The sequence below is a fragment of the Pleurodeles waltl genome, chromosome 2_2, assembly GCF_031143425.1.
Source record: "Pleurodeles waltl isolate 20211129_DDA chromosome 2_2, aPleWal1.hap1.20221129, whole genome shotgun sequence".
NCBI lineage: Eukaryota > Metazoa > Chordata > Amphibia > Caudata > Salamandridae > Pleurodeles > Pleurodeles waltl.
This window is the reverse complement of record NC_090439.1, coordinates 766619291-766691379: the sequence shown is the minus strand read 5'-3', so window position 1 is coordinate 766691379 and position 72089 is coordinate 766619291. Positions and strand designations below refer to the sequence as shown.

At 43.2% G+C, this 72089-nt stretch overlaps 1 protein-coding gene across 1 annotated transcript; it reads left to right on the top strand.

Annotated features, from left to right (window-relative positions):
* Positions 1-40803: 40803 nt before the first annotated feature.
* On the top strand, positions 40804-56410 carry PEX2 (peroxisomal biogenesis factor 2). The gene is made up of 2 exons (XM_069220388.1): positions 40804-40938; positions 49262-56410. Exon 2 carries the CDS (start codon positions 49281-49283, stop codon positions 50199-50201), a length of 921 nt encoding a protein of 306 aa, XP_069076489.1. The 5' UTR covers positions 40804-40938; positions 49262-49280; the 3' UTR covers positions 50202-56410.
* Positions 56411-72089: the final 15679 nt, after the last annotated feature.

Below are 72089 nucleotides of genomic sequence, written 5' to 3'. Positions count from 1 at the left end.
GAATGACCCTGTGGCCAGGAAGTGTAGCACTATCACTTGATACTTGACACTTGAACGATGGGAGTTACGGAATAGGGATTGAGATTTTCTGGCATCAGTTCTGTCTCCAACTGTCTACATAGATCCATGATGGTCTGGCAATTCAGACGATGGGTCTGGATGACATGCCTGTCCTCCATGCTTTCCAGGTCTACCAGTGGACGGTACACTGTGGTTGTCTCATTTCCCTCATGGCAGGATATCTATGTATAGAGGAGAGAATGTACAATGAGTCATGCAGTAGGCACACGTCAGCAGCAGATGGAATAGTAGCAGACACCTGACATGTGTAGGGGATGCGTAGCAGTGCTGACTCAAACAATACAGACCATAGAAATGCACATCATACACTGTCATTGCAGCAAATTGGCAGAAATGTGACTCGGATTGGACATATGCCACATATTAATCAGAAAAAGTGTGGGTGACTGTGCAGTCCTGCACTGATCACACATATGTAATTAAATTAACGTATGGTTATCTGATGTCTATGTACCTCAGGGTAGCTACACAGAACTAACCACTAATATTTATGCTCAACACATCACATTCTCATGATTAGCCCATTCTGTAGCACAATCATGAAGTCACGACATTCGGTGACACACATATCAGAACAAATATGTGCCTGACGCACTTACAGTACATGCATTGAGTGCATGCGTCAAAAATGGCAGGCACATGACCTACTGTTCTGGACAGTTGGAAGTGACCTAAGTCCGCCGGCGGAAGTTGTCATGGCGGTAGGCGGTCGCAACCGCTGTGCAACTTGTCATAGTTTAACATTGCTGCCTATGGCGTTCTGTGGCCAATGGTGATGACCGCCAGCGGTGACAGTCCTGTATGTGGAGGCAGTGACCGCCATTTTCTGCAGTCTTGTTCACTTGACTACTGACACTGTTGCTATCAAGACTTCCACTACGTGAGCTGCTGTGTACTGACTCTGGGAGCCCCCATGCCATGTCCTGCAGCTGACAGGGCACCTGCCTTTACACAGGAAGAGCTGGAGAAGAAGGTGAAGGAGGTCCTCCCCCTGTATTGACAGCTAGATGGGGCATCAGAGGAACAGGTGAGTCCAATGCCCTTGCATTGTGTGATTGGTGATGTGTGTGACGGTGAGTTGGGTATGAGAACTGTTGTTGGATTAGATGCATGCATGTAGCCTACCGTACAGGCTTGTGTGCTGAGAGGATGGGCATGTGTGCTCAGTTGCTGTCACAGTTGCCTAGTGTCAACTCCTGTTGGTATGGGGCCGGTGTACATGACTTTCTCCTTTTGTTTGTGTCATCCATGCAGGTAAACGCCCATCAGAAGAAAGGGATCTGGTGTGCCATCACCAAGCAAGTGCGGACCCTGGGGGTCCACAGCTGGCAGAGCACCCATTGTCGCAAGCGGTGGGAGGACCTGATATGCTGGGCCTGGAAGACCACTGAGGCCCAGCTGGGTATGTCCCCCCAAAGATGGAGGAGTGCCCGTCTGACCCAGACCTCCTAATGCTCAGCATGTTAGCGGTGGCCTACCCGGAGGTGGATGGGCATTTGAGGGCAGCACAGCAGCCAAAAGGGGGTAGGCCCTGAGTGTTTCCTCGTACTTGGCTCTGGTTGTATGGGTTTGCTGTCTCACTGTAGCTTCTGTGACATTGTAGTAGGTGAGGAGCTTTTGTAGACTAGTGGGAATCAGTCGGTGCCACCTTGCAAATGTAGGAGATGGGGATCTGGCATTGTGGTTAGCTATGTGTAAGATTTGGACTTCTGTATCAAGACTTCATTCTGACTACACGTGGCGATGCTCAAATGTCAATGCTACATGTGTTGCTCCATCCTGCCATTCTTATGGATGTGAGCTGGTGTTTCACCATACCCATTGACTCTATCCTGGCCCATCCATCTGCATATGAGCATTAGTGGTTCCAAGGTATCTGACCACTCCCAGCTGTGCTGATCACCTGTTGTGTCAACTGGGTGACTCACTGATATGGTACAGGGTCAATACATAATTAGTACTGGTTCAGGTATGGACTGCATGTGAGGCTGCCATGTATAGGACGGTACATATCAGTGTATGTTGCTGTGCACCCATTGTCCGTTCATCTCCATTCAATGGTGTATGGGAAGGTTGCAATGATAGGACATTCTACTTTTGATGTCTGATTTGTGTATTTGGACTCATCATGCTTTTCCATGTAATTGACATGTGGGCATTTCTTCTCTGTCCCAATGGGTTGGTTCTAGAGGAAGTGAGTTCCTTGGCAGAGTTTGCCTTTCAAAATATGCTTTATCAATGCTAAGTCTAGCAATGCCCTACCAATTCCTTAGCGACCAGTGTACTATGGTACCTACTTCATGTCTCAATTGTTACTTGGGGACACAAAATATGAAGTTGGGCAATCTTTGCTATCCTTGACCTAGCTGATGTGTCCAGTTTGTTGAGGATTATGTTTAGCATTGCTTATGTGATCATGATATAATGGTATATTTGAACCACTATTTCTTGTGCAGGTATTTGTTGTAATGGGAAATTAATATACACTGGCAGTCATGTAGGTTCATGTGTACATCATGTGTACATGTCATTTCGGTGTGCAATATGTGTTGCCTGGAGTTGGGTACATGGACTCACTAGTCAGTTATGGTGTGATTGATGTTGGTTTACTCATGTTGTGAAGTCCTGGAACTGGAACTGCATGTCAGGTAGAATGGTAGTTGGCCTATGATGTAAATTGTGGCCGTCTTAAGTGTAGTTGTTGTAAGACAGCACTCAGAAATTGCCTATGGATGTATCATGTGTGCTTTGTAGGGCATTGCAGCTGCACATGCATTCATGCATAGATGTGGTGCATCTGTGTTTTGTGTCACCAGACGTCCCTCTGTGAATGTGTGAATGTTATGCAGTGCCTGTACTCCAGACTTGTATTCTACACATCATTTGTCACCTGTATGGGAGTCCCACTTGTCCTAGCTTCATCCGTTCATGTACTCATATTGCCATATTTGTACAGGGGGGTCAGCCAGCCACGTGCTGTGTGGTCTGTAAATAGGGTAGTCTAGACTATCAAGGGACATTGCTAATTGACTGGTCAGGTTTTATCTCAGGACATTTATGATGAGTTGTGATCAGTCGCCTGCTCTCCCAATAGGTGATAGGAGTAGTGAGTGACATATTTTCTGGAATCTACTTGATATGCCTACTTGTGGCAGGGCATGAGTAGCATGCTGACATGATTTTACAGGTGTTCAATAAGATTACTCCAGTCGTGCTAACTTACTTGGAAGCAGATGTGGGTGTGAGGGTTGACATTAAGGGGTGGATAGTTGTAACATGTCGTGAAATGATGTAGGATATGTGTAATGCAAGCAGGGTTTGCGTAGCCTGGAGATGTGTACCTAGTGTTGTGTATGTATAAATGTGTGTATGTTAAGAATATCATAACCTTTTCTCTACCTCTCTGTCTCTCCCTTCCTCTCTCTCTATTTGTGTGCATCAGCATCGGCAGGTGAAGGAGACGGTGCACAGGTGAGTGGGGATGCTGCTAACCATGGGACACGGAGTGCTGTGACTAGCGACAGCTTGGGACCCAGTGGGCAGGAGGGCAAGGGGAGTGCTACAGGGGAGACTGGATCTTCTGTATCATCATCTTTAGAATCCTCCTCCAATGGACACTACCTGGTGGTGGCGGACCCATCTGGGACCTCCCCCAGCACCGTCTTTGTCTGCCACCCCCCTTACTAGCACCGCCCTCCCTGTAGCTCCCCACCCAGTTGTCCGTGCCTGTTCACCCAGGAGGGTGGGCATCTCCTTTGCCGCAGGCACCTCTGCCCCTGCCCTAGTCAACCCTGCTGCCCTCAGTGAGGAGGTTATTGACCTCCTGAGGTCGAGCTCTGTGGGTCAGTCGACCATTGTGAATGTCATCCAGGGACTGGCAACTCAGATACATCAGAGCAATGCATTCTTGGAGGGCATTCACCGTCCACTGGCTGGCCCACAGAGATCTTTTCAGACTCTGGCCTCCGCACAGTTGGCAGCCAGTCACCCTCTGTCTTCCATCTCCACTCCATCTTCCTCTTCCCAATCCCACACCCTTCTTCCCCGTCCCAGCCAGAGCACACAGACAGACAAGCATGCATCCACCTCAACAGCCAAGGGTTCCGCAGACAAACACAAGCACCACAAGACCCACCACCAACATGCACACAAACAACACCTATCTGCAGACACACCAACAGCCACTACCTGCACAGACTCCCCCGCCGCCCCTAACTTCACATGCACTGCACCTGACACAACTGCAGCCACTACACCCACATTCACCGATACCGTCATGACACCTATCCTACCTACAGTCAGCACAATAGCAGACCCACAGACATCCACACGTCACCACATCCATAGACACCACAACCACAGACACACTCACATGCAGCACACCCACCATAACTGCAGTCACCACCCCAACAGACAGCCACACATCCAGCATGGCATCACCCCCCATTCCACCCAGTCTCCTCCTGAGATACATAAACACCCACACTAACCCACCCAATATACACCCAGCACACACAAGCATTCCTCACGCACACATGCACTCAAAGTATCCACAACTCCTACAAGCACTCCCGAACCCTTTTACCATGACATTCCCCGTGTGTCTAAGAAGTTTTTCCTTTCAGAGTTGAACCTTTTCCCCACTCCTCTCCCACCCCATGTGACCCCCAAAAGATCAGTTTCCTTCCCCAAGTCCACCCCTACCAACTCCAAGTCATCTCCTGCCCCCGCTGCTACTACCCATGTCCTCCAAAGTGTTCCCAGCCCTCCCGTTAGCCAAGTCCGAAGCACCCCCTCCCAAGCCCAAAGACCCACCTCCCAAACCTAAACCAAACCCCACATCCACCCCCTAATCCCTGAGGTGCCTGCCTGCCCCCTTGATTTCCCTACCCGTGGAGGTTGATTAGCAGTCAGGAGTCAAGTATGGGCCCTATGGGCCAGATGTAGCAAAGGTTTGCGACTCGCAAACGGGCCGAATCGCAATTTGCGACAGTGCAAAATCGGAAATGGGATGCAAAAAGCCCATTTCTGACTCGCAAAAAGCGATGGGACCCGTTTGCGAGTCGCATCCCTTGCGACCCCATTTTGCGACCCGCAAATAGCAAGTCGCAATTTGCGAGTCGCAAACCTTATGCAATTGCAACTCGCAAATTGCGACTAGTCGCAAAAAGCCCAGTTTGCATGTCCCATTTACCACTAACTCAGAGCAGGTGGTAACCATTACCAAATTATAAAAGAGGACCCAGAAGCCATCTGGGTTACTCAAGATGGCGGAGATATACCTGATAGCAGTGAGGAGGAGAGCCTACGCAGCCCAGCAGAGGAGGAGGAGGGGCCACAGACAGGAGAAGATATATAGAACCAGGCAGACACTTTTTCAGCAAACTGAAGAGGAGATCTATGACAAATACCGCCTTAGCAGCACAGCCATTCTAGAATTAATAGATTTACTCAAACTACAGCTAGAACACCAGACTCTGCGTGGCTGCGCCATTCCTACGCATGTGCAAGTACTATGCTCACTGCACCTCTTGGCCTCAGGGAGCTATCAGGGGGTCATTGCTGTGGCAGGTGGAGTATCCCAAAGTGCAGTGTCAAGGTTCCTCAGGGCCTTCCTAGATGCCTTAGTCATGCACATGTCTCACTTCATATACTTACCAAGGAATGAGGCAGAAATGAACAGCACCAAGCTGGACTTTTACCGCATTACCCACTTTCCCCATGTCATAGGGTGTGTAGATGGGACACACATTCAAATATGCCCCCCTGCAAATCTGGAACACATTTTCCGCAACAGGAAGTGTACCCACTCACTCAACATACAGGTTGTGTGCGATGCCCATTATGTCATCACGGACATCGTAGCTAAGTTTCCAGGCAGTACCCATGACTCATACATTTTTAGGCATAGTGGGATACATCAACGCCTGGAACGTGGGGAATTCGGAGACGGTTACCTCCTAGGTAGAGCCACAGACACTTGCAGACATACACACAGGTCACTGTGCACGACTATCTGGACTTCCTAACAGTGTACTTTTGTGCCCAACAGGTGACAGTGCCTATGCTCTCAGGCCTTGGATCATGACTCCGTTTTTAACACCCAGAACTGAATCTGAGAGGCAATACAACAGTGCGCATAAGAGGACCAGGAACCTGATAGAGCGCACCTTCGGACTCCTGAAGGCAAGATTCAGATGCCTCCACCGCAGTGGAGGCGCCCTCCAATACACCCCCATTACCGCATTCAAAATTGTGGTCGCATGCGCCATCCTCCACAACATAGCCACCTGACGTGGGCTACCTCTCACCCCTGCAGACCCAGATCCTGATGATGAAGAGCAAGAACAACCACATCGCCATCATGGGGATAGGAGTCTAGCTAATCAAGGCAGACTGAGACGGGAACACATTGCAACACAGGGGCATATTTATACTCCGTTTGCGCCGAATTTGCGTCGTTTTTTTCGACGCAAATTCGACGCAAAACTAACTCCATATTTATACTTTGGCGTTAGACGCGTCTAGCGCCAAAGTTCATGGAGTTAGCGTCATTTTTTGGCGTGAACACCTTCCTTGCGTTAATGAGATGCAAGGTAGGCGTTCCCGTCTTAAAAAATGACTCCCAGGCATGTGCGTGGTATTTATACTCCCGGGCAAAAATGACGCCTGGGAGTGGGCAGGGCAAAAAAACCCGCATTTGCGCCTGAATTTAACGCCTGGGTCAGGGCAGGCGTTAAGGGACCTGTGGGCTCAGAATGAGCCCAGAGGTGCCCTCCCATGCCCCCAGGGACACCCCCTGCCACCCTTGCCCACCCCAGGAGGACACCCAAGGATGGAGGGACCCACCCCAGGGACATTAAGGTAAGTTCTGGTAAGTATTTTTTTTTAAAACAAATTGTGGCATAGGGGGCCTGATTTGTGCCCCCCTACATGCCACTATGCCCAATGACCATGCCCAGGGGACAGAAGTCCCCTGGGCATGGCCATTGGGCAAGGGGGCATGACTCCTGTCTTTGCTAAGACAGGAGTCATGTTAATGGGGGATGGGCGTCGTAAAAAAATGGCGCAAATCGAGTTAAGGCGATTTTTTTGCCTCAACCTGACTTGCCCCATTTTGAGACGCCCATACGCCATTTTCCCCTACGCCGGCGCTGCCTGGTGTACGTGTTTTTTTTTCACGCACACCAGGCAGCGCCGGTCGGCTAACGCCAGCTAACGCCATTCTATAAATACGGCGCCCGCATGGCGCTTCAGAATGGCGTTAGACGGCGTTAGCGCAGTTTAGCGTCAAAAAGTATAAATACGGGCCACAATATTTTGGACGGTACGTGTCAACTCCCACCATACTCACCTATTAACCAAAAGATCCATTTGTTAAGTGGAACAAAAATAACTGTTTTATTACTGTAATTAAGAACTATATACAAGTAGAAATTGTCCATGGGCAGGAAAATGCCAACCAGTCATGTGGCACATTAACGCCATGTGCCACAGTTAATGGTCCTGGGTGTTATCTATGTTCTCCTGCCCCTCCTGCCAGCCTGGCTGGTCCCTGCTGCGTCCATGGTGCTCTGCCTACCACTCCTCAGCACCCTGCTGTCAGTGGCAGAGACACTGCTCACTGTTGAGCCCTCTTCACTGTCTTGGGGTGTTTCCCCTGTGGCCCTTGACATTTCCCGTGTCTCCATAAGTTCTAATATGTGGGTGAGACGTCCCAGGCCCCTGGCAACATCCCCAGCAAAATGGCCCATCTCTATTTGCAGCCCAACTGTCCTCCTCGACAGGCCTGTTGTATTAATGGCGAGCCTGCCGATCGATGTGGCCATCCTGTCCAGTCGTTGCATTATTTGGCGATCTCTGCGCCGCCCAGCCTCTGCCTGGGCCAGCAGTCCTCCCGCCAGTTCCCTAATGGCAAGGGCAATGTCCCCAGTGTTCTGGCACATCATGTCCATGCGTCTGTTGAGGTGCTGCATGCTTACATGGTTGGTTCTCACAAAGCGGTGCAGCACACCACTAATCCTGCCCAAACTTCTGTTCTGCAGGCGCTGACCCCGCAGCAGATGTACCTCACTGTTGGTTGGAGGAAGTCTCCTGGATGCAGACAGCAGCCCAGATGGTCTTGCCCTGCGACGCCTGCGCAGCGGTGGCTGCCCTGTGCTCCCACCTGTGTCCTCCCTGCCTGTTGCTGGGGCAGCTTCTGGCGTGAAAGTTGCAGCAGGTGTTACTACTGCAGGGATGCTGCTGACGGTGCAGGTGGGGGTGCTGGCGGGTCCTGGGGTGTCCTCCTGGGCCTGGGTGCTTGGGGTGTTGGGGGTGTCTTGCTGGAGACCTGTGGGACATGGGGAACAGACTGTCAGTGTCTACTATCTATTGCACACATCCTATTAAACATTTGTCTATGAACTGCCTATTTGACTACATTTCCCATAATGCATCATTCTGGCACTTTCTACCCTGAAACTGAGCTATTTTGGTTGTGCATGCACCTGTGTACATGGTGGGTGGGGGTTGACATTGATAGGGGTACAGGCTTATCACATGGTACTCACCGGTTGATGTGCTGGGCTCTGAGGTGTCCAGGTCCCCAAATCCACACACTGCCTCCTGGTCCAATGTTTCTTCCACCCTTTCTTCCAGGGGTGTGGGTGGTGGCACAGATGATGGTCCCCCTCCAGTGCCTCTCATCTCCCGGAGCCTTTCAGCCACCCTCTCCTTGGTCCGGGAGCGGAGGTCATACCACCTCTTCTTAATGTCCTCGATTGTCCTGTGGCTCACACCCAGGGAATTGATTTTATCTTGGATGTCCTGCCAGAGTTTTTTTTTGGTGGCCTCAGGAACATTGAGGGCTGCTCTCCCAAAAAGCTCATCATGGTGCTGACAGCATTCCTCTGTCAGCACCTCCAGCTCCCTCTCAGAAAATTTGAGTTTTCTTTTTCATGGGGTTCCCTCCATGGCAGCTGCTGTTTGTTCTGTGTGAAGACTGGCAGTTATAAAAGGGTGTGGTCCTCCCTCCTCCCAGGTGTATTAGTAATCTTCCTGGCTGTGATGTCATCATCATGTGCCAGGAAGTGTTTCCAGAGTGTTCTGGTGTGCTTTCTGGAGTGTTCTGCTGCACCTGCAAGCAATTTTCGAGGTAATCGCAATTTGCGACATCTACTCGCTAATTGCGAGTTCGTTTTTTGCACACTCGCAAAAAGCGACCTCGCAGTCTGCGGACTCGCACAATGCGTTGCGAGTCCGGCTGCGAGTCGCAAAATCGGATCGTTTTTTTTTCTGGCATTCCAAATTGCGACTCGCATTTTGCGAGTCGCATCAACTCGCAAAATGCGAGTTGCAATTTTTATTTTTGCTGCATCTGGCCCTATATTATGCCATCTGTGCATTGTGCACCCTCATGTTTGGACTGGCCTATTGGCAATGTTTGATTGTATATGGTTATTTATTTATATATTTATATTTTTTAATATGCATACATCTGGGACGCTGAGCATTTGGTCCCAAAGTTACATCTTTGTCTTGCCTTTCATTCCTCACACCTTGCCTGCTTTCTTTTGTGTGTGAGTGTGTTTTGTGTGTTGTGGTTGTGCTTCCACATGGGTCTGGGCTGCTTGTGTGGGTGTGTGCTTTGCATTTGTTCCACTATGATGGTCGGGTACGGTGTGTTGGGCATGTCTGTGTTCAGGACATGTATTTGTGTTGATATTGTGTGCTTTGTTAGTGTTGGCATTTCTTATTTGGTTTGTGGTGTGCCCTCGTGTAGTTGTACTGTGTACGTGCATGTGTGTGGTGACTGGTATGTCTGAAGAGCTGTGTGATGTGTTTGCGTTGTGTGATGTATGGCTCGTTGTATACCTGTGTGTATTGGTACAATGGTGTTGTTACGTTGTGTTTGTGTGTATTGTGTGGTGGGGGTGTGTGTTGTGGAGTGTTGACGGTGCATGTGAGATGTTGCAGTTGTTATGTAGTTGTGTACTTGGCTGGTGTTGTGTGTTGTCGTGTTCGACAGTGCGGTGCTGTGTGTGTGTGTGGCTCGGTGTGTGTTTTGGTAATGTGTATTGGCCATGGTGTGTGTGCTGAGTCTGTGCATGTGCGCATGTGGCTTTGTGTGATGTCCCTGTCACTGTATGAGTACGTGTATGTGTCACCATTGCCACCCGTATCAGATGTGTATGTTGTGTGTGCGTCGCGACCTTGGCATTATGCGACAGTGACAGGTACTCACGGTTGCTGTTGTCGTTGATGAGTCTGGAGTTGATGGGCGAGCAAGAGGAAGCTGTCCATTTCAGGTTCCATGGCAGCTCCAGATGGGTATGGCTTCCTAAAGGTGAGTGTCTCCTTTTATACTATTGGCTTCTGCCAGGGTTTCTGCGGTGGTGCAACCGCGGCAAAAACCTTGGTGGTGTGCAACTTTGTAATCTGTTCGGCGGAATCGTGATCTCTGCCAGCCTAAAGGTGCCTCCCACCGTCCATGGCGGCCTGACCGCACTGGTCGTGAAGCTGGTGAATTGGCTGTATTCTGTAGTGTGGACTGCCATGGTCATAATTTGGCAGTCTTCTCTGCCAGCCTGTCAGTGGTACGACTGCTGCCGCCAACATGGCGGTCTTGGACTCACCAAACTCGTAATGACCCACCTTTATGTCCATTTTCAACACAATGATTCAACAAGGCAATAGTATCTTGCCTGCATGCTTCCTTTGTATTTGAGGCAACTAAAAGATCATCATTGTACTGAACTAATGCTGATTGGAAAGGCATTTCCAATGATTCCAAATTCTTTTTCAACCTCTGATTAAATATTGACGGCGATTCTGCAAAGCCTTGTGGAATTCCACACCAGGAATATACATGATTGCAGAATTTAAAACAGAAAAGAAATTGGCTATCCTCATGTAAAGGCACTGAGAAAAATGCAGGTGACAAGTCCACCACCGTGAACCATTCTGCGTCACATGAGATCTGAAACAAAATCACTGCTGGATTAGGTATCACCTGACAACATTTGACCACTATGTCATTAATTTTCCTCGAATCTTGAACAATTCAAAATTTCCCTCTTTTTCGGAAACCCATAATAGGAGAATCACGTGGGCTGCTCAGCATTTTTTTAGAACTCCCTGCTTCACAAAATCTGCAATTACAGGAGTAACTCCTTCAATTATATCTGGTGCCATATGATATTGTGGAGTTCGTGGAAAAACTACATTAGGTTTAAATGTGGCTTTAACTGGTTCAATTGTACCGTGTAGATCAATTGGCAGGGCTTGTACTGTAAATGCAGGATAGAAACTAATCAGTGAAAATTCTTCATTAACAGAATCATATTCAATTGGCCTAGATAAATCATCATCATTATTAGTCTGAATGGCAATTCCAACATTTGTACGGCAATCGAACATTTTGTTTTGCACAATAGGAGGAATAGTAAGGAAACTGGACTTGAGTCACAGACTACAAATTTGTGTAAACCTTAAAAATTGCCAAGCTTAACAAGAATCAGTTTAGTAATCAGGTTTGTCAGGAATGGATTTGGAACTCCTACAATCTGTACTGTTGTTCTAGGAAGTGGCATGTTAGGAACTTCTGCAGTTCTTATTGTAGAGCGTATAGCTCCTGTATCAACTAGGAATGAAACATCATGACCCATTACTTTTCCATTTACATAAGGACCCTTTTGATCCACATCTAATGAAGCGGCTAACACACATTCGTCTTCATCCGAACTCTCACTGATCAATTCATCATTTGACTCATCCTCACTGTGAATTGTAAACTGTTGTACCATTTGATTACTTTGATTTAACTTTTAACCTGTGTTCTTATGAGGAAGCATTACCTGCTGCTGTGCCATTGGAGCTTGAGGTATCTGAATTTGTTGCTTTGGTATTATTAGCATTTGAGGCTACATTTGCTGTGACTGTGGCACCTGTATCTGTTGCATCGGTTGGGGAGTTTGCATTTGCTGAGGAATCTACATTTGATTATTTATATTCTGGACATTTAAATTAGGACCCCTTATTCTCGGTCCCCTCAAATTTGAAAACAGATTGTTTTCATTCATCTGCACAACACCTTCCTGCATCATCATTGGACCTTCCAGTTTTTATTGCCCAAGGCCTCCACAAGTGTGACAAGGTAACATCCTTTTCATTGTCTGCATATCACCTGGATTTACAATTGTATGCAAATCAAAGTCACGGTTTACATTTCCATATCTACCATGACCTCTACCGCTTGCCTGGCCCTGATTTTCAAACACCTGCATATTTCCCTGTTGTGGAAAAACTTCCTGCATTCCTGATTGTTCAGCTTTAATCTGCATCACCATTGCCTTTTCCTTCAATTTCTTCTGCTTCATTTCAGTCTCGTCAGTACAGTATTTAGCAAACTGTAATACTTCATTAACCGGTTTTGCTTGCCAGCAAATCAAATGACTCTTAAGCATCTAGCTAATTTCAGGTCCCAACCGTTCAACAATTCTTAACATAAAAAGAATCATGTCTTTGGGCTCAATTGTTTCTGTACCACTGTAATGTTTAAGTGCTTGTAACAATCTCTCATAGTATGCATGTATAGACTCTTTTGCTTCCTGTGCTGTCCTATTGATTCTCTGCCAATCAATACTTTTAGGAGAAAATCTTTTTTTTTTTTAATTCAGTCACTTTATAATAATATTTCATTACATCAGGAGGTGGTGCACCTGCAACTTGATCTCGTGGAAGCTCTCTTGTTGGCCAGTCAACACCACTTTTGCATTCAACCCACACATCAGCTTGAACCACTATTTCCAACAGGGTATTCAAATCCTCCTACAGGCATTTTGTGATTTTCACAAATCTATTTGTTTGCTGGTACCATTCTACTGGTTTCTCTCTCAGTCTTGGGTAGTCATTTGCAAATGACAAACTATCACTCCTGCTCCAAGGGGCATGTACATAATTCTCTCCAGGTATTTCTCTCATAGGTAATATCTTTACTGGATTATCAGTCTGCTGCTCATCAACATTTGAATTTACAGACTCCTTTTTTTCTTATTTATTTTCTTAATCCATCTGCCATCCCATTTGTCTAATGTTCCCCATGTTTGAATATTCTGAATTAATTCCTTAATATGAATTTTCATTCCTGGTATTCTCATGTTCTCAATATCTTTTAAATCAAATGAACTTCTTTTTAATGGCTTTGGTTTCTCAATTTCTATTTCATATTTCTCTGAAAATTCTGATAATTTCTGATGTGCCAATCCTGCTCTGTTAGTAATATTTGTACACAGGAAGCATAACTCATCTTCATTATTTGAGTAAATTCTATTTAATTCAAGTGTCCCCTCAATCATTTCACTGAATTCTAATTTGTCTTGCCAGGATCAATGATTGTCCCCTTTCAGCAATTGTTTTTGCTCCACTCATTTTTCCAGCCAGTTTGTTAACTGCTGAGCTGTCAAACCGTGTAATGAGGCATTATTATTTACATTGAGCACACTCTGTGGAGTAATACATGGAGTCTCAGGGATCACCAGAAACAAATTTGAATTGAAATCTGACTTTCCTAGGATAATTTAAATCAGTTAATGGACCAGGCTTGTCAAAAGTCTAATTCATTGGAGACATGACTCCCACAGTAACATTGAGTCTCTCCATTTCTGCATTTGAATTAAAAAAGTTTTGTACATTGCTAGCGCAGGTGTTTTAATACAAATGATTAATGAGTGTTCATGTATTCTGAGTAATGGATTTGTGCTGAAAATATAATAACGTAGAAAAATAATGCACACATTTGAAAATGTGATTACGAGTGGCCACCAATGTTCACAAAGTATACTTATTAATAGGCTAATACTATGAAATGTTGAATATATCTTTGACTAATGTAGTAATATGTCATATTTAAGGTTATGTATTATGTATTAGCCTTATTAATTGTAGGCCTTAATTTAGCTTGTGTCTTGGCCTATTTGCCAAGCCTCATGTCAAGCCATATTTCTTAATGTTTAATAAATGGCTGTCCTAGAGAGTTAAACTGTGATTTTCCATTCTATTGTTTAAATGTGCTCATAGCTGAAATCTTTTTCTCATGAGAACCGACTGCTAGAAGATGCTGTTCTTGCTAACGTAACATTTTGTGTGTATTGTGTGTGAGAATGACTTTCTCAGGAGGAGAACAATGAAGACACTGACTGGAGTAGAAGCTGCAACAATATTGTTACCTGACAAGCCAGATGATGAGGACATTGCAGGACAACCAATCAACGACATGTGAACGGAGTAGTAGTAGAATTCATAGATTTGGAGTTTTAGTTTGAACATGCGATACCTTGACCAATAGGGATTTGGGAAATAGTTTTAGTGATTTTAATTTACTGAGACTGCACTGAGGGAAGACAGGTTCATTGCCCATTTTTTTGCTGGCCGAAAGATCAATATTTTCTTGTGGGTCTTGACAAGAGACATGCATAACTTTATTGCTTAAAGATTTTGCGTTTTCTGAACTTGATGCTGAATCCTGATGCCTTGCTGATTGACTGATGTCCTGAGGATGAAGGCTGACTCAGCTTGCTGATCCACACTGAGGATAGGTATTATGAATTAGAATGTTGATTATCATGAATATTAGCTTTTTCTTTCTAGGTAACAACTGCACTGTTTTGATAGAGCCATAGTTTGATGTTTTTCCAAATTCGTGTTGCTAAATTGTTTTGCATGAAGCCCAACATGCTGATGCTAATCGGGTGTTAGTTAAGGATCCTCACTAATGAAATTCTGCTAAGAGGGAATAATGCTTGATGGATTTCTCTGCTGAACTCGAATGTATGTGATCACATCGACGCAGTTGACCTTGTTGTTAATCTGCACCATAACCTTAAAATGTTTCGTAGACAAGCTTTGATTAGATTTCATTTGTTCCTCCGCTTTGAACAGCCAGTATTGTTACTGTATGTGTTTCATTTGATTTTGAGATTAATGTACATGACCTTAGCATTGTTATTATATGGAAATAAATATTCTAGCTTTTACTAAAAGATGTGGTTATTCATGACTGAAAGGTCATGGTGCATGAATCGATTATTAATGTTATTGATTATTGTTGATATTGTGTATTGGTTATTGATTATTGATCTGCATGTACTAGAATTATGGTGGGAACATCCTAATTACGAGTCAAAAGGTTCATCGACCTATTTGCGTCCCCTTGTAAGTTTACTTATTAAGGTCAGACGCGCTAACAGTGATGGTAGCAGAGGTAATGGTTAGTCTCCTTAAGAGCTCATCATAGATGTCCGGTATGGAGTAACAGGTGTTACCAGAGATAGTATCAGAGGTAATTAGTTGTCTCCTTAAGAGCTTACAATAGATGTCCAATATAGAGTATCCGGTACCGACAGAGGCGATAGCAGAGATATTACTGAGATTTGGATTTTATTTTTCAATGATGTTAGTTGAAGAGAAAATGTTTCCCTAAGTCCAGAAATGACTTTCCCAGAACCTCGGATCTTGCTAATGGTGGTTTGAAAATGTTCTTGGCATTCTACTGACAGTGTGAATGAAGTAGGTTGCTCTTGAACAGCTTATGCAAATCGCTGGTGAATTGTGAGGTTTGTGAGGGTTTAGAAGGTTTATGTACTCCAATAGAGGTTGTAGAAGGAGAGTGCATACTCCACAGTGTAAGAAAAGGGAAGTTGTCGAACTTCACATGTGTGTGTAACTTTGTGTTAAAGAATTGTCCATGTGGTTGTTGATGTACAGACCCTGCGTGGTCAAAGACTCCGAAGTATATTGAAAAGTGTATGAGACATTTGGTTTTATGTTGTAATAATTTGTCTGGTTTAGTAGGTTGATTGGGTGTGATCAACAAGTCAGAGTGTGAGTCGAAATGAGTGAAATAAAATTTCAGCTGAGATCTGGCATGTCCTATGTGCACTAGGACAGACCCACTGATCAGTTGAGAGTAAAATTTGAGGGTCAAATTTTGCTTGCGAATCTGGGAGACTGAGAAAGAAGGAGTAGCTGAAAGTGCGGGAAGAGCTGTCAGTGAAAAATCAAAAAAGTTTTTGAAGCAATTGTGTTACCTTTCCTGTAGTAAACCAGCAGATTTGGTTTTAGTTTTTTGATTAGTGCTCACAATTTTTGCATGAGTTTTGTGTGAATAGGAGTTTGGGAGGACAAGCTGAGTGTGATGTCATTGGAGCCCCACTGGGATAGGTCGTTTAGTGAGAAGGGTCACGCACGGATTGGCAGCCATCTGTGAGAGGCAATTGGTTGAGAAAATAGGTGAAGAGAATTCTGGGATTAAAAGTCACTTCCTGATTTGATTTGAATAACAAAAATTTCAAAAAAGATTACAGTTTTCAAAGCTTTAAAGAGTGCTTTAAGGGGAAATACATATATTACAATGGGTATAGGCGAGGCTACACCACCAGAATGTACACCAGCTTACATTGTAATGGAAGAAAAGGGTGTTGCACCATGTCTTTGGCTAAAGCAGTGGTTCAAAGTGACAGAGAAATATTGGAAAGTTAGCATTTCCTACAAATGGGAAGTTCAATTTGAGGGTTTTGGAGCATTCAAGGATGGTGCTATATGAATCGAAGCCCCTTCCGGGACCAGCACAGTTTGAGGCATTAGCGATTTGGGAGCTGATAGCCAGACAGCAACCACAACAGAAATTCGAGAGGAGGATGAGAAAGGCAGAAAAAACTTTAACAGAGGCTGGGTGGGACAGTGATAAGAGAGTTTGTAGGATGGAGACTTTGCACAGAATTAAGTTGTTTCTGGCAATTACGCAGGACAATGCGAAGGAAGGAAGGAAATCTACTAGAAAGACTAACAGAAGTCTGTCCAAGAGTAGGGAGGCTAGAAAGTCTTCAACAGTGTAGGAAGAATCGGACAATGATGAGTGCTGATCCCACAGCTCTGACACAAGTTAATGGGACAATGGGTCTGATGCAGAGCAATGCTAGCCTGACACAGAATGCGATGCAGAGTGGTCTTAATGTGCCTACTATTCCTGTAGTGCAAAATCAGATGCAACCATCACAGGTTCAGAGAATTTACCCTGATGTGCCCATTATGGAAATGACTTCGAAGTTAATGGTGCCTATGGTACAGGTTTACCTAAGACCGATGTTGGTTCAGACTGAACCAACTCACCTTTTACTGCCACAAGAGCAGCCGCTTGTAGGGCCAAGATTCACTACAGTAACAGGGACACAGTCAGATATGTCTTCAATGATGAATCAGAACATGGGAGTTACTCTCCCACAGAGCGTAAGTGCCAGACCAACCCCAGATGCTGTATCGCTACCTATTACTGTTAGTCCAGCTGTACCCTTATTTGCACAGAAGAAACCTACTGTAGATGAACAGGGAGCAATGCCTCAAAGTATAATGAGTGGAGGACATAATGAAAATGCTCGGGTAGTCTCTCCTGTGGCGCAGACTTTTAACGTATCAAGATCATTGTTAGACCTTAGTCCATTTGTAGCACTTCCAGATACTGTGGCAGGGTGAAACGTAAGTCAAAGTTTGAAATTATTGACACAGCAGACCCCAAATGCAGTTGCACAACAGGTGGCACCAGTCCAAGCCAGTAACATTTTGTTGCAAGGTTTGACAGCTCAGCAGTTGACTAAATGGTTAGACAAGCTGAATACCCTGCAGAGTGCTCCTAAGGAAGAGGAGTGTTTGAATTATGCTAGGCTAAGCATGGAAGCGGGAGAACTCGTTGAGGGAACTATGAATGTGAACAGGTTAGAATCCTAAGTAGAGGCAGAGTTGATATATTTGTGCCCAAAGACTATGAGGGAAGTGAGCAATGTGCATCAGAAACTAGCAGACCTGACAGAGAAGTATGGCATAGAAATAGAGAAAATGAAGCGTTGGAAAATGAGTTACAGATTAGATTTTGAGGCTAAAGATTTTGGACACATAAGATCTGCTGGAATGAAGGCACATCTTAAGGAATTGCTTCAAAGTTGCCAGATCTGGGGAGCATTAGACAAATGGGAAGGCAGATGGGTAAAGAAAAGAGACAAAAGAAAAGGGGATTCTGTGGAGCTGACTGCAGATGTGCAGCAGGATAAAGATCCAGTCAAACCTTTAGCAATAAGAGAGATTCCAGGAGGGAATTCTGTTCTTGTCCCTTGGAGCAGAAGTGACATTCTGTCATTTACAAATGATTATCCAAGATTGAGAGAGAAGCCAGTAGAGTGGTATCAGCAGACAGACAGGTTTATGAAACTTGCGAAGTGCCTGTGGGAGGACTTGAACACATTATTAGAGATAGTGGTTCCAGCTGATCTGGGGATCGAATGTAAGAGGAGTGTACATTGGCCTACAAGCGAACCAGAGAGAGACAAAATAGAAGTGCACCATCTCCAGAGGTAATAAAGTATTAATATAAAGTGATTTATTTTTTTTAAACAATACTTTCGCCCAAGAATATTGATTGGCAGAGGATTGACAGGACAGCTAAGGAAGCAAAGGAGTCAATACATGAATATTATGAGAGACTGTTGCAGGTGTTCAAGCATTACAGTGGTACGGAGACAATTTAGGTGAGATACATGATTCATTTTGTGCTCTGATTTGTGGAAGGGTTGAGACCTGAAATTAACCAGATGATTAAGAGTCATTTGAATTGCTGGCAAGCAAAGACGATTGAAGAGGTGTTGCAGTATGCGAAATACTGTAGTGATGACATTGAAATTAAGCAGAAAAAGTTGAAAAAGAAGGCGATGGTGATGCAGATTAAAGCAGCTCAAACGGGAATACAAGGGAATTTTCTGCAACAGTTACCACACCAGCAGCAGGGAAACATGATGTTTTAGCTGCAGATGAGAGGCAGAGGTCGTGGAGGTAATGTGAATCGTAGTCCAGACTTGGGTACTCTAGGGGTTCAGAATGATGTGCAGGGAATGAAGAAAATATTGCCATGTCATGTTTGCAGAGCAGTTGAACATTGGAAATGGGAGTGTCCGATGATGGTGTAGGAAGGTGTCGTTCAGCAGAGTAATGACATCCTATTCATTCCAGAACAGGAGAGGGCCGAGAGTGAGAGGTCCTAATCCAAATTTTCAAAATAATGTGAATCAAGTGCAGAATTTTCAGCCCATGTAGCAGGTGCAAATACCATGGTTACAAATGACACAGTTGCAGCCAATGCAACAGCAGGTTCCCATGGTACCTGGACAGCAAATTCAAATACCTCAAGCCCCAGTGGAACAGCAACAGATGATGCTTTCTCAACAGGTCACGGGTCAGAGGCTTAACCAAAGTAATAACACACTTCACCAACTCCCGTTGTACAGTGAGAATGGAATAAATGATGATTGGATGAGCGACAGTTCAGATGAGGAGCCATGTGTGCTTGCAACTTCCTTAGAAGTAGATCAGAGAGGTCCCTATGTGAAGGGAAAGGTTATGGGTCACAGAGTTTCATTCTTGGTTGACACCACCGCTACATGCTCTACAGTGAGAAGTGCAGAAGCTCCAAACTTGCTCCTTTCAGGTAGAACAGTTCAGATTGTGGGAGTAGCGAATCAGTATTTGACCAAGCCTATTACTGAACCAGTTCAGGTTAAGATTGACAACTTTCAGGGATTGCACAAATTTGTTGTCTGCGATTCAAATCCGGTATCCCTACTGGGAAGCGACTTGCTGTGTAAAAGAAAATGTTTGATTACTTGTTCAAATGATGGGATTGAGATTCAGACAAATAGTGATGATGATGAAGATGACCAAACCACAAAGATAGAAGGTGAAACTTCAAGGGAGGAGTACCCTCTGATTGAATTTTTCCTGATGTTCACTGTGAAAGAGCTTCATCCTGATTTGCAGGGAACAGTTAAGGAAAAAGTGTGGGATTTGTCAGGAAAAGAAGTAGGTCTGATAAAGGGAGTTGAGCCAGTTAAAGTTACTATAAAGCCAAATGCAGTTTTCCCCAACTTCTGCAGCACCACATGCTGCAAGATGTCCTTATGAAGGTCGCCCAGATAATTGCAGACTTTGTAAAGTAAGGGGTTTTGAAGGAATTATTGAGCAGTCCATGCAATTCACAATAATGCCTTAGCAAAAGCCCTGCGGGAAAGTTTGAATTGTCCAGGATTTGAGAAAAATAAATGATATTGTGGTGAAATGTTGTCCTGTGGTCCCAAATCCAGCTGTGATAATGTTTCAGATTCCATGTGATGTGGAGTGGTTCACTTATTGATTTGTCGCAAACCAGCTTTTTTGTGCCTCTTCATGAGGAATGCAAATGTCTCTTTTGTTTCAAATTTTTGGATTGAGTTTATTGTTGGTGCAGAATTCCTCAAGGGTTTTCAGAATCACCTTCCATATTCAATCAGCTCTTGAAAAAGAATTTGAAGTCGTTGGAATTGCCTTTCCAATCAACCTTGGTGCAGTACATTGATGACTTGTTGATTGCGTCCAAAACCAGGGATGAGTGCAAGTATGATACGATTGCCCTGTTGAACCATTTGGGTAGGAATGGTCACAAAGTGTCTCCGCTTAAGTTGCAATACTCTCAGAAAGTCGTGAATTACTTGGGTCACCAGATTGAGAAAGGATCAAGAACGATATCCAGAGAAAGGATTACAGCCATATTGCAGATAAATCCCCTGACCACACAGAGAGATGTCAGGATGTTTCTAGGGATGAAAGACTATTGTCGCCAATGGATTCCAATTTTTTCAGTTATTTCGAGACCATTGAGGAAACTGACTCATAATGAAGTCACTCCAATAGTGTCAGGCCAGTCTGAAATGAAAGGGTTCACTTAATTGAGAAAGTCTGTTCAAGGCTCCAGCTTTGGGTATGCTTGACTGCACGAAACCTTTCACATTGTTTTGTCATGAGTGTGATCCATGTTTTTTGTCTGTCTTGACCCAGGTCCATGAAGGTGTGAAAGGCCCAGTAGCATATTTTTCAGCTACTTTGGACCCAGTTGCTGCAGCCTTACCAGACTGTTTGCATGCAGTTGCAGCGGTTGGTCAAAGCCTTACCCAGTGTGAAGACATTGTGAAGGGACATCCCCTGACTGTAATAGTCCCTCACTCTATTGGAATTCTACTTACAAGGACAAAAACCCAATATTTGACAGGTGCGAGGATGACCACATATGAAACGAGTATTCCAGGGTCACCAAATGGGTCATTGAAAAGATGTATAGTGCTGAAACTGACAACCTTACTCCCAAATGAAAATGTTGAAATTGAGCAAGTGGAAGATGTTGAGCATGATTGTCTTGAAGTAATTGATTTGTGCACAAAACCAAGACCTGACATTAGTGATGCCCGATTGGAAAAAAAAATGACCAAATTATCTTTGTTGATGGTTCCTGTCGGAGAGACAATGCAGGCACACTGAGAGCAGCATATGCTGTGTGTACAATTACTGGTATTTTGGAAGCTTCTTAGCTCTGAGGAGTGTATTCTGCCCAAGTAGCGGAACTGGTAGCCCTTACTGGAGCGTGCCATGTTTCTGCTCAGCTTAAAGTTACAGTCTGTACGGATAGCCAGTATGGATTTGGAATAGTCCATGATTTTGCCCAGTTGTGGTCAGAGAGAGGTTTCATGACCTCTTCTGGTTCACCAGTGAGAAATGGTGAAAGGATTAAAGAACTGTTACATGCTAGTGAAATGTCTGAAAAGATTGCCATGGCGAAATGCATTGCACAGCTGAAGTCGCAAGACTTTGTATCATTGGGAAATGGATATGGGGATCAAGTCACAAGGTTTTGCGCATTACACTGTATATCGTTCAAAGATAAGTGGGAACTGTTACCTGAAGAAGACAAAACATATCCAGGTTTTGCATTGAAAGTAATTGACACCTTGGAGACATTGAAAACATTGCAGAATAATGTTCACAAGGAAGAATAACGTTCAAAATGAAATGTGTGCAAAGGCAAGATGAATTGTGGGTTTCAGAAGAGGGTCAATTGGTTTTGCCAAATAATCTGTTGTCTCTAGTGGCTAGGTACTATCATGGTCAAGCACATACTGGAAGGGATGCCATGATTCCTTTGTTCAAATATAATTGTTTCAACCCAAAGTTTAGACAGGTTGCTGAAGCAGTTTGCCATCGTTGTGTCACTTGCCAACAATTGAACGCAGGGAAAGGGACAGTCGTTAATTTGAGCCACATTGGAAGAGCAGGAGGTCAATTCAGCAGGATGCAGGTGAATTTTATTGATATGTCTGTGTGTGGAGGTTTTAGATATGTGTTGGTGATTGTTTGCATTTTTAGTCACTTGATTGAAGCTTACCTTACATAAAAAATGATAGTCTCACAGTAGCAAAACTACTGCTTAGGGAACTGATACCGCATTTTGGGTTTCGATCTCTTTAGAATCAGATAGGGTAACTCACTTCAACAATGAAGTAATTAGATTACTATGTGCAGCATTGAACATTGAGCAGAAGTTGCATTGTAGTTACCGCCCTAAAGCATCAGAACTAGTGGAACAGATGAATGGTACCTTGAAGTCAAGAGTTGCAAAGATGTGTGCATCCACGAATTTCAAATGGTGTGACACATTGCCTTTAGTTTGATGTCAATGAGAAACACACCTGACAGAAAGACAGGACTGTTGCTGCATGAGATCCTTATGGGCCGAGTCATGAGGTTGCCAGCAGTGCCTGCAAATGCACTTGTCAACATTACAGATGATATAGTGTAGGGCTACTGCAAAGGTCTGGCTGATGTGGTTCGCTCTTTTTCTCAGCAGGTGGAAGCCACCACACTGCCACCGATCCTTGAGACAGGGTACAACCTGACAGCTGGAGTCTGGGTTGTGTTCCGGAAACACGGGAGGAAAACGTGTTTGGAGCTTCTCTGGAAGGACCATTCCAGGTAGTTCTGACAACTACCACAGCTGTTAAGTGCACTGGAATTCCGAATTGGATCCATGCCTGTCACATGAAGAAAATGGCATGTCCACTGGATCATGAGGAAGAAGAGTTGTTGAGAGTACCAACAACAGTGAAACAAGTCTCAGGGACGGAAAGAGAACAAAGAGGAACTGAGACCGGATCTGAGCCCATTGAGAACGGTCCAGTCACTCCTGTGAGAGACGAAGGAAAAGACCTCCAGGAGGGTGAAGGAGAGCTTATTTCAATTGAGGCAGTAGGACAGCCTAGTCAGAAGAAGGCTTTCCCAGAAGCAGATGATCTTGAGAGACAAACAGAGCAATTGCTAGACCCAGAGGGGAAAGGAGTTGAGGTGGATCAAAGTCATTGTGATCTGACTCCTGAACCTGTTGAAGGGCTGTCAAGACAAAACACAGCAGAACAAGGGGAAGTTTCAAGTTCGATTCTGAAGAGAACACTGACAAAAGGTCCACTGAAAGGAGCTAAGTGGCCGGAATTGCAAGGAAAGGGGAAGGTAGTGGTTGTTGAGACAACAATCAAGGAAGAAAAAGTAAATACAATAAGGAGAGAAGATCTAAGTGAAGGAGAATTGAAAGGTTATCTTAAGTTGAAAAGAAAGAGAATAGCAAGTCGAGGATACACAGGTCCAGAATGGGCGTATGCAACTACAAGTGAATGGCAGCAAGAATTTTTGTCTTTTTGTTTTGATAGGGACATTCCCGGTTAGTATTTTGGCACCTGAAGGAAGCTGATGAACCGAACTGTTGAAACAATTTGAGAGAACATTTTTGAGAAAGACACTGTTGGAAATAACCAGAAGCGACATCGATTACCTGATTTGACTTTTGAAACCGGATTTTGACAAGCTGCTTACTGATTTTGACAAGGGATCCTGGAAGTGAGACTGAAAGCTGTAAATAACTGCTGAAAGAAGTGTTGTTTGCTTTTGATTTTTGTTGCAGTTTTTTTTTTTTCTGCTTTCTGATTCTTTACGGATCACGGGTAACATTAGTCAGCAGGGTAGGAATACTAGGTGCTGTAAATATATGAGTATTAGTTTGGCGATTATGTGTGGGATATTGTTTGTGGTGTTGATAGTGGGTATGTCTGTTCTTGATAAGAGTGAAGCCAGCCATACTTCTGCTTTTGAGACAACTACTGCACTAAGAGCAATAGAAAGGTTTAGGTTAGACAAGAAGTATTTGCATGGGGATACTAATGTGTAAGGAGAACTTTCTTCTAATGTCTTCTATCGCTTGTTGAGTGAGCATGTTGAGACAATGGATGCGAGGAATTATTATGCGTGTAAGATTCCATCATCAGTTGAGGAAGGAGTTACGTACCATAGTTTGCCTTTACCATATGGAATAAGTTGTAGTCTGCTACTAACAAGATTCTATAACCAGGAGTACATTCAGTACTTTTACTTAAACTATGACATGGTGTTTTCGGTTGTCCCTATAATTAGGTATCTGAGTAGAGTAGCTAAGGAGAACGACATAGTATTAGTTAGATGTTTCTTTGAACCTACATTGATGTTTGGCACAGCTTATGCGCACAGGAATAATCTGACATGCTTGCTTACACCTTTAGAGAAAAGCTTCTTAGATCATACAGATGACAGGAGAAAGGCATTAAAGGAAAGTTGGAAAAAGGCTTAAAGAAAAGGACTTACAGAAATGATTATGCTTATAGTACAATTAAAATACCAGGGAAATTAGCTTTAGATGAGGAACACATAGGGACATGTAGACGGGTCTCCACAACCGCGTCTTGCACCTCCTCAGGCTGGCGCCTTTCGCGCGCCTCCCTCGAAGAACTTCTGCGTTCCCATGGTATCATGGGAACGCCTCCAGGCGCTTCGGTCCCGGATTTCCGGGTTTCCCAAACAAAAGAAAGGACGGACTGGAGAGAGGAGGAGGAGGAGTTTCCACCCGAGAGGTGGAAGACGGAGCCGAGAGAGACGCCGAGCGCTGAGAAGGAAGTGAACAGACCGGAGATGATTTCCGAGCCCCGCAGAGAAGATCCAAAAGGAAGCCAAGACTCGGAGGCCTGCACTTCCCGCCACGACCCTGGAGGGTCGCGGCTCACCAAGGTACGGTCCTTATTAGGACGCCGACAACCTAGTGTTTATTTCAAAGCACAAGGGAGGGGGGTTGGAGAAACGAGGTGAGGGACAGACGAGTGCCAGGGAAAAGGGGAGCACTGAGAACAGAATTAGAGAGTGAATCCTTGGGCAGAGCACTAAGGGAGAGAGCCTGTCACGAGTACCCAAAACCTCTCACCCCTCACTACCGGGCACTATCTTTCTACCCCTCCACCTCTAACTCAAGAGTACCCTCCCTTCCTGCATGCCAAACACTAAGACCCGCACAAAAAACCCACAACCGACTTACCTTTGTTGTACTCCTGTGTTCTTTTTCCGGTACCAACGGGGAGACTGCGTGAACTGACGCCCTCCAGCCCTAAAAAGAAGATAAAGAACAGAGGACTTTAAAGACAAGGAAGAGTCAACCGGAATTGATATTACCACCGTACCTTTACATTACCTTTAGCTTCACCTTCCTAACTCTTTAATAAAAATTTCACCACCTACATACGGCTCAGGGTCCTCTGTACCGCCGATAACCTACCACAGGACACTTTGTATATACAGGCCTAAATCACTCACTGACACTTTATTTGTGGATATGAGTGAATGTAAGCATGTGTTTTTGTTTCAGAGTAAATGGACGTTCATGTTGAATGGACAGCATCCCACGATTCCTGGGATATATTATATCTGTGGTCTTAATGCTTATTACCGGTTTCCAAGAGGATGGTATGGGACATGTTATCAGGGGGATAGTTTTCCCAAAGACCTATCAAATGGATGATTTGAAGAAGTTTCCGAAAGTGGCTGAATTATATCATACGAGACAGAGGATAAAGTCCTTTTCTTGTATAGTGGAAGATATATTTGGAGCAATGATTCCTTCAGTGGGAGTCATTCTGGTTTCAATAAAGATGTGTAAGTTGTCTACTATTGTGGATAACATGCTGACAATTTTTTCAGGGGCCATACTCCTGATGGATACTGAATTAGTGCCAACATCAGGGCAGTGCGCGCTCTACGGGTGACTGGAACACAAAAATCCAACATTTATGAAATAACGTAATCCATGCATTATGTTGCTATGCTGTTGTTTAACCTTTTGCATTGCAGAGTTTAATCCTGAAGACTTATATTCAAGGTGCTTGTAAATACTGTTCATTTGCAATGTATTGCTGCAGACTTTCAGAGTGTGTGAGGGTGTGGTCCCTTTCCAGGGCCTTCTAGAAGCTTTCTCTGCAGCATGATCGGGTGTGGTTTGTGGGCTGGGCCAGACTCCATATAAGAGAGCCAGCCCAGCTCCACGTGCTCATTATTCAGAGGTCCCGGTGCAGAGCAGCAGCAATTTCTTGAGCTCCTGTTCTGGAGGCCTACGTTTGATCTTCCAGGCCTTGTCCTTCATTGTATTGGTGATCCTTGATCAGGGCGGTAAAACGGAGGTCGGGCTGGGCCCCCTATCCCATTTTCGAAGGCATTCGAGTTCTTGGGCCTAATTTTCATATTGGGGGATTTTTCCTTGTGCGTGTGAATGTGCTCTTGGTTTCTGGCATTTACATGTTGACATTTGAATCGGCAAGACGCGCGGTTCATTCCTGGTGTTTAACTCTTGATACTCATTGTGTGCTACCATTTCTTGGCAGTTACATGGTTGCATTCGAATCGTCAAGACGTGAGATTCATTCCTTGTGTTTAACTCTTGATACTCATTGTGCGCTACCATTTCTTGGCAGTTACATGGTGGCATTCAAATCGGCAAGACGTGAAATTCATTCCTCGTGTTTAACGCTTGATACTCATTGTGTGCTACCATTTCTTGGCAGTTACATGGTGGCATTCGAATCGGCAAGACGTGCAATTCATTTCTTGTGTTTTACTCGTGACACTCATTGTGCCCTACCATTTCTTGGCATTTACATGGTAGCATTCGAATTGGCAAGACACGCGATTAATTTCCTTGCATTTAACTCTTGATACGCATTGTGCGCAAGCATTTCTTGGCATTTACATGGTGACACTCGAATCAGTAAGACCTGCGATTCATTCCGTATATTTAACTATTGATAATTATTGTGCGCACCCATTTCTTGGCATTTACATGGCGGCATTCGAATCGGCAAGACGTACGATTCATTCCTGGCAATTAAAACTTTGATAATCATTGTGCGCGACCATTTCTTTGCATTTACATGGTGGCAATCGAATCGGCAAGACGCGCAATTCATTCCCGCATTTAAAACTTGATGTTTCAGATCGCTTGCAGTGTGCGTGATCATTTCATGGCATTTGCCTATTCTTGTTGAAATCAGCAGTGTGCGCAATTCATTTTTTCTGCATTTAAAACTAAGTTTTAAAAATTCTAGATGATGCATTATATGTGCATAATAAGTCCTTAATACAATTCCTATTGTGTTCCAGGAAACGTTCAGGTTATTTTTTGTCCTCATGCAAAAAGACCATGTTTTGATTTTGAAAACATAATTCTAGAAGGTTCTTCTATTCCTAGTCAATGTGTAACATTTCATCAATAGTTTCATTGAGAAGTTGTATTATTCATTCTTGATTCCTTCCTAGGTAACTAGATGTCTTGAGGCCTAGTAATTTAGGGCCAGATGTAGCAAAGTAACATTTTGCGAGTTGCAAATTGCGAGTCATACCGACTCGCAATTTGCAACTCGCAAAATGTTATGCAGAAAGATGTCTCAGACACCTTCTGCGACTCGCTATGAGGTCGCAAAGACCCACCTCATGAATATTAATGAGGTGGGTCACATTTTGCGACCCCATAGCGAGTCCATGCACTCACAGGGATGGTGGCCGGCTGGAGACAGCAGACCTCCATGTCTGTGACTGCTTTTTTAATAAAGCAGTTTTTTTTTTCTTTTTGCAGCCCGTTTTCCTTAAAGGAAAACGAGTTGCAAAAAGAAAAACTTCTGAAACCATTTGGTTTAGTTTTTTTCAGAGTAGGCAGTGGTCCATAGGACCACTGCCTGCTCTGAAAAAAGAATTTTGTCAGCATTCACAAAGGGGAATGGGTCCCATGGGGACCCCTTCCCTTTTGCGAATGAGTTACCACCCACTTCAAGTGGGTGGTAACTGCGAGTTGGTTTGCGACCGCATTCGCGGTCACAAAGCAACTCAGCATGGCGATGCGGTCGCAAATAGGAAGGGAACACCCCTTCCTATTTGCGAGTCGCATCCCCAAATTGCGAGTCGGTACCGACTTGCAATTTGGGGATGTGCATCGCGTTAGGCTGTTTGCATGCCGCAAACTGCATTTTTCGCAGTTTGCGACATGCAAACAGCTACCTACATCTGGCCCTTAGTCCCTTCTTAAGTTATCCATGGTTATAGTATGGCAATGCTTAGAATCCTAGTCTAGTAAATGTCAATGTGATATAATCTTGATATTGTGTGTTTTAACCTTTTGTTTACTACAGGTCTCCTTCCCAGCTGTTCCCATCCTAATCCCCTTTTCCCCCGCTTGGACTCTCTCAGTCTCTGTGATTTATCTATCAGAGTCTTGGAGCTGTCTAGTGGTGGACATGTTGGGAACGTGCGCAGACCCCGAGGATCTGACCTCCCTGACAGAATAGTGAGCCCACAGATGAATTATCCTCCTGGTTTGCGTGTGTTCTCAGCATGGCCACATTGGACGAGCTAGTCAAGGTCATCACGCAGCTCCAAGCAGAGGTAGTGTCATCAAAAGATATAGCAGCCAGCCTAGCTGAGAGAGTGAGTCAGTTACAGAAAAGGTAGAGAAGAAGGAGCAAAATCCCTTAGGTGTGTCTTGGCCTGGTCCTTCTTCTCAGGCTTCTGGAGGTAATCCTCCTACAAACATTTCCCTCAACGTTGCTTTGGCCATTCCCCTAGCCCCTCCAGAACATTTCGCAGGCGATCCCTTGAAAGCGCAATCTTTCCTGGTTCAAGTGGAATTACATTTTACCTGCTGACCACACACTTTCCCTGATGACCAATCCAGAGTGGCTTTCTTGTTATCATACCTGACTGGGGACGCAGCTACCTTGGCAATTCCTCTTGTGTGTAAAGACAGTCCCCTGCTTTACAAGTGGAGAAATTTTGTTCATGAGTTTGAACGAGTATTTGATCGTAGAACTGTGACATTGTCAGCAGATCGTAAATTATTAGACTTGCGACAAGGTAACCAGTATTTAGTGTCCTACTTAGCTAACTTTAATCAGCTGGTAGCCGAGACATCCTGGGCTGAAGAAAAACAAGCTGCCTTGTTCTACAAAGGACTCAAGGAGGAGTTAAAAGACATTTTTGCTCAAATAGACCCGCAGCCTACAGAATGTCAAGATCTAATAAACCTCGTTTTGAGACTGGATCATCGTTTAGCAGAACAAAGGGGAACACGCAAAAAGACTGAAAAATATTCCTGGCGTATTCACGATAATAGAGAATCAAGAACCCAGAAAGAAAGAATTCCAGAACCTATGGAAATTGGAACAATTAGGAGGCCTTTGACCAAAGACGAAAAGGACCAACGTAGAAAGAGCGGACAATGTCTTAATTGCGGGCGCAAGGGTCATTTCGCCAAAGAATGTCCAATCAAACCAAAGAGCAAACGAGGTCCTGTCCAGAAACTTGCAGCCAATACACAAGTCGAGCCGGAAAACTAAATCACCCAAGATGTAAAAAAGGGTTGCTCTTGGGTGTCACCGTGGACCCTTCACAGTCTAGACATCTCAAGCTTGGCATGAAAGTTAAAGTTAAAGTAAAGAAAAATAACTATTTCAAGAAGGCCCTGGTAGATTCTGGGGCTACCGGGAACTTTGTTGACGCCCAATTGGTCCGCGCATGGGGGATCCCATGTATCGAGAAGAAGACTCCAGAAATAATACAAGCAGTAGATGGAAAACTCTTGACTGGAGTCCCAGTAACTCTTCAGACTGTCCCTTTGCCGGTGATCTGTGAGGGGAAGAACCAAAGAACCAAACATAAAGAGAAACTCATCCTTGACGTGATCCATGCTCCTCAGTATGGAATTATCCTTGGCTTACCCTGGTTAACTCATCACAATCTTGAGATTAATTGGGCAGAACGGAAGGTCGTGTTCTCTTCAGCTCTATGTAAAGAAAAATGCTTCCAGACGTCTCAAGTAACCAAAGATTGCAATTCTTACATAGCCACTGCAGCGGAGAAAGAAGTAAAGTTGCCCAGACAATATTCATCCTATGAAGATGTATTTGATGAAAAAGAAGTAGAAACCTTGCCTCCTCATAGACCTTATGACTGTGAAATTGATCTAATCCCAGGGGCAATACTCCCCAGCTGTCGTGTATACGGCCTGTCAGAACATGAAAATCAACATTTACGAAAGTATCTAGCACAATTCTTGGAGAAAGGTTTAATCCGCCCTTCTAAGTCTCCTGCAGCCTCTCCTTTGTTTTTTGTCCCTAAGGCGAATGGAGATCTTCGATCTTGTATTGACTATAGGGGTTTGAACAAGGTCACCATCAAGAATAAATACCCCTTGCCCCTGATTCCTGTCTTGCTGCAACAAGTTAAGAAAGCTAAAATCTACACTAAGCTCGGTCTACGAGGTGCTTATCATTTAGTCAGAATGAGAGAGGGCGACGAATGGAAAACGGCGTTCTAGACAAGATATGGTCTCTTTGAATACACCGTCATGCCTTTTGGTCTGTGTAATGCTCCAGCAGCATTTCAATTCTTCCTGAATGATGTTCTTAGAGAGTGTCTCAACATATTTGCAATAGTCTACATCAATGACATTTTGATCTACTGTGACAATGAAAACAAACATGTGCAACATGTCAAGAAAATTCTCGCAGCCCTTCGAAAACACCATTTATATTGCAAGCTAACCAAGTTTGAGTTTCATGTTACCACAGTTGAGTTTTTAGGGGTTATCCTTACCCCTCAAGGTATGGTCATGGCAGAAAAGAAAGTACAAGCTATATCTGATTGGCCCACTCCAAAGACTGGAGATGTACAATGTTTCCTGGGGTTTGCAAACTTTTACCGCAGGTTTATAAACCAATTCTCTCAAACAGTGGCCCCATTCACTACGTTATTGAAAAAGAAGGAAAAAATTGCATGGTTCCCAGAAGCTGATCAAGCCTTTTCAACTTTGAAAGAAGCTTTTTCCACTGCCCCAGTCTTGACACACCCTGATGTGGATCGTCTATTCATAGTGGAACCTGATGCACCAGATGTGGCAATTGGTGCAGTCTTGTCACAACGAAGCAAAGACACTGGCCAACTTCATACTGTAGCTTACATGTCTCGAAAGCTGAACGAAGCCAAACAGAACTATGTCATTGCTGAAAAAGGGCTTTTGGCAATTTGTGATGCCTTTAAAGAATGGAAACATCATTTGTTGGTTGCCAAGTACACTGTCACAGTATATACTGATCATCGCAATCTCCAGTTTATGAGTTCAGCCAGACTTTTGACTCCTCAGCAATAACGCTGGATGTTGTTTTTTGCCGAATTTGATTTTGTGGTAACTTTCCGTCCTGGTAAAGACAATCGCAAAGCAGACGCCTTGTCCTACCAAGAGTCTACCACGTTGCCTACAGTCCAACCTTCCAGAGCTATCATTGCTCTAGACAAAGTCCTATGTGTCAAAAAAACTGAAGATTTTATTGGAGACATCCGTAATTCCTTCACCATTGAGAAATGGCAGACATGGGCTCAAGCAGATCCCAAAAGGTCAATCAAGCAAGGACTACCTTTCCATGACGCTTGCTTGTTCGTGCCCACTATCAAGCTTCGCAAGTTAGTATTTCATTGGTTGCATGTTATACCTACGGCAGGTCATCCAGGTACTCCTAAAACTCTTGAATTAATCCAACACTATTTTTGGTGGCCTACTCTGACGAAAGACGTCAATACAATGGTAAACAACTGCAAAGACTGTGCTTGCATCAAGGCAAGTCATTCAAAACCGAAAGGGTTGTTGCATCCGCTCCCAACTCCATGTCGACCTTGGGAACACATCTCTTTAGACTTCATTACAGGACTACCAGTGGTTCAACAACATTCAGTAATCCTTGTGGTAGTAGATAGTCTCACGAAATATGGACATTTCATTGCCTGTAAGAAATTGCCCACCTCCAGCGAACTAGCAACCATCTTACTGAATAGAGTGGTCCGTTATCACAGGCTGCCAAAAAGGATTCTTTCCGATCGAGGGTCGCAATTTGCCTCCAATTTCTGGAAAACATGGTCCAGAACACCTCAAGTCACGTCCACACTATCTACTAGGCATCATCCTCAAACAGATGGTCAAACTGAGAGACTAAATCAGACACTGAAGCAATACCTGCGTGCTTACGCTGAGAAAGCACTTGATTCTTGGACATCAATGCTCTGGTTAGCTGAGTTAGCCTACAATAACTCATTTCACACCTCCACTGGTGTTACACCCTTTGTGGGCTTGTTTGGCTATCATCCTAACACCTTACCCATCACGATCACTCAAGAAAGCTCTCTTACACCAGCTGTGTTGGAAACCATTCGACACCTTCACCAAAACCAGAAATTGATTCAACAGCGTTTAGAAAAAGCCAAACAAAAATACAAAAAGCATTACGACAAGAAACATTGTGAGGGACCTCAGTATCAACCAGGTGATAAAGTGTGGCTTTCTACAAGACATATAGGGGGTGATTCTGACCGCGGCGGACGGCGGTCGCCGCCCGCCACGCGGTTCCCGCCGAAAGACCGCAGCGGTCATTCTGGCTTTCCCACTGGGCTGGCGGGCGACCGCCGAAAGTCCGCCCGCCAGCCCAGCGGGAAACACCCTTCCCACGAGGACGCCGGCTCAGAATTTAGCCGGCGGAGTGGGAAGGTGCGACGGGTGCAGTTGCACCCGTCGCGAATCTCAGTGTCTGCTAGGCAGACACTGAAATTCTTTTTGGGGCCCTCTTACGGGGGCCCCTGCAGTGCCCATGCCATTGGCATGGGCACTGCAGGGGCCCCGCGGCACCCCCTACCGCCATCCTGTTCCCGCCGCCATGGAGGATTCTCAAGGGCAGCGGAAAGTCGGCGGGACACCGCCGACTTTCCGTTTCTGGCCGCGGCTGAACCGCTGCGGTCAGAATGCCCAGCGGTGCACCGCCAGCCTGTTGGCGGTGCTACCGCCGACCTCCGCCATGGCGGTAATTACCGCCAGGGTCAGAATGACCCCCATAGACTTCAAGAAAAAGCACATGTTTAATCCCAAATTCATAGGTCCTACACTGTTCTTCAGCAAATCAATCATGTGACCTATAAACTGCAATTACCAAGGTCAATACGTATTCATCCAGTGTTTCACACTTCCCTCCTGAAAAAGGCAGTCCAGAAGGTCCGTCCTCATCCAGCTCCAGTTCTAGTACAGGGGGAAGTGGAATACGAAGTAAAGAAGGTGTTGGATTCCAAACTGAGAGGGCGTAACATATGGTACTTAATCTCGTGGAAAGGTTATGGCCCTGAAAGTAACTCATGGGTTTCCGCATCTGATATTCATGCTCCACTACTTGTGAGGCGTTTTTATCGTCTCAATCCAGGCAAGCCAGGCCCTAGAGCGTGCTTGGGAGAGGGGAGTACTGTCAACATCAGGGCAGTGCACGCTCTACGGGCGACTGGAATGCAAAAATCCAACACTTATGAAATAACGTAATCCATGCATTATGTTGCTAAACTGTTGTTTAACCTTTTGCATTGCAGAGTTTAATCCTGAAGACTTATATTCAAAGTGCTTGTAAATACTGTTCATTTGCAATGTATTGCTACAGGCTTTCAGGGTGTGTCAGGGTGTGGTCCCTTTCCAGGGCTTTCTAGAGGCTTTCTCTGCAGCATGACTGGGTGTGGTTTGTGGGATGGGCCAGACTCTATATAAGGGAGCCAGCCCAGCTCCAAGTGCTCACTATTCAGAGGTCCTGGTGCAGAGCAGCAGCAATTTCTTGAGCTCCTATTCCGGAGGCCTACTTTTGATCTTCCAGGCCTTGTCCTTCATTGTATTGGTAATCCTTGATCAGGGCAGTAAGACGGAGGTCGTGCTGGGCCCCCGATCCCGTTTTCGAAGGCATTCGAGTTCTTGGGCCAAATTTTCATATTGAGGGATTTTTCCTTGTGCATGTGAATGTGCTCTTGGATTCTGGCATTTACATGTTGACATTTGAATCGGCAAGACGCGCGATTCATTCCTCGTGTTTAACTCTTGATACTCATTGTGCGCTACCATTTCTTGGCAGTTACATGGTGCCATTCGAATCAGCAAGACGTGCGATTCATTTATTTTGTTTAACTCTTGACACTCATTGTGTGTTACCATTTCTTGGCACTTACATGGTAGCATTCAAATTGGCAAGACGCGTGATTAATTTCCTTGCATTTAACTCTTGATAATTATTGTGCGCAACCATTTCTTGGCATTTACAAGATGGCATTCGAATTGGCAAGACGCGCAATTTATTCCTTGCAAATAAAACTTTGACAATCATTGTGCGCGACCATTTCTTGGCATTTACATGGTGGTATTTGAATCGGCAAGACGCGCAATTCATTCCCGCATTTAAAACTTGATGTTTCAGATCGCTTTCAGTGTGCGCGATAATTTCATGGCATTTGCCTATTCTTGTTGAAATCAGCAGTGTGCGCGATTCATTTTTTCTGCATTTAAAACTAAGATTTAAAAATTCTAGATGATGCATTATGTGTGCATGATAAGTCCTTAATACAATTCCTATTGTGTTCCAGGAAACGTTCAGATTATTTTTTGTCCTCATGCAAAAAGACCATGTTTTGATTTTGAAAACATAATTCTAGAAGGTTCTTCTATTCCTAGTCAATGCGTAACATTTCATGAAAAGTTTCATTGAGAAGTTGTATTATTCATTCTTGATTCCTTCCCAGGTAACCAGACGTCTTGAGGCCTAGTAATTTAGTCCTTTATTAAGTTATCCATGGTTACAGTATAACAATGCTTAGAATCATAGTCTAGTAAATGTCAATGTGATATAATCTTGATATTGTGTGTTTTAACCTTTTGTTTCCTACAGGTCTCCTTCCCAGCTGTTCCCATCCTTAATTCTAGGCATTGTTGTTCCTGTATTCCTAATAATAGTAAAGAAATTTGAGGCTTAGGGCCAGATGTATCAAACAATTTTGCATTCGCAAACGGTGCGAATCGCAAAATTCGGCCATTTGGGAATGCAAAAATGCCTTTCAAGGTGTATGAAAGGCATTTGCAATGCAATTTCAAGGAATCGCTAAAATAGTGATTCCCTGAAACTGCAACTCCATTTAGAGAATCGCAAATTGCGATTCTCTAAATAGGAAATCGCAAATAGGGAATTCCTATTTGCAATTTCCAAATCACATATATCAAGCATTTCCTAAATGTGAATTGGGCATTTAGGAAATGCAATTACCTCCAAATCCAAGTTGGTGCTAAGCATGTGCAGTTTATAAGAATGCATTGTAAATGCATTTTTTAAAATGACATGTATTACACACATGCACCTTGGGCATGTGTGTGCTTCTAATGTCCACAAATATTTTTTTGGGGTGCATCAAAGGGGGCCTTAGGCCCCCAGCACCCTGGGGTTCGCATTACCTAATTTGCGAATTCCTTACAGGAATTCGCAAATTAGGTAATGAAAAACTATTCACACCTATGGCCCTACAGGCCCATAGGGATGAATGGAGTCCCATTCCCTAATTGCGATTCGGTAATAGCGATTGCGAATTTTATGAAATCGCTATTACCGAATCACAATTTTCATACATCCAATTTTGCACTTCTTAAAAAGTGATTTCTTAAAATTCGCTATTTAAGAAATGCAAACCGGGAGCTTGATACATCTGGCCCTTTATTACTAATCTGACTAAAGTAAGTGCTGATTTGAAAGAATTGACAGAACCAGGTGTTTGGGAAAAGATTAGCAAATGTTTTGCATCTATGGAAAATTGGCTCTGTAACATTTGGAATGGGGTACTATTGAAAATCTTGCAAGGGATATTAATTATTGTGGGTTGGCTAATTGGAATATGGGGATTGTGTAAATTATGCAAAAGAATTAAATTGGAAAGGTCAAAGAATAATCAGAGGAGGAAAGAAAATCAAATGGAAAAATTGTACAGGGAGAATTCAAAAAGGGAAGAAAAGTATGAGGGGATCGAATTGACAGAATTTTTGTTGATGCAGAAATTTGTGGGTAGTAGTGTGATGACACATTTAGTCATCAGAGGAGGGATTGCTAGCGCAGGTGTTTTAATAACAATTATTAATGAGTGTTCATGTATTCTGAATAATGGATTTAAGTAGAAAATATAATAACGTAGAAAAATAATGCATGCATTTGAAAATGTGATTATGATGAATGGCCGCCAATATTCACAAAGTGTACTTATTAATAGTCTAATACTATGAAAAGTTGAATATATGTTTGACTAATGTAGTAATATGTCATATTAAAGGTTATGCATTATGTATTAGCTTTATTAATTTTAGGCCTTAATTTAGCGAGGGTCTTGGCCTGTTTGCCAGGCCTCATGTCAAGTATATTTCTTAACGTTTAATAAATGGCTGTCCTAGAGAGTTAAACTGTGATTTTCCATTGTATTGTTTAAATGTGCTCATAGCTGAAATCCTTTTCTCATGAGAACCGACTGCTAGAAGATGCTGTTCTTTCTAATGTAACATTTTGTGTGTAATTTGTGTGAGACTGACTTTCTCAGGAGGAGAACAATGAAGACACTGACTGGAGTACCTGATGAGCCTGATGATGAGGACGTTGCAGGACAACTAATCAACAACATGTGAACAGAGTAATACTAGAATTAATAGATTTAGAGTTTTAGTTTATTGGACAAAGTGTGAACATGTGATCCCTTGACCAATAGAGATTTGGAAAATAGTTTTAGTGACTTTAATTTAACAAGACTGCACTGAGGTAAGACAGGTTAATTGCCCATTTTCTTGCTGGCCGAAAGTTCAATATTTTCTTGTGCGTCTTGACAAGAGACATGCTTAACTTTATTGCTTAAAGACTTTGCATTTTCTGACCTTTGGTGCTGAATCCTGATGCCTTGCTGATAGACTGATGTCCTGAGGACGTAGACTGACTCAGCTTGCTGATCCACATTGAGGATAGGTATTATGAATTAGAATGTTGATTATCATGCATATTTGCTTTTTCTTCCTAGGTACCAACTGCACTGTTTTGATACAGCCATAGTTAGATGTTTTTTCAAATTTGTGTTGCTAAATTGTTTTGCATGAAACCCAATATGCTGATGCTAATCTGGTGTTAGTTAAGGATCCTCACTAATGAAATTCTGCTAAGAGGGAATAATGCTTGATGAATTTCTCTGCTGAACTAGAATGTACGTGATCACATCGACGCAGTTGACCTTGTTATTAATTTGCACCATAACCTTAGAATGTGTCGTAGTCCAAGCTTTGATTAAATTGCATTTCTTCTGCCGCTTTGAACAGCTAGTATTTTTTCTGTATGTGTTTCATTTGATTTTGAGATTAATCTACATGACCGTAGTATTGTTAATATAGGGAAATAAATATTATCACTTTTACTAAAAGGTGAGGTTATTCATGACTGAAAGGTTATGGTGCGTGACAATTACTGACTCTATTGATTGTTAATGTTATTCATTGTTGTTGATTCTTGATATTGTGTATTGGTTATTGATTATTGATCTGCATGTACTAGAATTATGGTGGGAACATCTTAATTGTGAGTCCAAAGGTACATTGACCTATTCGCATCCCCTTGTAAGTTTACTTATTAAGGTCAGACGCACTAATAACCTTACTCTCATAATTTCCCTGGTACAACAGGACCAATTGTAACAGGTACTGTTAATGTTTCTGGACTTGATTGAACATTCTGATTTCTAGAGTAAATCATTCCAGAAATCTGACCTGACAGCATTGAAGAATTTGACTGTGATATTGTTACAGGTGTATACCTCGGCATTGTCTGAACTTGCCCTGGATTCATTGAACTAGGTATAGACTACACCTGAACCATCTTTAGTTTCTGATAAATATGTGGTATCTGTGATGATTGCACCACTGGTACTGTCATGCTCGGTGCAGAACTTACAACAGGAATTGTAGGCTAGACTGCAGGTAACCCAAGCTGAATCATAGGTGTCTGAGTTACAGTAATAGTAGGAATGTTAGTAGTGACCTATACTTGACTTTGTGTTACTACAACTGGTACTGTTGCACTTGGACCAGTACTAGTACCTGGAATTGTCTTTTGTGCTGCATATGGAGGAGGAAGACTTCTCAGTACCTGGATTATAAATTCATCATCATCCGAGTCCTTATTCTTTTTTCTTTGTCTTTTGCCTGACACTGCTCTGTTTCTCTTGTGTATTTGCAAGAAACATATCAATTCATATCAATTCATATCAATTCAGTTTGTAATTCAGTTTCAGTTCTGCAAACATTTCTGCTAATTGTCCCACCTTGCCTCTAATTATGTTTTTTCAACTTTTTTCATTTGCCTCTCAAATTTTAATTTCTCTTGCTGTCTGGCCACTAATTCCCAAATGGCTAAAGCTTCAAATTGTGCTGGTCTCGGAGGAGAGTGCAATTAGTAACGCACACGCCTCAAATTTTCTAAAATTCTCATGTTGAAAGTTCGATAGCCAGGAAACGCTAAACTCCCTTCCTTCTCTGCAATCAAAACAGGATATAAATCAATCCCAAAATACTTTTCAGAAGTACCTGTTCTTCATTTTCTCCATTCACAATTGTCTCAACTTCTCTGCTCCTGGTCACCAGTTTCCGCAGTAGAATACAATTGTTGCAGGTTATACATGAGCACTGAAGACTACTATTCCTGGGTACACATTATCTCATCCCAGGAAGACAGACAAATGTTACAACAGAAGAACATAGCTTTTCCATAGTCAGCAAGTCACACAGGATGCTTAGAGAAACATCATTTTGCAGAGTTAACACTTTTAAAACATTGCCTCTGGAAAATTACTAAAACATGAGACCTTTTTAAAATCAATGCTACAATATGAAGAATAAAACAGTTCATAATATTTAAACTATTAATCCTTTTAGTACATATAATTTTCATTTTTTCAGTATATTTAATTATTATTAAACACAATACTTTTTCTTTAGACATTATTTTCTCATGTTTGTACATTTTGGTTTTGGTGTCCACCATATCAGCTACACGTTTTTATTTATGAATACACAATTTCAAATAGGCCTTTTAATATATATTATTTCACACTATATGTGACATACTATTTATTAATAATATTTGAGCTCCAACATTCCCCATCCACACCACCCCCTGTTGCCCATTTGCTTCCCCATCCCTTCCCACCCTCTGTTGTGTACTCGCTTCGCTATCCTTGCGCACCCTAAATTGTCGTGAGGTTCTCTCCACGCCTTTCGGTGTCCATCCGCTTCCCCATTTCCTGCCCTCTGTGAGTGTCCCCATTGTCTTTTGCTTGTCCTTCGCTCTTCCAGCTAGCATCCTTCTGTCCAGTCCTCCCTCCATGTACCCTTGTTTCCTACCCTCTCCCCACCTCGAAACCACTCCCCCATTTTTATTTTTGGAGAAAAGGGCATTTTCGATATATCAAAAAGCACATTTGTGCTATATTAAAAAAGTGCATTTTGTGCAACCTGTTATTTCCTAATCCATCACAGTAAATAAAAAGAAAACATGCTCACCTCACTTTGTAGGAGCACGCATCCCTGTCGTAGCACTTTTTAACGTTATTTTCTGTCATGGTGTACAGCAGCCGAGCTGCCAAAGCCAATAGGTCTTATATGTGAGAGCGATTTGGCACTATATCAAAAAAGCACAATGGTACTATATTAAAAAAATTGCACTTTGCGCAACTTTATATTTACTAATCCATCTTGGTAAATAAAAATAAAAAATGCTCGCCTCATTTTGTAGGAAAGCTAATCTTTATCATAACACTTTTTAAAATTATTTTCAGCCATAGTGCACTGCAGCTTCCCTGTTGTACAGCATGGATCAAAAATGACGAGATTTACTGGCATTGCCTATGCTTGTTTCAATTATATTCGTGGAAATTCAGCAGCTAAAGATCATGTGTATTTTAATTAATAAGGAATTATAGTCCCGTCAGGTTTCACAGGTCAATTCCTAAACTGCTGCCCCAGTCCAGATTTTTGTTCTTTGAATTCTGGGACCTGAAGTATTGTTTATTCCATTATGAAAACAGGACCATAAGTACCAGAATTCAACTAAAACACCTGTCCCGGAGAACTTATAATGCTTAGACCTAGGTGGTTTGGAAGCTAGAGTTCAACAGTGAAACATTTTTGTAAACATATTCCTTGTAATTTTTCGTTTGATATTTAAACCTATCTATTGAACTGCAACTCGTATTTCAGTTTATAATCTTTCATTGTTGCATAATTTAGACACTCCTGCAGCTGCTGCCTAGTTTAGTTCTCCGTCGTTGCATAATTCCTAGCCTCAGATACTACTAGTATACGTGAATGGTATATTAAAACTGAACGCATTTCTACTGAAGACAGGGGCTAAAATCGCAGTCCGAAAAGACTTGAAATATTTCCTTTTGAACACAAAAATCTAGAAATGTAACGCTGGTATATCCAGCAGCAAAAAGGTAATTGGGGACACGTTCTAGTAGGTTAGCAGGCTAGTTGCAGTTTGGTGATTATACTTGTGCCGCTGATTGCACGTTAGTCCCCTTTCTATTTCCCTGTTCCTAAACCGGAAGTTCGTGAAATTATATCGGAAGCTGCTCCTGCGCACGGGGCTGCAGGGACAGTGGGGACTCGGAGGCAGCAGCTGTGCTGTATGGACTGCAGATTCGTTGCAGTGTTCCTTGGAGTAGGGAAGGAGGCAGACGTATCTAGTCAGTATTTTTTTTTTTTTTTAGTACGGTGTGATTTCCTGCCTTTTTTTTTCCTCCTTGGAGGCTCGGCATATAACTCCTGGGACAGATTTAAGAAGCGGGGGCCCTCCTGTCTAAAACATGTATAACTTGAGCCTATTCCCTACAGTAAATGCGACCCTGTTTTGGGAGCGGTGGGACCAGGACCCCATTTCGCTTGTGGGGTTGTTTTAATAATGAATTTTGTGCGCCGTCTGGATTAGGATTTCTAGAAATTTCACTGAGACTTGTGTGAGACCGCAGTGAATGTAGGGCTCTATAAACGTGAGTGGTAGGTGTGGAAAGTCCACCCAGGCTTGGGTGAATATAGGCTTTTTTTTTTAAAGAGCTGACCAGTGCTTGCTTCTGTTACCCGTACGTAATTTAAAAGTCATAGGGTCAAAATCAGGCTAGTACACACAATGCGCTTGCCTGCTTATTATCTTCAGCGCAACAGGACTTCTGCTAGGATAGAATGTGCTGTCAAAAATGGCTATCAACACAAGTGCGTATGCTAAAAATGTGCGTTGGTGAATATATGAGTTTATGGGAGAGGCTCTGACCAAACCAGAGAACATATAATAACTCTGGACTTTGTACACATTGGTTTTATGCGCATGTCAGGACACAGTGCCACTACAAACGCGCACTAGTAACGTCTGTGGTGTTGTCTTATACAATACAGAAGTGTGTGCATGCTATGGTGATACTGGGCAGCACCTACACTACGGAGATCATGTCTGTGTGCACGAGGATGTATCTTTGCAAAAATGTTCACACATCTGTGCGCAGACTTACGTTACAATGACGGTATTTGGTGCATACTTGTGAAGGAATGGACATTTCTAGTGTCTTTTTTGTGAGTACCCTATGTGCAGTGCTTTAAATGGACCGGTACTGAGTACCGGCACTTTTTTTTATTTTGAGAGGGAGAGTACCGGCACATCTCAAGAAAAACGTAATACTTTTAATTGGAGAGTACCGGCACTTCGGGGAAACAAGCAGGTACTCTGGCATAGAGTACCTGCACTTTAATTTTTCAATTTAAAGCACTGCCTATGTGTATATATCCAGTAGAGTGCATGTGTTTGTTGCGATGTAAGTTTTCATCTATATGGCGCACACACTCGAAAATGGTGTACCCTTAGGTGCTTTGGGCATTTCCATGTTTGAAGTTAGAGCTACTGAAAGGCGCTGGATCGTGAGCATTGGAGATTAAGGGTGGACATTTTACACCACTAGAGTTCTGATGTAAGTGTCCATATTTTGTGAGTGCTGTGTTGATGTGCGTTTTCTAATGTTGTAGGTCTCCTTAGACCTTTGATCTTGGTGATTCGGTGAGTTTTTTTTTCTTCAGTATTATAAATCTATGAATGTTTGAAGTTGTGAAGTGCCCTTGAGTGTTAAGTGTTGTGACGGACTAGTCTTGCATGTGCTTACAGTTTATTATTCTGATGCAATGAGAATTTGAACGTCTGTTTGTTTTTTAGGGGGAGTTTTGTTCGAATGCTGCAAGTGCTCTGAGTGTCTTAGTGGTGAACGACTGCCCTGCCCCCCTTCCCGGTCACACTCCTACTATTTTAGGGTCCATATTCTGATGCATGCGTCTACTCACTACTTATGGCCTCACATATTACATCTCTTGTGACTCGTTAAGTTATAACATTGATGAAATTGCTGATGACATCTCAAATTACTTCACTGATGACACCTATGATGACATCATAATAATGATTGTGACAGTTTGCTATACACTTTTCATACTAGAAGGTATTCAGCTAGCTATACCTTAGACACTGTTTTTTATTACCTTTGTAATGCTCATGAGAATAATAATATGCAACATGCTGGACATCAAACATCTGTGAAGTTACCCACATACAGCAGATATTATATCTTTCCTTTTTTAATCTGTATTGAGGTGCATAAGTAACGTAACTTACCTATGGACATTAATGCGTTCAGCAATATATTAAGCCTTGAAAACCGATCGAAACAGTATTTGGTTGTTATTTACCTTAATGAGATGTACATGTTAAATACCTCATCTCATATTCAGTTCTGTAAAACGTATATAGCGCCTGACTACACGTAAGCCTCCGAGCGCTGAGCAGTCAACAGTGCAGCGAGGACCATAAGCCGGGGGACTAATGTGTAAAAAAAACAGATTTTCAAAGCCTTACGAAAGATACATTTGTTGGTCATGTCCCACAATTCAATTAGAAGGTGCTCCGTAGTTTTGGGGCAAGGTGAGGGGGGGGAAAAAACGTCTGCCCCAGAAGGATTTCTTGAACTTGGGGACCTGAAGCAAAAGAGCTGTAGAAGATCTTAGTGGCCTCCCAGGCGAATAGGGGGTGCCTAATGGGCCTAATAGTGAAGGACCTTTCCTATGAATTGCACCCGTTGCTTCATGGGAAGCCAAAAAAGCTCTTTCGAGGCACTGTTCATTGATGAATGCCTAGGGAGGTTCATGAGGAGGTGAGCCGCGGCATTTTGGGTGACCTGTAATCTTAGTCACACATTGAGAGAAACCATGATACAGGGCATTCCTCAGTCGATCCTGGAGTTAACGAGGGCCGGGATGATAAGTCTTCTTGCCAAAAAAGGAAGAAGATTCAATACTTTTCTTAGTAGTCTTAATATCCCAAAACAGTTGGCAGCAAAATACTTCACCTGGAGTACTATAGTGAGGCTAGTTAAGCCACAAAGCAGGACTCTTTATCACAGGCTTTGAACAGGGTACATTCTCAAGATGGGCAGGGGGAAAACTAAAACAGGTTGTTACCCAGTGTCATCACCTCAGTTTTGTCTTCGTTCAGTTTGAGTTTGCAGTTGGCCATCCATTTGGCTACTTCCTGGAGACCGGGAGAAAGACTTGGGTGGGAAGAGCTGGTAGTATTAGAGATTGATATCACTAGCTGAGTATTATCAGCATATGAGACTACTGAAAGCCCATAGGAGCGAACAATCTCTGCTAAGGGGCACATATAAATGTTAGAGAGTGGGGCTCAGGGAAGATCCCTGAGACACCCCACAGCTCATGTGGTCAAGGACCTGAAAGGTGCAGCTCTCAAGAAAGGAGCCATTCTAAAGCACAGCTTCCAATACCAAATTGCGCTATGCAGCACAAAGCGTGGCATGATCAACCATGTCGAAGGCCTTGCTCAGATCTAAAAGAATGATTGAGGCTGAACCTCCTTGATCTAACAGATATCTAGCTTTCTCCATTACTGCCAGTAGAGCAGTTTCTGTACTATGCTGTGGTCGAAACCCCGTACGAGTAGGGTGGAAGATCTGGTTGAATTCCAGAAAGGTGATATAGAATTTTAAGGTAACAGCTTAATATCAGGGCTCGAAAAATCTGCTCAACCACTTGCTATGTTTAATTGGCGAGTCACAATTGAACAGGTCAAACTATTTGTGAGTCATAATTGATCAGGCCTGTTTTTAGGACTTTCTTGCCCCTTCTGGCAAAGAACAGGTGGTCTGTTCAGTCAGAAAGCAGAGGGGCAATAAAATATGTTTATACATCTTGTTCTTATGTCACATTTGCTCTGTGTTCACAGACAGAGGTCAAAAGTCAGTTTGTCTTAACAATTAATTTTCCTTCTGAATGCAGAGTTCCAGGACTTTTTAAGGTGAACTATGTGACCTGCTGTTTAGAATAGAATATAAATTAAATGATAGTGTGTCTGGTTTTCCCTAACACACAACATTTAAATGACTAGCTCAACTGTACAAACATTTCAAAATATATTTCAGTAGTTGGTTTTGTATTTCTGTGTGATGAAAAACATTTTAATAGGATGAAAACAAATCAGAATTCTTTAGGTGTTGGTGTGCAAAGGATATGTTTTCTGAAACCCAATTTTCACAGATTGCTAATACACTATATAGTTTTATCAGTAAATCTGCAAGTTAATGGAAATATTTTTGGACATTTCTTGGGAATTTACTGTGTGTAGATTGCAATATGCAATGACATCATGGTTTAGTAATATATTTATTAGAAGTGAGTGTTTAAACGTAAACTGAGAAATATTCCTTCCCTGGTGACCATGCTGTTGAAAACTAAAAGCAAGTCATGGGTCATGTGTTCCCTAAATGTGGGCTAGATTCTTGTGATGCATGCAGCAAACTTTAGAGTCTACTTATTCAAATGAAATATTTTTTTTTTGTACTGCAGAAATGCTGAGCTCACATATTTGAAGGTGCAGTCATATGTGTGAATGAAGATAATGGCGACTCTGCAACCAGTTTGCCTAGGATCACACAATTTGAGACCTATTTACGGGTCAAGTACATTACAGTTAGGTCGAGTAGATTATTTAAGTTACTCGACTTGCAGGCCTAGTAACATTTTTATGATTTTTTATTTTTTTTAGGCCTCCATATGTATGCATTAGCCACTCATACGACAGCTACAGCCAGGCCCTCTACAGAACCCTCAGTAGTTTGCAAAAATTCACTACATATTTTCTTAAAATGAGCAGAATTGGGCACACCAGTAGAACAAGGGTTACAATGATTCTACAAGTTAAACTGTTTTGAGTCATCCACAACCTCCGAACCCACCAAATAGCACTCACCAGAACCACTTGATCTTATTCATCTTTGAAGACCCTTAGCCACACACTTAATCCGCTACTCGCAGTGCCACTCATAATTTTCTTGCAATTTGCCACTAAAAACTCATTTTCCACTCTATTTTGCCCACAGCAACTTCTAACTCAACCAGCTTTTTGCAGCGTAACTCTGCAATGTCACTTACTCACACATTCACATAATTCACTCACCATCGACTCGTCATCCCTCAATTGTAATACCGTTCCCATATTTCACAATATAACTCGCCCATTTACTCATGTTCTTCACCAAGCCGTCAAACTCACTTGACCTCCCGCTCAGCCATTCACATACTTATGCTACAACTTATCCTTTGATAGCGCCACTTGCATAACTCATAACATTCATCATGTATTTCACCTGTTCACAATATAACTTGCCCCTGCAACCATTCATTTACTCATTATAGCACTTTGCCTCTCAGCATACCACTTGGGCTCACACAACACCACTAAGCCACCTGCAACATTTCTGAGTGGCACTCATCACCACAAACTAATAGCACAATCCACAATACTTAATTGTTTACGCCAGTCTCTCACCGTCACTCACATATACCTCTCAGTTGCAGCATCACTCATCCATGCCACCACCCATTCACTCTTAAACACACAGCACACCACACTTTCAGCCACCTGTAACACTGGTCTTTCGGGGGAGCGGGTGGAAGCAACCACACAACCTGCACACTCCATGCAACTGACAAACCCATTGCTCACTCATAAGTTGTAAACCGAACGTACTATAAACACAATTCACTGTCATATAAGCACAATATATGTTGACCAGACTACAACAGACTAATCCCCACAGTACTTGGGCTCTGATTGCAATGACCTGCCGCTGTCATAATTTGGCCATTCACAGAACCGTTTTGACCACATCACTCATTCCCAGTCACTTCCACTTACCTGCAGCAGTTATATTATTAAGCTTTTAGCACTTGTCAGCTACATACTTTAAAACAGATCCAAATACCATCTTATAAAACCACTTTGCTTCAGTCACTTTGCACATTTACCCCCAGCTATTCTGCAACACCAGTTATACTACCACCCACAAACAGCACTTATTAAACCATATTCTTCTTTAATGCAAACGATCACCAGCAGTCAACAAATTCACCCATTTGCTCTCACATTGAACTCTCCCTCAGCCATTTTAACAACCGTTCATCAACATAACCAGTCACTCATGTTGTTCAGTTATGTCTCACCCACAGCTGTTTTCATCCTTGCACAGCATAAACTGCCAGTCGCATCTATCACACTGCAAACATATGATCGCACAGAACATTAACCTCAGCTATTTTCACCACCTCCGCTATTTGCACCACATCATTTTGTGGCCATTTTCCACAACACACTCAACCCCCTCTCTTATCATTCAGTGTTACTTGTACAACTTACTGGTACCTGTATTATCCACGCCATTCACCTTCTCAATTGATCCTGATCATTAGTCACATGATTAAGGAATAACTCATCGTTCACTTAAAACACAACTCTCCTCTATAATCTACGTGCCTATACTCTTACACCATCTAATCATTTATAGCCATTTACATCTCACACTAACACTTGCACACAGCACACCCACCATATATTGCAGCATCACTTGTTCCCCTCCCCACTGATGACCACTTGTCAAAGATTACACTGATGCTTACTCACTCCTCTCTGCATCCAGCCACACTAACTAATAACTCAAAATACCACACACAAAAATACTTCTTTCCCCACTTTTGTGATACTGTGCCACTTAAAACAGTATTTATTCAAGCTACTTTTCATCAGTTTCTAGTAAGCACTCCATCACAACACCAACAGCCAACCACTTGCATTAACATTTATAGTAACCCTCAAACCAGCCACCCTTCAGCAGCTTGGCTGCTCACAATATTACATAGAAGCCCAATTACAGGCCTCAACCACAGTTCATCACAAAATGCTTGTCTAACAGTAACACTTACCTTAATCCCCTCAACACACATTCTCCACTTATTGCATTATCACAAACACTTATAATTGCAGATTTATACCTGCCTACTACTACTACTACTACTCCCCCTCCTCCACTTCCTCCTCAGAAGGAGCCATAGACCAAAATTTCAGTCAAGGGGAGGCAAACTCAAAAGAAATGGCCTAGTGGCAACCCCCTACTCTTTCAGCACACCTATTTGGCTGCCAGGGACCAAACAGTAAAGATCTGTTGTTAGAGCTTTCTGATGACGTCACCAGATAACTACAGGAATTGACCAAGTGAAGTCATTGAATCTTTTCAAAATGACTCCAGGAAGCTATTCCTTTTTGATTGTGACAGCCTTCACTCCGCATCTTGTGAACCCTGGCAATTCTTCCTGTGCTGGGAAAGTAGATAAAGATGTCTGGTGAGAAGAGCAGTGCTGTTCTTGGACAAGGTTTGTATGTGTAAAATTGTCAAAAATAAAATGCGAACTCTTCCTTTCCCCTCATGCACCATTCGCATGGTCCACGAATTAAGGAAAATACATTGACCTTTTATGTTAGGTATACCCATCCAGCAGCTGAACTGTGGAACCAGAAAACATGGGCACAATCTCTGCTGCCTCTCGTTCCCAAACTGTATGGTCCTCAACAAATATTTTATTTCACTGGGGTTCCTTTTTCTTCATTATCACATATGAGGGCACCTTCAAAAATGTGCATTGAGGATGTGCATTGTACAAAAACCTCTGTTGTGTTTGATTTAATAGTCTTTAATTGTGCTCCAATTATAAGACGACATTAGACCTCATGTAGGGTTCGGTTCTCTAATGACAATTCCATCAGGATGGGGATAGGAACATTTCTGAGTTCATGTTTAAAAGCTCCCACCCTTAATAATTACTTGTCTGTGCAGCGATATAATTTGATATACTAAGGTCAGTTGGTGTGTTAAAGAAATACACTTTTTGGGATTTTAAAGATCACTTGTATGCTAAAATGACTTTGTTGCATGATATACATGCCACGTATTTTCAAAGATTGGCTTGTGCACAGGCTTTTAGAGCCAAAGCTGATGCTTGTTGGCTCACCCACCTCGAATTCATCGTAACATTTCAGTATCTTGAGGCCCACGCAATGTTGCACTCTTAAAAAAAAAAAAAAAAAAAAAAAAATAATAATAATCCCCCCAGCAATAAGTGGGTTAGTACAGGTGTAGCAGTAATTGCAGGAAGTCGGCAAGTAAGAGTATTTTGCACTTAATATAGGTGAATGCTTTGAGTGGGATTAGCCCGTTTCCTGGTTTGGTATAAATATGTTAACACTTTCCTTCTTAGTAACCAGATCCTCCCCAAAGGTGTTCTTACTGTTTATTTTTAGACTTTAATGAGAAGGAAGAGATGCTTTGTCATGAGCTGTTTAGTGTTGTGCTTTATAAAAGGCCAAGATTTTATGTTTTTCAGGTCTTTCTGATAACATTATGGTCCGAGGGGCAAAAGTTTATTAGAGGCATTCCATTGCTGCAGGAAATATGGACATGCCTGATCAGATGGATCATTTTAACACTTTGGGAACAGCAACACTTGATTTTTGCAATTTTAATGAAGTGTGTATAGGGTTTTATTTTAACATTTATTTTGCAAATAAGCGTACATCTGAAATTATTTTGAAAAGCAGAAACCCACAGTAATGTTTTCCAATTATTTTTCCTGCAGGACCATAGTTGAGAACACCATGGCTTCCAAAGTAATGCATTCAGAAGACATCAACCCTGTGCTCAGAATAAGTCAGTTGGATGCTCTTGAACTCAACAAAGCTCTGGAGCAGCTAGTTTGGTCCCAGTTCACTCAGTGTTTTCATGGGTTTAAACCAGGCTTACTAGCCCGCATTGAGCCTGAATTAAAAGCATTTTTATGGATTTTCCTATGGAGATTCACAGTCTACTCCAAGAATGCTACTGTGGGACAGACCATTATGGATATCAAGTACAGAAATAATCTATCCCAAATCGAGAAGTATCAGCCTTTGAATAAACAGCAGAAATTATGGTATCTGATTTGCACTGTAGGAGGACGATGGTTGGAAGAAAGATCTTATGATTTGTTCAGTAACCACCCATTTGGATCGACCTTCAGCAAAACCAAACATATTGTTAGTTTTACAGCAGGGCTTCTTAAGCTAAGTGGGCTGCTGAACTTCTTGGTTTTCCTTCAGAATGGAAAGTTTGCAACACTGACAGAGCGACTTCTGGGGATAAGGTCTGTTTTCTGTAGGCCTCAGAGTGTCCGTCAAGTAGGCTTTGAATACATGAACAGAGAACTTTTATGGCACGGTTTTGCTGAATTTCTTATTTTTCTCTTACCTCTCATTAATTTTCAAAGGCTCAAAGCAAGATTATTTTCTTGCTTCAAGCCTAGTCTGAGTGCTACTACTAATTCTGAATCAGTGTCTGTGCATAGTAAAGAATGCTCTCTTTGCGGTGAGTGGCCCACCATGCCGCATACAATAGGCTGTGCACATGTATTCTGTTATTATTGTGTTAAAAGTAACTATTTGTTTGACATGTACTTCACATGTCCTAAATGTGGATGTGAAGTGCAGAGTCTTCAGCCCGTAGAATTTAAGATTAACCTAAGTGAAATTCAGCCACTGTAAAGATTCCTATTTACAAGGATTGTGTGGTTTGGGTTAAACAGAATGTAGAATGTTAAGAATTACTCGTACTTAACATTAAAATTTGGCAATAAGCTTTGCACTTAAATGCGTTTTTATATACAGTAAACGTTTAATCTTTATTTTACTGAATGTTTTATTTCAGATTGTAATGCCGTTTGTGGGAAAACAAATGATATTTATTAGGATGTCTTAATCCTTTTCCAATTGCTGTGCAATGTGCTTGGATAGATAATATATATTTTTATAATAATATGGTTTGCTCTGTTCCCCGGTTCTAGACTTTTAGGTGACAAGTTCAGACAAAGGCCCTAGTTCAGAACATACATGCAAAAAGCTGAAACAAGCATTCATTTGAGACTTACGAGTGAATCATAACAATTAACACTTATTCTTACATGGAAATCATGTATGTATAAACCTTTGATCCTGGTTCGCAAAACAAATGCAGACATCACTGCACTGGAGGTTTCTAGCTATAACACAACATTTCCTAGATATCTTAACAGGAAGTTCCAATTCTATTAACGTCATGGAGGCAAGGTTTAGGCTTCAGCTTTCTCCACTTTTATTTTCACTTTATTTCCAGCAGCCATTAACATCAGGATGATTCAACAAAAACACTACATTTCCCATGAATCCTTGGGGAGAAGGGAGAAAACAGTTAATCCAGTCAGAGCAGTGTAAACTCATATAACAATCATAGAAGACTGTCTCTCTTCCGCTTTCTTTTTGCAAATACAGCCGTTTTCTATGAGATCATTCCTGTTTACTGGAGTCTGTCCCTAATGAAAAAATCAAAATATAAGCTGTTTGGATTTATATGATGAGAACTTACACAATTCAAAACAATTATTTAAAGAGATCTAATCATATACCGTCATAACAAACTTTCCTATGCATATTTACATTAATGGAAATAATCTAGACATAATGAAATATCATATCCCATCAGGTAGGCATGTTAACTTTGTTAGAGGAAAAAGGGGTGGGCTAATCCTAGCCTCCTTTTCCTTAATAGAATTGTAACTTTACGTTACAATAGCTAGGAAACTTTTAGTTCCATGTCAGAACCCAGAGGCAAGGAGTAGGATAATTTAAAGCGTATCCACTACTAAAGTTTCCAGATTTGTGACTGGTTTGCAAAAAAACCTTTTAAAAGTAGAGTCTGAAAATCAGTCTGCTGCTTTGAGAATGTCATCCAATATAGCACCCAAAGAAAAAGCCATAGAAGCTGTGGCACGCCTCACTGAATGAACTCCAAGCCAGGAAATATCAGAACCAATCTCTTGCTTGGTCCATCTGACCCATCTAGCAATAGTAGAGGAAGCCACCGCTTAGTGAGGTTAAGTAAGAGTGATCAACAGCTGTCGTTTCCATGGAGGACTATTATTGCCTTAACCACACACAATTTTGGAACATCAGGAAACATTAGATATGAGACAATTTTAAAATTACTTTTTGTTCGAGCAATATGAAAAGTAACCCTTTCCGTGGTAAATACCCTACCTGTTAGATCCTGTGCTCTCCCATCCGAAACACTTAAGTAGGAAATGAGGCATAACAAGGTAACCAATTAAAATGACATTCATTTCCTTGATAAGAATTAAGTGGAGGGCCATGGTTTAAACAGGTTGAGAACCTTATTCACATCACACAGCATGGAATACCTGGGTTTGGGTGGCTTGGCAACCTTTATACCCCTTATGGGTTTGGAGACCAAGGAGCGCTCCCCCTCCGGGTGTCCTACCAACATGTGGCCCACCAATTGAAATGTGTTAATTGACCTGTAAGACATACCGTCCCAGGCTAGAGTTGCCATAAAGTTCAAGACGTAGACAACATCTTCCCCCAAGGGATAAAATTGGCCTAGGAGACACAAACTCAGCCATTGAGACCAGGCGGAACAATATATTTTTATTTTTGTTATTTACCAAGGCTCTGGTGAATAACTCAGCAGCCTCTTGTGAAATTCCTGGGACTTTCCAACATTCCCAGTAATCCACCAAGCCATAAGACACATGGAGCTGGCTAGGAATAGATCAGGATTCCCTGGGGATCCTGGGTAAGATTCAGAAATGGAAGTAGATTGATTGGAAAATCCCAAGAAAGTTTAATTCGAGTTCGAAACCAAATGTGAGGTCTCCAAATCGGGGTGATCACCACCAGGTCCTACTTCTGCCTCCAGACCTGTGTGGATAGGCCTCTTTATCATTGGGAATGGTAGCAAAGTGTACCCCAACTCCATGCTCCATTCTAGGAGAACCACATGGGTGAACACTGTTGGAATCCAAAGGCCAACTGCAATACCTATCCTGTTGACAGGTCTATGGAGAAAGGCCCCAATGCTCCTGGATCTGTCAAAACACACTTGAGTAAAGTTTCCATAATCTGGTATCCCTCCAATGGCGGTATTGCCAGTTTGCCACCTGATTGATTTTCCCCAGAAGGTGTTCTGCTGACTCAGATTTAATGTGCTAGGCAGTAGTCCCAGAATGTCCGAAGACCGACATGGTCTTTGACCGTTTCCCTGTGAGACGGTTGACATATCGAACTGGTGCCACATTGCCCATCTTGAGGAGGACACAACACTGTTCATTCGGTCCAGCATTTTACAGTCCAAACCGTTCATGTGCAGAGACTGTTGTGCAGATGGCCATTGTCCTTCTATGGAATATTCTCCGAAACGTGCTCCCCAAGCTGATCTGCTGGCATCCGACAGTCACAAGGTTGGGTTGGGAACCAACCGTTGCTGGGCCGTTCCAGGCTTCCATTTGGGAAATCCACCATTGTAGCTCCTCTCTCTGTTTTGCAGACAGAGGAATGCACTGAGAGTAGGTCAGACCTGGTTGAAGGTGGGAAATCTTGCGATGTTACAACTCCTGATAATGTAGGGGGCTTGGAAAAATAAGTTGGACGGAGGATGAGAGGAGCCCCACGATTCATGCTAGAAGATGCAAAGAAATTCATTGTTTGGACAGAGTTCTCTTCAGCTCATGTCATATCTTGGTCAGTTTGTGTGACAGGAGATCAAGGGTAGCCTTGTCAGAGCCTACAACTAACCACAGGAATTGTAGAGATTGGGAAGGGTAAAGGGAAGACTTCTTATCAACCACAAATTTGAGGGATTCCAGCAGGTGGATAGTCCACTGCAAGTGTTGTCAGACATACTGGGCATTGGCTCATGAGAAGGATATAGTCTAGCTGGGTAAGACACACATCCAAGGCTCTTGTTCGAACGCCGGCTTTAGAGTTTTGGTGAAACACCATGGAGTGGAAAATAGCCAGAAATGGAGAGACCTAAATGTGAATATCGCAGATCCCCTCTGGAACTGTTAAGAAAAAAAAAACACCTGTGAGTGGAACTGTTGAAAAAAAAAAAAAATGTGAGGGGAAAGATGGGAATCGTTAGGTAGGTGTCCCTTAGGTCCAGGTGGACCATCCAATCGCTTACCTGAAAGCGGTCTCTGAGAAGATGAATTCCCTCCAGCTTGAAGAGGTGGTAAACAAGCCATTTGTTGAATTGTCTTAAATTGATAACTGGGCACTGTCCGCCATCCCTCTCTTCCACCAAGAAAAGGTTGCTGAGGAAGCTCGGTGAATGTAAGGTGGTTGGGACATGCGCACCCTTCTCTAAAAGTTGTGCAATCTCCTGTTCTATCCACTTTGATTTCTCCCAAGGAAATGTCCGGGGTTTTGATTTAATAGGTTGATGGAGAACCCCATAGAATTCTGTTTAGAAACCCTTTACAGTTTCAAGGGCCTAAGCGTCGGATGAAAGTCTCCCAAGTATGCAAAAAGTGTGCCAACTTGCCCCCAATTTTGAACCCTTCTGAGTTCTGTACTTTTACCTTGAGAATTGAGGTAGGTGCTGGTACCTCTGTAACCGCCGCTGGCATCCCGACGACATGGGTAGCTTGTCGTTGGGTAGAAATTCCCTATTTTGGATGGGTCTTGCCATTGACCTAGCCGGAAGTGTGTACCTCGAGCGAAGACTTGATGGAACGCACGGTCGGTCGAGTGCCTCCAACCACGACCGGCTGTGGCAAAAACACTGGGAGCAAAGATTCTTTTAATGGAAGACTGGGCCTTGTGTAGGGAAGTGAATGTATTTATGAACTTGCACAGTTCATAGACAAATGAAGCCCCAAAAAGATGTCCTTGGGCAACGGGACTCGCTTCTGAAGTAGATAACTCCCCCAGTTTTGGGTCAATTTAGATCGGGAGCGATCTCCAGCACTCCATTGAAATTGCACAATTGACATTCTCTTCTAAAATTATAGCTCTTTGAGCCCAGTCACAGTGCTTATGGGGAGATTAGGGAGTAAGATGCCTTAGCATCCTACGCCATGTCTAGAATCTTCGCTAAACGTCCTGCTATTTCCAGGAGCCTATCCTGGCATGAATGCCTGCAGCGGTCTATCCCTTTTTTGGGATCCCAGATACATTTTGGCTAGAAAGTGGTTCCTGTGTATCGATCTCAGAGGTAAGAGCCGCTTTACCCTTTAAAGAAGGTCTTGGACATTCAGCTTGGAGACAGCTCCTTGCCTGCTTATCAAGAGGTTTTGCAATCTGCTCGATATATAAGAGGCTACCTTAGGCGCTGGGCACCATTACACAGATTGTGGGTGTAAAAGTTTGTCTGGGTTCAACATGTCAGAGTCAGGGACTAATGGATTAGCATTCACTTGCGGGACATTATCTGATGTCAAGAGTTTGGCGGACGGGTGTCATGGCCTGCTAGAGTCCACATTGCCATCAGAGGCATTTGGGGGGGGGAGGGGAGTCCTCATCTTCTGGGTCACTGGGCAAAGGAGGAGAGGAGGGGCCCTGTGGTGCTAGGGTCCTTAGTCGAATGGGAGGGATTGAGAGTCCATAAACGTCTTTTTAAGGCAAGCAAACACATCTAGATCAACCTCTGCTTTGTTCGAGTGTTTGCGCTTACCCTTTGGGTTGGATGTTGTTGGCTGCCCTGAAGGTTTAGGGGACAGGGACCCAGTAGAGTGTACTGGAGTAATGCTGGAGCAGAGGCGAATGGTTATGATCTTGCACCGCTCTGATTGGATGAACTGTTTTCTTTTTTCCCAAGGATTCATTGGAAATGTGTTTTTGTTGAATCTTCATGATGTTAAAGGCTGCTGCAAATTAAGTGGAAATAAAAGTGGATACAGCTAAATCCTAATCATTGCCTCCGGTTCCTGAGATAAAATTTGCTCAAAAGTATGTTCTGAGGAGGTCTACAAAATCTAAATCATTATGTCCTGGAAAAGTATAAGAAAATAACTTCTAAAACTACATCTAGTCCCTAATGCGTTGCTTTGCAAATTAGATGTGATCAACCACTGTTGATGTTATTAGATATCAACACAAAGTTCCACCTTTTGTGAGTGCTCAGCTCATCCTCAATAACCAGTAACACCCATTTTTAACTCTAACCCTATCTTAATGGCAGTAGAAAATCTGGAAACATTCCTTAGTCATAACCATAATTTGGAGTTAAAAATGTCTTGAATTGTGGTGCTTTCCCGCTTCCAAATTTTCTATTTTGATTTTGTAACTTAGGAACGCAAACAACATTGGGAATGAGGTTGATTGTTACTTTGTACAAGGTAGCATATTATATATGCCAACATTTTAGAGCAGGCTAATGGGAGATGTTAAAATAAAAATAAAATAGGAGAATTCCTCTCCTTCAATATGACAGTGGGAAAAATACAATCTGCCTGAATCAGGTCTATTGGTGTGTATGGTGACAGCGGAAAAAAAAGTTGAAGCCTGTCACATACGCTAATCTCCGCCTCCAAGAATTGAGGACAAAGGGTTAACCTTTGATGTCGAGGGCTATTCTTGGACTGGGAGATTGGAACGTGGGAGACAAACATTTTATTTTTGCCAGTTTTCAAAATTGTTTGAATCTGCTTTTTGTATGGAGGAATCGGGAGGCGGGAGACTAGCCTTGAAATTGGTAGTCTCCCTGGGGAATTAGGAGGGTTGGTATGCATGGCATATTACTCCTAGACTACGTCCACTTAAAAATTGACTGGGTTAAGTCATTTTGTTGAAAGAACAAACTATGTACTGAAACATTATACATGAGTTTCAAAGTTTTACATTTAAGTCATTCTGTGAATAAAGATTTGAGAACTGTAATTTTTCAAAGAATGTGAATAAACTGATCCCACTACTTCCAATTGCATTGTCTTTGATGTTTGTAGCAGACATTTTTGTTTGTAGTTTTCCCCTAAAAAATCTGCAGCTTTTACATATTCTGAGTGTTTAAACGTTTTCCAGCTAAAACCAGCAACAGTGTGTTGAGTATGAAAAATGAAAAACTTTGTCCGAAACGAAACTCCGCTTATACAAGAGACTCCTTTCCAGCCCTGCTTCCTGGCAAGCAATCAGTTGCCTTTGTTTTGGGTAGGTGAATTGGGACTCTCCTCTTCTTAGTAAGGTGCCATCGCTCTACTCATTTGGGAATAGCTGGTGAGCCTCAATTGCTGAAAATATCTGGTCAGGTGCAGAACAAAAGAAACCATTGTTAATTCATACATATTTTTCATAAATCATGACATTATGGTTTAGAAATCTAGTATGTCTTGAGTCATAATGGTGATTACAAGCACATTTTATTGCCTAGTTCTTTAAACAAATTGAGCACTTAAATGATTTTGACACACATGCTATACATAAACATAGTTAATGTTAAGTTGCCTCTGTCAATCCTCCCCAAACCCTGCCCCCTGGAAATGGCTTTTTCCTAATGCCCCTCAACCACAGACAAGCTCAAATTACTCAACCTCAGCTATCTGACAAGACCAGGTCTCTTCAATCCCACATAAATAATGGCTCCTGCTGCATTATGCACATTGCTTGCAAGACCCAGTCTTGCACCAGCTCTCCCTGATTTGCACTGGGAAGGTGTAGTACACTAAACCAAACATTGCAACAGTTGTTCAAGTATTAGGGCTAGTCCACCTGAACAGAGCTGATTCCCTGCTTGCTGTCATCCCAAAGACCCATGTTTGTAAGATCTGGTTTTGTTTAATTTATACTGAAGCCTCCAACATGCTGTGGGATTAATAAGACATTACTCATAAAAACAGCTGTAGACAGGACAACTGTGAAGAAAGGCACTGTAAAGTCTAAAATACCATCCATTTTGGGACTATGTTAGTACAAATGAATCCAATTTACACTTTTTCTGCTTACTCAGCTGAGCCCCAAAATGCAAACTTTTTGGAGCAGGTGCAGAGCCAGTGAAAGCCAGCGAGCCAGTCATTTGAGACTGCAGCTGTGCTAGGCTGTTCATCCAGTTGTAGACTAGAAGAGTTTAAATTACCCACTGCCCTCCACCCCCACCTCAAATGATTTACTCAAAAGTTGTGGAGCAAAACTTATCTCTAGTAGGTTTGAAATGTTTCCCCACAAAAGATTTATTACAGTGGACTGAATAAGGTAACATATGGGTTGTGGTAGAAACAATACTAGGAATCACCGGTGGGCAGGGGGAGGTGGTGGGAAAGAGGCAGGGAAGAGCCAGGTTCCTTCAAGGAACTCTCACTTTAGGCCCATCTTAGGAGAAGGGTTGGCATTTTCATAGTTCATTAGCTAGAATTGGTCTATTATAAGAATTGCAGGTCTTAATTTACTATACCGGTTTGTATAGAATTTTCACATCAACACTTGCTGCTATAATGTGTGCAGAGGCTGAATGCTATAAGAAAGTGTCATGTCAAGTCCACCAATCCTGATTCTGGGCTTGTCTTACACTCGCTACCGTCCAAGGCTCAGTCGTCCTACTCTTGAAATCTAGTGAACACCAGTAGTCTCCTCCCTAAGTGCTAACAATTGTGTGAGTAATGGCCAGCAACACAAGTCTGACAATTACAGAAGCATGTCCCGCACACAGCTATAGAGTATGGAGGGGCAGGAAGCTGGGGAAGCCCACCAATCCTTAGCATAATTGAGGGTGTCAAGTACAACATTGGTTCTTTATTTACTGTCAGCACTGTTGTATCAGCACAAGATGTTGCGGAATAGTCATATAGCCATTGCTTATGACACTGTTATCTCTAATACGCAGTGTACCAGTTCTCCTCAAGTATACATCTTGTTCCCTGCGATGTTGGTGCCAGAAGATAAGTACTGGTAGAGAGACGTTTTCCACTTCCATTCTCTCATTGCCAGTGTTCTCCAATGGGTAAAAGGGCTAGCTAAAGTAACCCACTTGACTATTCGGTTCATACTCTTCCACCTAAGGTTTTGTTATCTTCTGCTTCACAGAAGCAGACCTAATCCCCTACAATGGAATATAGAGGTAAGCAATGAAGCCTTTAGTATCTACAAAGTCGATAACATAATATCTATTGTTTAAGCTAAATATTGAATTGATAAAAAAAAAAAAGTCCTCCAGTTGCAAAGCTGGTGCCTCCTCACCCAGTGTCTTCTCAGATGGTTTTGCGTTCACGATGTGTGCAGGGAGGAACCAATTATCTGGGATATTTTAAAAATAATAATTCTCACTTATAGGACTTTTATTAAAATAAGAAGCTTGCGAAGCAGCCGTTTATAATCAAGAATTCAAAAATCCATTACTTTGGAGTCCGGTACTTAGGGGAAAAAGTTTCACCGTTTAAGACATAGATATTCCTGTCCTTCTTGAAATAGTCTTCATGTTTCAAATTACCATGCTTTGTAGAGGGCAGGTTAAGTGAACTAGCGAAAGTGTTTTCTGCAAAAAATATAAAATCTGCAGAACAGGCTTTATAGGAAGCAGACCTGATGTTGCTTCCCTGTGTCAAGCTAGAACACCATGCTATAGTAAGACAATGCCTTAAACTGTCATTCTGGTCTGGTTCCAAATCCGTTAAGAAATAAGACATTGTTATAATGATCCTCCACTTAAGGTGGGTAGTAAGGGCGAATCTTACACAGTAGTAGGCTGTAATGCCTCCACAGTATTTGGAGGACATTGAAAAAATTGTAAAAGATCATATAATTCCAGTTTATCCTATCATAGTAGCTCAAATGTTAATGCTTTGGTGATTATTCATAGAGGGGAGGCCACTGTCACCAGCTTGTGTTGCTATCCTGGAATGTTCACAATTTTTGATCAATGTTAATTACAAATATTTTTGATCAACTTTATAAGTGTGTAGACATATTTATGTTTCAAGAAAACTGGCTGAGGAAAGAGTCCGGAGGTTGATGGGTTCACAGTTCCAGAAAAATATTCTTCTGGGACTAATGGGTGAAAATCATCTGATGGTGAACGAACAATCATTTCTACAAGCAATATGAAATATTGCTCAAATGTAAATACACTTTCCTGATTAACTGCTTGTGGGAAGGTAGACCTTCAGGTATGTATTGTTTATTGCAAATGGTTTGTTTTTGGAAACCTATATATTCAGGCTTCATGTACTTGCGTTTGTTGCAGGTATGCCTCCTGGAGAGAGATTTAATGGCTTTATTAGTTGACATTTCATTTTTAGTGTTGTTTTTAGCAGGCACCTTTAATATCTAAATTTATCTGCCTCGATCTGTTGCTGCGTTAGTAGATCAGTTGCTTCCCTGTAGTATTCTGAGAGTATTTTTGCTTTTTTCTGGTATTGAGACCAAGGATGAAATCCTTGGCTCCTTGTTGTCACAACTTGGTCTGATTTCCTTGAATGGTAAAATGACCAATGACTTAAACATTTAGAATAAGAGTAGCTTTTGCTTTTATTAACTGTATTTTTGTTCAGAAGGCATATTTTAATCTTTTACAGATTTTGAAATATGCAGCACAATAAATCATGACCCCCTGAAAGTCAGTGTTGAAATTAAATGTGGTCCAGTGGATCGTGCCTTGCATGCTTACTCTCATTGGCTAAGCTACCTGCCGAGAATTCATACCCATTTGTTGGAAGAAACTCTTTTCAGCCTGGCCAAGGTTAAATTAGATTTTCTGTTGCTTGAGGACTGCACCTTAAGTGCTCTGTTGGACTGGTACAACAAATTAATAGTAAGAGTAATTTGACCGGTTCGAAGTCAGAAGTGAAGGCCAACTGCTGGTCGGATACAGGGACCAGGTTCTTCCTGGTGGAAAGTTTACCTGCTAACTTAGTCCTGCTGTCACGTGAGAAGCACTCCATGACGAGGCCGTCATCAGTTGGACTACAAGCTGGATCCGGAGAGGGACATATCTCTGGCAGGTTGCTGAATTAACAGGCCTAGTTCAGAACTTCTCATAGGCGGTGCGGACTGTGTAGACGCGAAGAGCTGGTGGGCTATTGATATTTCACATTAGCAGGAAATATGGGGTGAAGATCTCTGGGCAGTGAAGTCTCTTGCCTGTATCCAGGAAGGTCCCATCGTCAGTCGGATGCAGAAATGTGCTGACCTCTGTAAAGTCTGCTCATGTTTGCTAAGAGTCCACTTCTTGTAGTATTGGAGATGGGGGTGTACACTCTAGCTCCAGCTGAGGGTCCAGGACCTGGGGCTCCTCTTGGGGGTTAAGATTCACTCCAGCAGTTGGCAGCATTCGTGTTCAGTCAGGCTGAGTAAGTGCTGGATAGTTGCTGGGAAAGGCCTTCAGATGGTTGTTATGTCCCTGTAACTCAGAGAGAAAACCAACTAGCCCTCAAAGTCATTTCTGGCATCCTGGGCTCAAGGCATGCAGGTCCTGCCTTCCTTCAGGCTACAGATGGCAGGGCAGTCTTTCTTTTGAGTCTCCCCAGGTCCAGAATTGTTTTGATGAGAAATTCTGCTGGGGGCCCTTTTATACCCAGTACCAGCTTGTATGTGGGGGACACCGTTCTGTCATATTTTCCTTTTTTTGGGGGGGAAGATGGGGGTCAGTTTGGCTCCAGTCTGTCTAGGGAGACACCGGGCATGCAGGCCCAGTTGTGGGCTGCATTTGCTGCTAGCAGGGCAGGCATTTTCAGAAGTCAGGAATGATTGGTTACAGCCATCAGGCTACCCTTTGTCCAGAAAGGGCAGGGTACATACCCCTAAGCCGTCCTGCTCCAGAGACGAACGCCCTCCCCAAATCCAAGGTCCTTTCTCTCCTGTCTGGCAGGAATTACCATCACACCAGCCAAGGGCCATTAACAGTCATGTGACACTAGCAAAAAGGCACATTTGGTTTAGGCAGAAAAATTGTATTGTTCTAAAATTGCCATTGTCAAAATAGTGAATTAAAATTTGACTATACATATAAAGAGGATTTTTAATCCCAATTCAAATGAGTGGAAGAAGTAGTTCTCTAGTTTTTTTCCCCCCAAACTGAAGTTATTACTTATTTAATGTAATAATGTAGCCCGGTGTTAGTCTGTGTGAGAGCTAACCTTGCTACAGTGAAAAACACCTGGGGGTGGGGTGCGACGGGGTGTTTAATTGCCCTGGCAAGTAAAACTTAAGTACACATGTCCTACTGCATAAATAGTATGCACCCTTCCCTGTGAGCCTTCAGTGATCCTTATTAAATAAGTCTGGATAGTGGGCAAAGCCAAGATTTGAATCCAATAGTTTTTAACAACGAGGGTGCTGGCTGTCCGTCTTTCATCTTTCATGTCAAGTTACAAGGAACTTAGATATGGTGTTCCACAAGGACCACCACTTAACCTCACCTTGTTTAAAATACATATGGCCTTGGTTGCTTAGGAAGTGAAATTGTGGGTTTTTAATCTATTTTCTTATGCCGGTGGTACCCAACTGAATCTTGCTTTTCAGCAGGTCAGGGATAGTGTGGTGGAGAAGTTCCAAGGCTGTCTCAGTGCTTGCGTATTGGATGCAATGTAGCTGCCTTAATTTGAATTTGGTCCTAGCCTTTGGTAACTCCACCCCTTTTTATTTGTCGAGGCTGTTGCCTAAAGATCTGGTGTGAATTTACTAATTTAATAACTATGACCAGCTGTCTTTGGACTGCATGGCCAGGAGGCCTGTGCCGAGACTTGTGCCCCAGAGAGTGGTGACAGGGGCAGAAGAATTGACTGAGGCGGCGGACTACCGAATGGGCACTCTCCTTTGCTGGCCCATCGCTTTCTGGAGCTGTTGGAGGTGCCAAGCTCTGATCTAGATGGGGTTGATGAAGACTGGTTCCTCTGGGGACCCACCAAACCCAGACAATTTACAGCCCTGCCCTTTTTTTTTTTTTGCCTTGCATTGCTCGCCTCTGTGTGGGGAGGTGAGTGAACAGCAGTATGAAGACGGAGTGCCTGCAGGCAGTCATGGAGCCTCTGCACTTGGCTGTTGTATCCTGGGGAACTGCAGCAGGATTGAGTGAGTGACACTGGAGAACTTGGGATCCCGGATAGTGATTAGGCATGGCACACAGCTCTCACCCTGAAATTGGTGACTGGTGAGTCACACACACCTTGGCGACCCTTGGAGGCCATTCCTGGACTGAGGAGCACAAGAGAAGTGAGATCTGAATTAAGAGTCTTGGAAAGAAGGCCTAGAACAACAGCGAAGGCCTTTCTATGCGCACCAAGGGAGGCCATCTTATAGGCATCCGTCTTGTTTTAGATAAATAGTGGAATGAGTGATAGTGCACTGGGACCTGCAACCTCAGGAGCTAGCTGAGAGGCCCATTGTAGACCATACACATCACAGGTGCCAGCTGAGGGCCCCGACGCAGTGGAAACTGGTACTGCTGAACAGACTGTGGGGGAGACCGATAGGCCTGGCATTCGGTGGAACAGCACCTTGTAAGGGCCCACCCTCTGAGCAGACCTGGGAGACCAGTACAAGTACCCACCTTGAGTGGGAAAACACCACGTGTCCCGCGACACTGATGAGGATTGTAGAGATACTGGATAGAACTGCAGGGGTGCCCAGGGGTTGGGCCTGATAGCTTGAGGCATACACTGGTGCTCAGCTCTGGCCTCCTTAAGGGAGGGGAGATATCTTAGGCTGCCATTTGCGCCAGTCCTGTGGCCTGATCGCCCCCTACCCTTTCTGTTGCCCTCATCTTTATCAATGATAAGTCTTATTGACATGGGGAAACTTAGGGCCAGACAACCTAGTGCTCAGGCAGGCACAAGGGAATCGACTACGACTACTATTAGACAAAATACTACCAGCTATAGCTGACACCAAATCCAAACTCCGGCAGGACATTAGTGCTGTCTCAGTGGGACTGGCACTGCTAAGAGCAGACCACCATAAAATAATGGATAGGGTCAGAGAAGTGAAGTTGGGGGATTGAAGAAATGGCCCTGCGCACTTGCTCTTGTCCCAACAAGTCACCACACTGACAGATAGGGTGCGTACTTTGGAACACCAGGCTGAGGATGTGGAAGGCCGTAACTGGTGGGACAGTGTCCGTATCGTATACCTGTCAGAGGGTACAGAAGGTGGAGACATGGTGTCCGACCTCGAGCACTGGATGCGGATAAAGGTTTCCCTGAATCGCCTAATGCCATTCTTTGTCTTAGAATGTGCGCAGTGTGCCCTCCCATCCATCAGTGCCTGACCAACTGTCTTGCTCAGTGGTTGCCCGACTACTTTTCAGGGATGGAAATGCCCTACTCCAAAAGGCACAAACGGAAGGCCCATATAACATTGGAAATAGAAGGGTTTCACTATTCCCGGATTACACTGCTGCAGTACAAAATAAGAGGGCCTACAGTAGTCCTTGATGTATCCAGCCAAGCTGAAGATTCTTCTAGATGGCACAACTTAGTTTTGTGAAGATCCTCAAGAGGCATTGGTCTGGCTGGATGCCTACAGAGCAGGGATGACCCCGCCAGACCATTGACGAATGGCAAGAGAGAACAAATGGAAACCTAGGAAAAGACCTCCAGGGCCAGGAGTATAAGTACCCTGAAGAAACCAACTAGAGCCCAGGCCGAGCAGGAAAAGTTGTCAGCGCTCTGGGCAGCAGCGGACATCACAGTGTAGTTGAGTTTGGAATCAGAGATTGGCTCTCCTTTGGAGACACCACAGAATTGGAGTCAGAACAATACGTTTTGGATGGAAGAGGTCTCCCTGTTGTGACGCCACAATCTGTTGACACACTGGTCTGACCCAGAGGTAACGTACACAATTTGGTATACTGTCCTTTATCCTCTATGCAGGTGCCACTAGACAGCTGGTCGGGTGCAAAAGACAACCACAGGCACCACCTGACAAGTACTCTACAAAATTGAATTGCGACTTGGAATGTCTTGGCGACATTGTCCGCAACTAACCGACCCATATACATACTTATCTTAGACGCAGGGCAGTGCACATTGCTATGTCACAGGAGACCCATCTCATGGGGATAGAAGTGGAGTGCCTACACCATAGATGACGTGGCCAAGTACATGTCACTTTTTATTCTGCATTTATGAGGGGGGCATTGGTGTGGATCAGGGCTGGGAACCCTTTTGAACGTGCACAACCTTCAGTCAACAAGGAAAGGCTATATTTTCTGATGAAGTGCAGGGTATAGGGGAAACAGGTGATGTTTGAGAGCATCTATACACCCAGTCAGGACCAGTTGGCGTTTCTCCATTCGCTATTGGCACCTTTGGGGCATTTGGCAGGTGGGGACTTGCTCACAGGGGTTGACTTCATTTGTGTTACACACCCCTTGCCTGGTGCACAGGCTCATAGAATATCAACAGGCTTCTGGAAGTGGGTACATCACTTCAGACGTGTGGCGCACCCAACACTGTATAGAGCAAAACTACTCCTTTTACTCCCACATCTATGCATTACACACTGGGCTGGACAAATTCCTCAAAGAGGCTTAGTCGATATGAAGCCTTTACTGAATGTTGTACTCACTGAGACCATAGCCCTCTACTTCTGGGGATATGACCTATTGATAATTTGCCCTTGACACTCTCATGGGGACTCCAACTGGTGGCACTGGACGATGCTTGTTACAGGGAGTACCTGCACACTCCCATCACGGAGTATTTTGTCTGTAATCTAAGCTCAGCATCCTTTGTCCTCATGGAATGGAAGGCCTTCAAAATGGTGGTCCATGGCCACTGTTTAGGGCAGCCACTAGGAATCTGCAGGGAACGTAATTAGCTAGATACAGGGGATGCCACTCTTCATACTCTTGACAATAACTGAGGAACAGATCACATCACTCATCGTAGGCTACTTGAGGCAAAGGAACGTTATACCACCACCATGGAATGCCTAAGGTGCCAAGATTATTAAAAAAAGAAAAAGTATGTATGCTAGGCTTACAAAGAGGACGGTAAATCCGGGAGGATCCTGGCATGGTTCATTTGCCCTGAACTGTGAGGTACACCCATTACACACCTACAGTCCTGGGGCGCATATCTATTCCCCAGGTGCCATTAATCATGAGTTTAGGGACTGCTGCAAGGCACTACACTGCCATCAGGAGGCACTCCTCTAAAGCTTGCAAGATGCGCACTTGGACCATCCACCTTCCCTACACTGCCACCTGAGGCACATGAGTCTGTTGGAGGACCAGTGACAGTACAAGAGATAAGGCATACCATTAAGGAAATGGCCACTGGCAAGACCTTGGGCCCCAACAGCCTCCAAGCAAAGTTTTACTCTGCATTTACAAGTCAGATATCTCTGAAGCTGGCATTTTGTGCTGACTCCCTGATGGTGAGCCAGTTGCCCGACTCCACTAGCAGTACAACTGTGATTCCCCTCCGCAAGACCAAAGTCTTGGCCGCGCCCAACTCCACATTCCGCCCACTGTCAGTTAAACATGGATTTCAAGATCCTAAGTAAGGTGCTACTGTGTAGGTTGCTTTCCTATATGTTGACTTTGGTCCATAGAGACCAAAATGATTTCATACCAAACCGCTTTCCCTCCCTCAACCTCAGGAGATTGTACTGTGTTGTCCACCACCGGGAGGTGTAGGCTTTACCAGAGGCAATGATCATGTCAGTGGACCTCGAGAAGGTCTTTTATTTGGTACAATGGGACTTCTGTTAAAGGTCATGCGTAGGACGGTACTGGGGGAAAGACTGGATTAAATGGATTACTCTTCTCTACTCTGGGCTAGTGTTAAGTATGATCACTTTTGAGGCACACAGCAGGGATTCCCACTAGCTCCCCTACTGCTTGCCCTGGCCATTGAACCACTGGTGGAACTATTTTGAATGGAGGGTGGAGGGAATGGTTTAATAGTAGATGGTCATGAACTTATCTCGCTTTGTGCAAATCCTCCTTCTGTACCTGTCTAACAGCCCTGCAGGGGATCACGATGCACTCTGATGCCTGAAGGAGTTCAGGGTGCAGTTGGACCTATGTGTCAATAGGGCCAAAACCTCCCCTACCACCCAACCTTCCTCCGGGACTTACATGACCACAAACTTTAAATATCTGGGCATTCAGATATATCAGTATCTGGACGTCTTGTGAGACGGAAATTTGGGGGCAGCGTTTCACTCCCTCAAAGCCTGTCACTGTTTGAACATTCCAACGATTCTCAATTATGGCCCAAATATTGATATCCAAAATGGTGATGCTCCCTTGCTTACTATATTTTTCACATATCTCCTGATTAAGATTCCTGGTGCGTGGTTCGAACAGTTAGAGGTCCTCCTTTGTTAACTAATATGGGACAGAGGCTGCCATAGAGTGTTGCTCGAAGTCCTGAAATGTCCGCCAGACGATGGAGGATTAGGAGCACCCGACTTTGAGGTATTCTATTTGGCGGCACAGATGCAATGTTTAGCCCGATGGCTCGATGAGTCTCAAAACGGCGAACAGGACCTTATGGGTCTAACTCCCTACCAGGGAGTCCTACTGGCCTGGCTGCTACATTCCAAAGTGTCTGTCGTACAACAAGCACCGTGTTACAGGTGGCTCTGCAGTGTTGATGCTGCTACATTGTTGCGGACCCGGAGAGCAACACTTTATGCCCCTATTTTGACATTTGTTGTATCTCTCTTATGGGGATCCTGTTACCTATGTCACTGCTGCTCAACTCTCAGATTGAACATAAGCAGGACTAACAACAGTGGGGGTTGCTTCCAGTTAAGTGATTTCCTACCACTAGAAGAATTATTTGAGCAACATGCACTGCCCGAGGTCAGTTTCTGAACTGTGAAGCATTGGTACTGACTTTTGCAGATCTTTGGGACTAGGGTCCGGATGAGCCCGTGCCTCATATGATACTCCAGATCCTGCTTTCAGTGGGGTTGGCACCACATCGCGTAACATGGTTTTATAGGTCTCTCAACAATATGGGGGAAGACCATTAGTGACCCTTAGGTCCAGATGGAATTGGATCGTAGGCCGTGAAGTTTTGGATAAGGAATGGAATAAGAATACTAGCCTACCCAAGGATGGCCTCTCGCAATGCGAGACTGAAGTACATACATTTAAATTTTGTGCACATGACCTAACTCACCCCCCCCTCACCCCCCCCCCCCCCCATAGACTACAGGTTATTTACAGTGGAGAGCCTTGGGAATGGCCCAAGTATCGACTACCAGATACAGATTTCTGCCATATGATATGGGGATGCCCTAAACTTCAGTCATTCTGGAACGTGGTTCTCCTCTGATTACACACCATGCTAGGCCACTCGCATTCCTTGTATGGTGAAGATCTGCCTCCTGGGAGGGTTCGCCAGACTTAAAACACAAATAGTAGGCACTATATTCTAGACCTGACCCTCATATTGGCCAAACATAGAATAGCAATAACATGGAAGTCTGAGATGGGACCTGTGCTTGAAACAAGGACGAGAGACATCACCACCTGGCTTAGGCTACCACATAGTCATGTGTTCATTTTAACACTTTGATTTGGCACACTTATTTTAGCTTTGGGGCTGCGGCCTATGCCCGTTTACCTAGTTCATTTTCATTTGTTCTTTATTATCATTTTAGATGTAATGTTTTCTTATTTTTTTTAATCAGTTGCCTTTCCATGCATGTATTGTTATTGGTCCCTTTGCATGACATTTTATCTTGTGCTCCTGCTCAAAGCTGTACATGATTATTTACCATGTACTACCTGTACAAGAGTACAAAGTCGACCTTACACAGAAAGACAAATCATCACATCAGACCAGTTTTCAGTACGCAACAATGTTTTGCTATAAAAACATTTGCACTGGCAAAATAAGATTAGTGGGGACATTCCAGCCATCCATCTTACTCTGTATCATGTCGTTGCAGGTCTGGTGACCTTGGCCTTATCGCTCCAGCCACTTAGGAGGACTGCCAGCAGACTACAGGCAAACCCAATTCAGCTATGGGGCCAGGGAGGTCATTCCAGGGACTAGCATGGGCAGAGAACGGCTATCACTGCTACTCTTTCTTGAAGATGCTAGAAGTGTAGGTATGGATTTTAGATTCACTAGTGTGCCAGGATGCTAGGACTTTTCATTTGTTTCATGCTCATGTTCACAATAATAATTGTTTTGTTTTTCATCTTCCTAATAATCACAGCTTATGCCTTTTTACATAGAATGCAGTTGCTTCACTAAAAAATATTGAAACTTGTCCTGCATTTCTCTGTCTGCAAATGAGAGAAAATGGTAAGATTTGTTCTACCACGACTTCCCTAGGGAGCCAGAGTGCCATGTGTTAGGCTGCCACAAATAACCTTTACTTCCTAGGTTTGGGTGAGGTGCTGCTAGCTAGCTGAAAGAGTTAGGCCAACATTTTCCAGATGGTGTAGGATCGGCTCAGTCACCCACACACAATGGTGCTGCCACCCAAAACCCGCAATCTTAACTTCATGGTAAAAGTCCTACGACAATTTCACTTACCTCATCACCAGACATGGAATCTTCCCCCTTAAAAGCCACAAGATGCTTGTATACTGCTTTACACCTTCCAAACCACACCTCCCACAACAAGTCTCCTATAACCTGGAAACTGTTTGGATGTTTGGAGTTTTGTACGTGTACTGTATTTAGGTGATTGTGAGCATGTGTGTCTGGTGTTGTTTTGCACGTAGGTTTGTGTGACTGGATGAGTGTAATGTAGATGTAAATGTGGATGTTGTGGTTGTGGGTGTGCTGGTGGTTGGGGTTGTGGTGGGGTTGCATGTGTGTCTGTTGTGGGTGGTGGGTGTTATGGTGGTGGGTGTTATGGTGGTTTTGTCTGTGGTGGTGGGAGTTGTGGTTGTTGGTGTTGTGGATGTGGTGGTGGTGGTGGTTGTTGTGGTGCCTGTGGATAGAGTGTCAGCAGTATGTGTCTATTGGATGGGTACATGTTTGTGTTTCTTAGTGTGTTTGTGTTTATGCATGGGTGTGCTGATTTTGACTGTTGGAGTGGGGGAGTGCAAAGAAGTGTGTGTGTGTGTGGGATTGAGGTTGGAGGTGGGATGTGAGATGCGTAAGGGACGGGAGTAAAGGCACAAGGTGGAGTTGATAGGGGACTGCGGTTAGTGCGTAGGTTATCTTTGTAAGGTTTCTCTGCACGCCAGATATTGAACTATGAATGGCATCCAGGAATGCAGCCATCTGATGTATTTGGGAAGTAAGCTCCTGGATGCCATTCACAATCACTGTCTGGCTTACAGAGATTTTGTGTAAGAGGTCAATATCCTCTTCACTGAGAATAGCTTTGGGGACAGGCAGGGAGAAGCTGTCTGCTGCAAAGGAGACCCCAGCCCCTTTAAGGGGGGACAGGTTTGGCCAAGTGGGATGGTGGAAAGGAGAATTCGGGTGGCGGACAAGGATGCAGGTGGGACAGGTCATGTCAGGTTTGCTACCACTGGGGACTGATCTTCTGTTGAGGCCTCCAATAAAGATGTAGAGCTGGTGGCCTCTCTGCCAGTCCCCTCAACCCCCATGCCACTGTGTCCGATGTTTCTTCACAGGACTCACAGTGACCAGCTGCTTCCTCATAAATATATATATATATATATATATATATATATATATATATATATAAATGTTCGGTGCACTTTATCAATACTCCAAACATGTAGGAAACATTATGGGCCCATTTGCTTACAGTTCAGGAAATTATGATTCTTTAGTCCCATTTAATTTTAGATCATTTTTATCAAACACTACAAATTCCTCATGGAACTGTTTACAACCTCAGAATGCTACAGGTTATCCTAAATAGTGAACTCATGTCACAAAAATAAATATCTAGCAAGAACAACTTTGTAACATGTACATTGTCAATCTGCAAAAGTCCCTTTCGATAACTCCTGTGGTCATACATTGATGCATTATCTGACAAACAAAGGGCACATTTGTAAAGGAGTAAGGCTTCATGCCAATCTGCTACTATCAACATGAACTGACTTGAATATTGCAGTGTGAACATGACTATCAAATGTTTTTGTAGGAAAATGTTGCTACTTTACTCTTCTTCCTAGTCATTTGGGACACTGTGCTCAATATTGTTTGGCCATTGTATCAACTCACAAATGTGAAGTCGGAAACATCTACTGTATCATAAGTGATGTGTTTGCCATGTCACCTGTAATAGGGCCAACACTACCCTATTCATGTTTGTGATGGAGCATCAAACCTGACAGAATCCACAATTGGGGCCTGTTTCGTACAGCTGTCCCTCATAGCGTAGACAAAATCCAGTTACCTCTTTTTTTTTTCTTGGAGAGGCATGTGTCTGCTCAAAACAGTTCTGGGGTTGTGATAAGGAATATAGTGGCAACCCTTAACACAAATCGATGCACAAAACACATTATCATACACCTTGTGTAAAACTTGCACCTTCCAGATATCCTCTTTTTCGTTGGATGTGTGTCAAAATAATTGTTGATGCCATAAATCATTGCTTTAACAAAGAATAGTTAACTAACAATAAGAGCTCAAAAAAATTAATTTACCCCCTTGATGCTGCTGTTGGGCTCTCAACTGCCAAGCCACCACAAATATACAGGATATTGGGGTGAGCAGGGGTCAGTGTGTGATTCACATGCTTCCCACGTTTGAAGGACTAGCTGAGTTGGACTTCGGATGAATTGCGGGTCCAGGGTTGTAGGTGCTCCCAGCTTTTGCAGAACTGCATGCTGCGCCACTTACAGACCGCCAGAGTCCGCACCCTCTGGGCTTTCCATATCGCCACCCGCTGATGGGCATTGACCAGTCTGGATAAGAAAACTGAAAGAAAAGTATGTTTTTTGAAGTTTTGTTTGTCTGTATTGTTTTACACAATTTTACACTGTTGAGCACCCTTCTTACTTTTAATGTCTTCATTTTACAAATACAGGCCGCAAACATCATCTAGGCCAGATGTCTGAACATTTCCTGTAGTGAGAGCTACTTATGATCAGTACATATCATTGTGAGCTACTGAAGGCCAAACAACTTGCACATTGTTAGCACATTCCCCCACGCCCAGCTTCATTGGCTTAGTGCCTAATGTTTTTATAGTCAGATACTATGTCTAAGGGCAGTATGGAAGGGCTGCCACATGTGCCAGTAAGATCATGGTTTTTGGTGCTGTATGAACAAGTGTGTGTGTGTAGGAATTGGACTTATTTGTATGAGTGATTGAGAGCCTGTGTCATATATATCTGCAGTACAGGATATACCGTTTTACATATGTGGCACCATTCCATGGATAATATGTAGCAATACTCATTTGTCAGAAAATGAGTTAAAATTAAACTGACCAAAAATATTCCGACAAGTCCATAACTTTTTTCATGCACTTTACATTTCTATCATTTTGAGGTATGGCTGTATTTTTTCACTTATACTTATGGTAGAGTTTCTACTGACCACTGGAAGTAAGGGGTATGCAGTTTGTACGTTGAAATCTTGGCTTGTGGGTAAATTTCAATGAAACGTCGCTATATACAGATGGCTTTTCATTTCAATTTGCAAACATTTTAAAATATTGTTAATAAACATCATCATGTTCCCACCCAAATCATTGCATTGACTACACTCCAATTACAACACTAAACTTGGGGACTAAAAAAAAAGTTAGCCTCTGTTTAAA

Coding starts and splice junctions, on each gene's coding strand:
- PEX2 (XM_069220388.1), top strand. CDS start 49,281: ATGGCTTCCAAAGTAATGCATTCAGAAGACATCAACCCTGTGCTCAGA.